This window comes from Bos mutus, chromosome 3 (assembly GCF_027580195.1).
Source record: "Bos mutus isolate GX-2022 chromosome 3, NWIPB_WYAK_1.1, whole genome shotgun sequence".
Taxonomy (NCBI): domain Eukaryota; kingdom Metazoa; phylum Chordata; class Mammalia; order Artiodactyla; family Bovidae; genus Bos; species Bos mutus.
In genome coordinates, this window is record NC_091619.1 from 3,708,365 (window position 1) to 3,780,453 (window position 72,089).

The 72,089-nt window shown below is 39.6% G+C and overlaps 1 protein-coding gene and 1 non-coding gene across 11 annotated transcripts; one reads left to right on the forward strand and one right to left on the reverse strand.

Moving 5' to 3' along the window:
• Nucleotides 1–30,322: 30,322 nt before the first annotated feature.
• SLAMF6 (SLAM family member 6) lies at nt 30,323–54,857 on the reverse strand. Of its 10 annotated transcripts, none has more exons than XM_070366063.1 (8): nt 54,737–54,857; nt 42,544–42,867; nt 39,389–39,652; nt 38,845–38,910; nt 38,063–38,101; nt 36,831–36,868; nt 34,800–34,874; nt 30,323–34,362 (listed from the first exon to the last, which is right to left on the reverse strand). In XM_070366063.1, exons 1-8 carry the CDS (start codon nt 54,843–54,845, stop codon nt 34,315–34,317), a joined length of 963 nt encoding a protein of 320 aa, XP_070222164.1. In that variant the 5' UTR covers nt 54,846–54,857; the 3' UTR covers nt 30,323–34,314. The 10 variants fall into 10 exon arrangements, with proteins under 10 accessions (XP_070222164.1, XP_070222175.1, XP_070222173.1 ...); XM_070366059.1 differs by having other exon boundaries at nt 30,324–34,362; nt 36,831–36,907; XM_005903889.3 differs by having other exon boundaries at nt 30,324–34,362; nt 36,831–36,910.
• TRNAC-GCA (transfer RNA cysteine (anticodon GCA)) lies at nt 50,961–51,032 on the forward strand. Its single transcript has one exon. It is a non-coding gene; the product is annotated as a tRNA-Cys (tRNA).
• Nucleotides 54,858–72,089: the final 17,232 nt, after the last annotated feature.

The window sequence follows — 72,089 nt, forward strand, 5'->3', positions numbered from 1 at the left end:
TTATGTCACTTATAGTTTAGATACTGGAGCTTAGAGGTTCCTTCTGAAAACTGAGTTTGCAAACCTAAACCAACCTATGTTATGGCAATAGGTCATAAAGAGTTTTGCTCTTATCTGGTGATCTGAGGTCCTGGACAAAGACTCAAGAGCCCTGACACACTACTAACTCTTTTTTGAACCTAACAAGCTACTCAACTTCTCTAAGCTTATTAAAGGGTTTGGGCTAGCTCACCTATATAGATCTTTTAACTCTAAAATGTAATTTTATAGCTGAGAAACCTTAAATAATTTACCTGTCCAATTATCCAAAATGTTGTTAAGGAATATCTGGAAAGAAAAGATATACTCATCTGAATGCAGAGTTCCAAAGAATAGCAAGGAGAGATAAGAAGGCCTTCCTCATGATCAGTGCAAAGAAATAGAGGAAAACAGTAGAATGGGAAAGACTAGAGATCTTTTCAAGAAAATTAGAGACATGAAATGGGAACATTTCATGCAAAGATGGGCACAGTAAAGGACAGAAATGGTATGGACCTAACAGAAGCAGAAGATATTAAGAAGAGTTGGCAAGAATACACAGAAGAACTATACAAAAAAGATCTTCATGCCTCAGATAACCATGATGGTGTGATCACTCACCTAGAGTCAGACATCCTGAAATGCAAAGTCAAGTGGGCCTTAGGAAGCATCCCTACGAACAAAGCTAGAGGAGGTGCTGGAATTCCAGTTGAGCTATTTTAAATCCTGAAAGATGATGCTGTCAAAGTGCTGCACTCAGTATACAGCAAATTTGGAAAACTCAGCAGTGGCCACAGGACTGGAAAAGGTCACTTTTCATTCCAATCCCAAAGAAAGGCAATGCAAAAGAATGTTCAAACTACCGCACAATTGCACTCATCTCACACACTAGCAAAGTAATGCTCAAAATTCTCCAAGCTAGACTTCAACAATACGTGAACCATGAGCTTCCAGATGTTCAAGCTGAATTTAGAAAAGGCAGAGGAACTGGAGATCAAATTGCCGACATCTGCTGGATCATTGAAAAAGCAAGAGAATACCAGGAAAACATCTCCTTCTGCTTTATTGACTATGCCAAAGACTTTGTGTGGATCACAACGAATTGTGGAAAATTCTTCAAGAGATGGGAATACCGGACCACCTTATCTGCCTCCTGAAAAATCTGTATGCAGGTCAAGAAGCAACAGTTAGAACTGGACATGGAAATAGACTGGTTCCAAATCAGGAAAGTAGTCTGTCAAGGCTGTATATTGTCACCCTGCTTATTTAACTTATATTGAGAGTACATCATGTGAAATGTCGGGCTAGAATCAAGATTGATGGGAGAAATATCAATAACCTCAGATACGCAGATGACACCACCCTTATGGCAGAAAGTAAAGAAGAACTAAAAAGTCTCTTGATGAAAGTGAAAGAGGAGAGTGAAAAAGTTGTCTTAAAACTCAGCATTCAAAAAACTAAGATCATGGCCTCTGGTCCCATCACTTCATGGCAAATAGATGGGGAAACAGTGAGAGACTTTATTTTCTTGGACTCCAAAATCACTGCAGATGGTGACTGAAGCCGTGAAATTAAAAGACGCTTGCTCCTTGGAAGAAAAGCTATGATCAACCTAGACAGCATATTAAAAAGCAGAGACATTACTTTGCCAACAAGGTCCATCTATCAAAGCTATGGTTTTTCCAGTAGTCGTGTATGGATGTGATAGTTGGACTATAAAGAATGCTGAGCACTGAAGAATTGATGCTTTGCATTGTGGTGTTGGAGAAGACACTTGAGAGTCCCTTGAACTGCAAGGAGATCAAACTAGTCAATCCTGAAGGAAGTCAGTCCTGAACATTCATTGGAAGGACTGATGCTGTAACTGAAACTCTAACACTTTGGCCACCTGATTTGAAGAAGTGACTCATTGGAAAAGACCCTGATGCTGGGAAAGATTGAGCACAGAAAGAGAAGGGGATGACAGAGGATGAGATGGTTGGATGGCATCACCAACTCAATGGACATGATTTTGAGCAAGCTCCGGGAGTTGGTGATGGACAAGGAGGCCTGGCGTTCTACAGTCCATGGGATTGCAAAGAGTCCCACATGACTGAGTGACTAAACTGAACTGATCTGGATTGAACTTTTTCCCAACAGTCAACAAATGGCACAAGACTTTTCTTGTATTGAACTGTCTTTAGAAAAATACCTTGATAAAGCACTCATGGTGAAGGATGTAACCTAAGGAAATGGATTTGGGACTAATATAATGAAACAAAGTGGCTGAACTATTCTGAATAAAAAAGGGAAGGCATTTAATTTTGATTCTAGGAGGGAACAGAAAAGAGAAGGAAGAAGCAAGAAAAAAGCGTGAAGCTAGCAAAAGAGTAAGAAGCTATAGATGTACTTGAGGTGAACTTTCCTGGGGGTAGAATGGGGAAAGGGTTTTTTTATTCTTTTCTTTCTTTTTTATATATTGTTTAAACTATGAAAGTATGATACCACATTTACAGGAGACTTGGAAAATACAGAACAAAGTTATACACAGTTCCACTATATATTACAATCATTTTTAAGTAGATAAGATTTTTAGTTGGAGTTTCTATCTCAAACTCTCAAAAATTAATAAAATTAGTATGCAGAAAAGTAGAAGCATATAGTAGACCTGAAAAGCACTGTAAACCAATTCAACATAATTAAGAATCACATAATTTTCACACAACAGTAGGATACAAATTCTATTCAAGTTCCCATGGACTATAAATGAGGAGACACTGGATCATATACAGGGACATAAAACAAGGTGCAAAAATTTCAAGGTCTAAAGGCACTGAAATCATAGAGTCTGTTCTCTTATCAATGTGGAATTATGTTAGAAATCAACATCAAAAGATATTTGAAAATAACCCACATATTTTCAAATAGAATGTGATATTTATTAAGAGAGATCTTTGACTTAGCCATTGAAAGCCTCAGTAAGTTAGAAGACTGAAAAAACAGAGGGCGATTGCAGAGAAGAAAGCATTTAAATGAGAAGTTAATATCAAAATGAGAAATTAATATCAAAGATACTTTAAAAACTCCATGTATTTAGAAATTAAATGTCCATTTTTAAATGATGGGTCTCTAAGAAGCCATAACAAGGAAAATTAGAAAATATTTATGACAGAATAAAAATGAAAAGAGGATTTACCAAAATTTGTTTCATGCAGCTGAAACTGCCGGGAAAGGGCTTTTAAGGCTAGAGAGGTGGTTTTTTTTTTTTTTTAGAGGTTTTTAAAAAATTTTGTATGAATTAGGCTTCCTGTTTGAAAGTAACACAAACCCAAATCAAAGAAGTTTCAATAAAAGAATCTTAGTGGCTCATAAAGTTTGGAAAGATTCTAGGAGAGTCTGTAGCATCTAAGGAAGAGTTATGGAAACCAGAGCTGTGGGAACTGGAGCCAGAAACTTAAATTAACATTGCCAGATCTCTCTCTCTCTCTTTGCCTTCTTCTCTCCTTCCTTCTCCTATCTTACTAATCTCTGCTTAACTCTTTCTTTCTCTATGTGGGTCTTACTCTTCTCTACTGCAGACAGGACTTTGCCATGTGGTAAGAGATATGACTACTATCAGACCCATCTCAGTGACCACAGAGAGTTTTCTTTGGGTACTAGTATGCATATCGGAGAAGGCAATGGCAACCCACTCTAGTACTCTTGCTTGGAAAATGCCATGGATGGAGGAGCCTGGTCAGGGGCAGTCCATGGGGTCGCTAAGGGTCGGACACGACTGAGTGCCTTCACTTTCACTTTTCACTTTCATGCATTGGAGAAGGAAATGGCAACCCACTCAAGTGTTCTTGCCCGGAGAATCCCAGGGACCGGAGATCCTGGTGGGCTGCCGTCTATGGGGTCGCACAGAGTCGGACATGACTGAAGCGACTTAGCAGCAGCAGCAGTATGCATATAATGGGGCTTCCCATGTGGTGCTAGTGGTAAGGAAATAGCCTGCCAATGTAGGAGACTGTAAGAGACCAGGGTTTGATGGAAGAGGGCATGGCAGCCCACTCTAGTATTCTTGCTTAGAGAATCTCATGGACAGAGGAGCCTCGCTGGCTACAGTCCATAGGGTTATAAAGAGTTGGACATAAATGAAAAGACTTAGCACACACACATATATATAACAATCCTAGGGATCTTCTCTAATTAGCTTTACTTGGATTACATGTCCATCCCTGTATCAATCATCAGTGCCAGTGACATAGGGCACGATGATTGTCCTACACAAATCATGTGACTATATTTTGGCCTAGAGAGGAAGGGTCTATTATCAGAAGAATGGAGATGGAAATGTTTACTGGGAAGATAAAAATGATAGTGAAATCTTTGTGTTGCTTAAACCACCCCCCCCCCCATTTCAAAAACCTTCAGTACAATCTTCTTTCCAGTAACAGGTTTGTGTAAATGGAATTTTTTAGCTAGAAATATTGGAAGGGATCTTAAGTCTTCCAAAGGTCTGCTTTAAGGTAGTAAAGAATAGGGAAATACACATAGATATCAAATGATCCATAAACTGAACTAATTTAGCAGAAGCAGGATTTTTAAACTGAACTAATTTAGCAGAAGCAGGAATTTGGAACCATAAGTGACTATGAGAATAATGCTATGAAAGAGGGCATTGGATTGCAAAAGATGTAGTGCAGAGATTTGAGCCCTTCTTATGTACCTCTATTACCTGGAAAGGGGCAGATTAATATTGTTGGCTTATTACAATGGGGTGTTGTAGGTTCTTCCAAGATCCCCCTGATGGGACTCTTTAACTGTAATTCCTGTCATGTGGGTGATGCTTCTTATCCGACTGGCTGGTTTTTAACTTCACCTCCCAGGAATGAGCCTCCTATAGTCAACATAGGGTACGTCTACGGCGTCATGAACTTTCAAACTGGCTCTGTGTGAACTCCATTTTAGAAAGCCTGTGTCTGGTATGAGGAAATATTCTTATTTCTGTTCTGCCATCTGTGGATGGTCAGCCTTCTTTTTTCTCTGCTCTGTGGCCCCAGGCCTGTCTATCTCCAAACTCCAGAGGACGCAGATCATGCTGAATAATCTGCTGCTTATGATTCTATTGAAGCCCTTCCAGTCAGCTTAAGGTGATGGAAAATTCCCCTTCCCTGCACTGTGAACACAGCATTTACACAACTCTTCTAAAGAGATTCTGTGCTTCCTCTTCTCTTCAACTTTAACTCTTGATTACAGGGAATATGCTGAGGGTCACAAAGCCTGCTTTTGATTATCTTCTTTGTAAACTCCTCAAAAAAGGGCAAGCTTTGTAATGCGAGGAGAGCATGGCATCTACTGTTTTATTTTTGGTTTTGTAGACTTAGCCCAAACTCACAAAGAAAGAATACTGTTTTAAGTTCCTTTTAACAAGCATTGGGCTTTCCTGGTGGCTCAGACAGTAAAGAATCTGCCTACCTTGTGGGAGACCTGGGTTTGATCCCTAGGTGGGTAAGATCCCCTGGAGAAGGGAATGGCAACCTGCTCCAGTATTCTTGCCTGGAGAATTCCATGGACAGAGGAGCCTGGTGGGCTACAGTCCAAGGGATTGCAAACAGTCAGACAGAACTGAAGGACTAACAGACACACACGTACAAGCATTACCTCACTTAAACATTTCAGCATATTGGTCCCATTTTACACATGAGAAAATTGGCTTAGAAAGGTTGAGTGAATATTTGAGATCATACAGAGAATAAGTGGCAGGGATGGACTCTGAACCCAGATCTTCCTGACTCCCAGATCTTGATGTGTCTTTAACTTTAAAAGTGTTAATTGATTACCAGGGAGGCCTAGAGTTTTGTGGTTAATGCTCTGAATCAGATGTGAGGAGCCTTGATCAAATGCTGGTGCCTCTGATTCATTATGGTGTTGGTCCATTCACCTTGGTGTCTCACTTTTCCTTTCTGTGAGCTGTGGAACATAAAAGTAAAACTTCTATTTTATTTTTTTCTATTCCTTCCTGGTTGGTGTTGGTGAGGAGATTTAGGGGTTGGTGAGTAGGAAAAAGAATTGGTAGGATTAAAGTTTATTGAACATCCACTACTATGTCCCAGGCTGGCTCTGTGAGAGGCTCTTTATTATTTAATGTAACTGGTATTGACTACAATCATTTAGCAACAAGTATAGCACAGTCAATGACCAATTAGGATGATACTGGCCATTAACAGTCAGTAGGCTGCACCCTTGAGACCTGCCTGAGTGTGGGCCTCAAAGAAACAGGCTTACAGAGCAGCTCACACAGGTCAAACAACCAATGAAGAGGGGCTTGGACAACTTTCTGGGCTGATTAATGACAAAGTCCATAATCTTTCCAGCTATTTGATGAATACTCAGGAGACAGTATCCACACAGAGTTGAGCTATTATTATCCTCAGATGTAGGTACTTTGATGTTACTTAGGAAAGGTAAACAAGGCTAAGAGCTTTTATTTTTATGGTTCTCCTTTCAAAAGAACACTGTTTTTCTTCTTTCTCTTATCTATGTTTTTCTCATGTCTCTGGTGAAATACGGAGAAAGCAATGGCACCCCACTCCAGTACTCTTGCCTGGAAAATCCCATGGACGGAGGAGCCTGGAAGGCTGCGGTCCATGGGGTCGCTGAGGGTCAGACACGACTGAGCGACTTCACTTTCACTTTTCACTTTCATGCACTGGAGAAGGAAATGGCAACCCATTCCAGTGTTCTTGCCTGGAGAATCCCAGGGATGGGGGAGCCTGGTGAGCTGCCGTCTATGGGGTCGCACAGAGTCGGATATGACTGAAGTGACTTAGCAGCAGCAGCCAGTGAAATAACTAGTTTAGTTACAAGCCTCAAAACCTTATATTCAGAATCTTACTTCCTCCTGTTGTGGCAGGTCTCCCTAATCAAGATACATGTACACGACTAAGAACAACACAAGAGAAAAAAGAAAGAGGGACAGAGGGGGAACAGATCAAAAAGAAAGAAAAGGTGACAAAGACAGAGAGGGAAGAAAGGAAAGAGGGAAGAAAAAGCAAACAAACAAAGATGCGGTTCAGACCAGGGCTAGTTCCGGAGCTTGTTTCTACAGATTAATGAATGGAAAGTTTGCAAATTTGTAAGTCATTTCTGACTCCCTAACAGCTTTCAACATCAAAGTGCTTCAGTGTCCCCAGTGTATTCACTTAACCCCAGGGCTCTGGTAATGCCCACCTGGGAGGGGAGGTAAGAAAGGTACAGACTCAACTGTTACTTGTGGAAAAACCAAGGCCAAACAGGAAGAATTAAAACAGAAAATGACTCATAAACCATAGAAAGGGGCACTTCCTTTACTTTGATCATTCATCTCACAGAAAGCAGCATTTCCATTGCTTTGTTTTTAGGAGCTTTCCCTCAACAACTCAGCCTCTCCTAACTCCCTCCTATGAGGCAAGTTCAGTTTTTCCAAAGAAGTCATGACAAACTTCCCTGGCCTCTTCTTTCACTCTGACTTCTCTTGAGCTGAATACTTGTGTTGAATATTTGCTATTGAAGATATAGGAATAGTCGACGATTTATAAATGCATTGCTTATAAAAAGCCACAGCAGCAGCTGCAAATTTTATGGGCCTGGTAAAATCCTTTAGAGAAGTGATAGGTTTAGAAAAGCTCCTTAACAGGCCTCTTCTTGGTTTAGATGCTGTTCAGATCCCATTCTGAAACGGGAACTACTGTGATAGTTGAAATTGGTCTGCATAATAGAGTAACAGATGTCTTTCAGTTTTCCCCTTGGGGTGTGCTATCATATGTTTAAAAACCACTTCTCTAATAAAAACAACAGCAAGCAAACAAAAACCCACAAAACACTGATTGGTAGCGCCTGTCTATTCTGTGGTATCATTTGCATAAAAATGTGTACTATTATGTAGTATTTCTACTTTACCTGTACAATACATGTAAATAGCCTCAAGAGCATAGAATAGTAAAGTGTAGCAAAATAATTAGGAAGTGAGTGCTAATTATCTTTTAAAAATGTATTTTATTTAAATGTAACCTTATATAACTTCGCTTTTAATAATGGCTGTGTTTAACAACAGGCTTGTGAAATTTCTGAAAATTTAACAATGGACTTAAGTGAACCTGTATGCAATAATGGGCATACCACTAGCTTTGGGGGCCCTGAAAGTTTGAGAGGAGGAGAAAGAGAGTGAGAATGGGCTCTCAGGAAGTGTACATGCCAAAATGACAGCAAAGTGATGCCCAATGAAAAACTCTCTGTGCATAGACACCAATGGACTTTGAGGACAGTGATTTAAATAAAGTAATTTAAATTTGTTCTCTATTCCAGCCTTTTCCCTCAAATCTTAGGCCTGTTAAATAATGATTAAAGAAGACAACTTAGGTGATAAAAGCAATCTTTACTTAACATTTTATGAAGTAGACAATCTCCATTGGACAACTGCAAAATGAGGTGGAGGGCAGGAGCTTTTCTATTTTTTTCTGTTTCTCTTTTTCTTGAAGTATAGTTGACTTACAATGTGTTAGTTTCAGGTGTACAGCAATGTCATTCGTATACATACACATACATATACATATGTGTTAGGGGAAGCACACTGATTGAAACCGCCCACCCTGGCCAGGCACCGTAGTAACCTTATGCACCAGTTGTTTTATGACAGGAAATCCTGATAAGGAATACGGAGCTAATAAGCCACCACCAACCAGAAGAGTTCGGGAAAGGTCGAAAGGAGACACCGCGTGTCCGTCCATTTCCCAGAATCCCTCTTGCTAGCATCCATCTTGGCTGAGCGATGCGTGCGCCACCAGGAAAGACTCTGAATTAGAATGATTGGCCAAAGACCACCCGGAAACTAATCCCATCACCATAAAACCCGAGACTGCGAGCGACGCGGCACAGCAGTTCTCCTGGGTTCCCTTATCCTACTGCTCTCCACCCGGGTGCCCTTTCCCAGAACCAGTACAATATTGTAAAGTAATTAGCCTCCAATTAAAATAAATAAATTTAAATTAAAAAAAAAAGAAAAAAAAATCTCTTCCTTTGTCAGCACATGTGTCTTCTCGGACAATTCATTTCTGAGTGTTAGATCAGAGCCCAGTTTTGGGCCCTGGAAGGGGTCTGCCTTCCTGCAACATATACATTGCTGTAGGTAAATGTGTGTGTGTGTGTGTGTGTGGATACACACACACACACACACTTTTTCAGATTCTTTTTGGCAGGAGCTCTTATATGATAAAGAATAAGGCAAAAGCAAGGAAGTATAGAGCCCAGAGTTGGCTTGCATATTTTACACAAGCAAGCAAGAGTGTAGGTGAGCAAAATGTGCCACCCCAAAATATCTGTTTGGCATGAGAATTATTTTGAACTGAAAACAAGCAGGTCCCAAAAGACTCAGGAAGAAACTTTGACCTTCTCCCTAATTGCCTAAAAGAATTCAGATAGAGGGCTTTTCCTGGAATAGAGCTATCACCAGAGATATCTGCAAAGACTATGGGCTAGGAGTGGTGGGGAAACTCAACAGGGCCCAGCGATCAGGATCCACTCTGTGTCTCGTAGTTTCTGCCTGGCCCGGCAAACATTTGTTTACCAAACATTTGCTTTCCCATCTCCGTGTGAATTGCCCTCTTCCCTCTTGAAATCCCAAACCACTACCCCAACACCCTCTTTGTTTTTAGCTAAATATGGTATATAAGGTTAGAGTTTGGACTATTTTGCAAGTTACTCAGTTTTCCTGTGTCTTTCCCAGGTATGCATGCTATTAAACTTTTATTTTCTTCTGATCATCTCTCTCATGCTGACTTAATTCTTGGGTTAGCCAGAAGAACCTAGAAGGAAAATTTCTATTGGCTGTCTTGGGTCTTCCTCCCTGCATGGGCTTTTTTCTAGTGAGTGGGGGCTACTCTCTAGTCATGGTATGTGGGCTTCTCATTGAGGTGGCTTCTCTTGTTTCACAGCATGGGCTCTAGGTTGTGTGGGCTTCAGCAGTTGTGGTTCCTGGGATTTAGAGCACGGGGTCAATAGTTGTGATGCATGGGCTTAAGTTACTCCAAGGCATGTGGGATCTTCCAAGACCAGCAATTGAACCAATGTCTCCTGCATTGGCAGGAAGATCCTTTACCACTGAGAAACCAGGGAAGCCATTCCAGAAACTTCAGACATTCAGATTACCTGACCAGGAGGAATAGTATATAAGGAAAAGCTAGGCTCCTAAAATGCTTGCCACCCTGCCTTTGTTCATGGCTTTGTAGGAGAGGCCCTCGGATCATCTTTCAGAGTCTACCAAATCTTAATTCACATGAAATCAATGGCAATTTTATTTCTCAGACCACAGCAAAAGTGAAATATCAGGCTAGAAGGTACTAGGTTATAAGAGAGAGTTTCTACGATAAAGGAAGTAACTATTGTTCTCCTGATATAGTAGGAGACTTTAGGAAAACATGACTGCTGTTGTTCAGTTGCTCAGTTGTGTCCGACTCTTTGTGACCCCATGGACTGTAGCACACCAGACTTCCCTGTCCATCACCATCTCCTGGAGCTTGCTCAAACTCATGTCCATTGAGTCGATGATGCCATCCAACCATCTCATCCTCTGTCATCCCCTTCTCCTCCTGCCTTCAATCTTTCCCAGCTTTAGAGCCTTTTCTAATGAGTCAACTCTTTGCATCAGGTGGCCAAAGTACTGGAGCTTCAGCTTCAATATCAGTCCTTCCAGTGAATATTCAGGATTGATTTCCTTTATGATTGACTGGTTTGATCTCCTTGAAATCCAAGGGACTCTCAAGAGTCTTCTCCAGCACCACAGTTCAAAAGCATCAGTTCTTCAGTGCTCACCTTTGTTACGGTCCAACTCTCACATTCTACTGGAAAACCATAGCTTTGACCATAGGGACCTTTGTTGGCAATGTGATGTCTTGCAAAATTCAAGAAAACCTGGTAGAGTACAGAAGTTAATAGTTATATTGACATACATGATTAATCAAGAAATGGAAAAATAATAGTTGTTATCTTCTGTTTAAGAAAGAGGGTGCTAATTAACTATTCTAGACAGATTTCCATAAATGTTTATAATACAAGAAAATTGCTTAAACATGTAAACTTCAGTTCCTGAACAAGTTGCATTAATACAAATCACATTGTTCCTTAAAGATCCTGGTGCATGCAGATTTATTATCTAACTTTTACATTTGAGTTTTTTTTTTTTTTTTAAGATTTTATTATTTATTTACTTATTCTTTTGCCATACTGCGTGGCATGTGGGATCTTAGCTTCCCAACCAGGGATCAAATCTGTGCGCTCTGCAGTAGAAACAAGTCTTAAGCACTGGACTGCCAGAGAAGTCCCTCTGTCTGAGGTTTTTTTTTTTTTTTTTACTTTGCAATATTGTATTGGTTTTGCCATATGTATAACCAGTTTCCTAATTTGTCAGAGTCATTTGTTTGAATATTAACAAGAAGTCTAAATTATGCCTCTGGCCACACTTTTCCATCTGATGTTCGGCTTTCAATCTCATTCTCAATTTATTTACAACCAGACTCATAAATTTTCCTATGAAATAATAGAAAAAATATATATTTCTCTTTCCCCGGTTCATGGCACACAGCTCTCAAAACCCTGGTAGTTCCTTAATTCTTAAGGGCACTAGGAATATCTTCTGTTCTAATATTTGGTTTTTGATTTTAGCTTCTGACACAGAGCAACTAAATATCTTGGAATTCAGGAAATTCGCGTGGCAGAAATGGTTTTTTTTGTGCTAATGACTCTTGGTGGGATCCTGGATAGTTCAGGTTGGGGACTGGTCACCAGAAAGACCAAAGTATGATTAGAAGTGTGGAACTTTCAGCTCCATCTCCCATCCTCCAGAAAGAAGAGAGGGCTGGAGACTGAATTAATGATCTATCATCTCTGTGTGATGACAACACCATAAAAATCCCCCAAATGTTGGGGTTTAGAGAGCTTCTGGGTTGCTGAACACATGGAAGTGCTGGAAAGAGAGCGTGCCTAGTGAGGGTGTGAACACTTTGAGCCCTTTCCCCCATTCTTTGCCTTACACAACTCCTTCTGGATGTTTTTCTGTATCCCTTAACATGTCCTTTTATAATGAATGAATAAATATAAGTAAGTGTTTCCTGAGTTCTTTGAAATATTTTAGTAAATTATGGAACCCAAGGAAGGAGTTGTGGGAACGCTGATTTACAGCCCATTTGGACAGAAGTTCAGGTAACAATTGAGGACTTGTGATTGGCATCTGAAGTGAGAGCTGGGGTACAGTTTCATCCAACTGAGCCCTTAATCTGTTGACTGCTGTTTTTCAGTTGCTCAATTGTGTCTGACTATTTGCCACCCCATGGACTGCAGCATGCCAGGCTTCCTGTCCTTCACCATCTCCTGGAGCTTGCTCAAACTTATGTCCATTGAGTTGGTGATGCCATCCAACCATCTCATCCTCTGTCGTCCCCTTCTCCTCCTGCTTTCAATCTTTCCCAGCATCAGGTCTTTTCTAATGAGTCAGCTCTTCACATCAGGTGGCCAAAGTATTGGAAGTTCAGCTTCAGCATCAGTCCTTCCAATGAGTATTCAGGACTGATTTCCTTTAATATTGACTGGTTTGATCTCCTTGCAGTCCAAGGGACTCTCAAGAGTCTTCTCCAATACTACAGATCAAAAACATCAATTCTTTGGTGCTCAGCTTTCTTTATAGTTCAACTATCACATCGATACATGAGTACTGGAAAAACCATAGCTTTGACTATATGGACCTTTGTTGACAAAGTAATGTCTCTGCTTTTTAATATGCTGTCTAGGTTTGTCATAGCTTTTCTTCCAAGGATCAAGTATCCTTTAATTTCATGGCTGCAGTCACCATCTGCAGTGATTTTAGAGACCAGGAAAATAAAGTCAGTCTCTGTTTCTATTGATTTCCCATCTATTTTCCATGAATTGATGGGACCTGTCAGATCTAACAGTAGCTCCAGGTATTAATAGATAGTGTCAGAACTGAGTTGAATTGTAGGACACCCAGTTGATAATGGAGAATTTCTTGCTGTGTAGAATACCACATATCTGATGTCAAGCACATTGTGAATATGATAGTATACTTTCTGTTTCTATGATTTTGATGACTCTAGATACTTCTTGTAACTGGGATCATAAAGTATTTGTTCTTTTGTGTCTGGCTTATTTCACTTAGCATAATGTCTTTAAGATGCATCCATGTCGAAGTATATAAGAGGGTTTCCTTCTTTTTTAAGGCTGAATATCTATTGAGCTTTCAATTTCAGTGATTATATGCTTCATTTCTAGAAATTAATTTTCTAAATCTTACTTTTTGTTTTACTTTATGTCTTTAATAATTTTAAGCATTAATCATTAGTTTTTGTCAACCTACTATTTTCTGTGCTTGAGGGCTCTAATTTTAACTTTCCTTTTTTTATATGCAGACTTTAAATTATAATGAATTGTTTCCTTGTGTGCTTTACATGTTTTAATGCGTGCTCACAGATTTTTGTTAGATAACTAATTCAGGTACCACAAATGGTTTTCCTAAGTTTACTGTCTTACTAGTTTAAGACCTTAAATCTATCACTAATAATCTTAACCTAGTATTTTAATCTTCTTGACTCAGATCTTCATTTTTAAAACTTTATTTATTTATTTAGACTGCATCAGGTCTTGGTTGCAGCATGCAGGTTTGGTTGCTCAACAGCATGTGGGATTTTAGTTCCCCAGCTAGGGATCAAACCCACGTCCCCTGCATTGGAAGGCCAATTCTTAGCCACTGGACCACTGGGAAGTCCCAGATCTTCATTTTTATCACCCTCTTCTATATCCACAAACTAGATCTTGCCAAATGCCATCTAGAATGGTTCTACCTGTCTGGAATATTAAACCTCTATATCCTACCTTTTGACAGCTTTTAATTTTGCTAACTTTTGTGTCATTTCTCTGCACAAATTACAAGCCTCATCAGTATCTCTAGTCCAATGACCCACTCTTTTTTCCCCCTCAATTTGTCTTCTCTCTAGCATCACTTTGATTTTCTGTATGTTGAATACCCATATCTTTTGGAAACTCCTTTTCTTTCCTTCTACATGGTATTGGTAGGGCTGCTGATCACATGTTTCATGTGCTCTAGCCATCCTTATCATAGATGCGTGCCCCTGACCCAGGCTGTCTGGGCAATCCTTGTTAGGGATTGATATGTACACAATGAGAGCAATGATCAGGGTCAGCCTGTGAGGTCATGAGATGTAAAGAATAAATAAAAGTCGAGCTTCTGGAGGTTGTCCTGCCATGCATACTTGGAGAGATTTGGGAGAGAATGAAGTCAAACAGGAGCAAACAGAGCTGAGTGATGAGAACAAAATCCTTCCTTCTCATTTACCAGCATTCACTCCCATTTAACATCTAAATCTTCTTTCTCTACTGAACTAAGCTTCTCAAAATAGTAATTTCCAATTTAAGTCTCTACTTCCATATCTTCCAGCCATTTTCTCAATTCATTGTTTACCAGCTTCAACAAACCATGCCAGTGAGGCTGTCTTTGCTAAGGTTCCTTATAACTTCCTACTTATCAAACTCATATATTATATAAGTTTACTGCAGAATTTACATATATCCTATTTCTTAAAATAATTCCCTTTCCTTGAATTTTTGCAACACTAGGATTTTCTGGTTTTTCTAAACTCTCTTTTGATTCCTTTTTCTTCTTCAGGTGGGAGTCTCTTCCTTAACCACATTACCTAGGGCTCTGTGTAGGTAATCATCTTTTTTTTTTCATGTCTTTCCTTTTCATACATATATACACACTCCTTGGGTGACCTTACCAATATTATAACTTCAGCTGTCACCCAGATTCAAATTGTTCCGAAATCTATATTTCCAGCTTCAACCATTCTCTTTTGTTCAGACCAAAGAAAATGACAATTGAGCAAAGACCAGAAGGAGATGAGGGAGTGAACCTTACATCTGGAAGACTATCATTCTAGAGTGTGGAAATAGCAGGTATAAAGGCCCTGAGATGGGAGTGTACTTGGCATGTTCAAAGAATGACTGAGAGTGAGGGGGAAATTAATGGGAAATGAGGTCAGAGAAGTAATGGATGGGAGAAGGTCATGTCATGTAAGGTCTTATTATAGATCATTTTAATGACCCAAACTTCTGCTCAGAGTGAGATGAAAAGTCAGTGGAGAGATTTTAGCAGAGGAGTGATGTGTTCTGTCTGATGTTTTCAAAAGGATCATTCTGTGATGAGAATAGACTGAAAGAGCAAGATATGAAGCTGGGTTATTATAGGCTACTGCAGTAACTTAGATGACACATGTTGGTGATCTGGACCAGGGTAATAGCAGTGAAGGAGCTGATTATGGATCTATTTTAAAGGGAGAACCAATAGCATATGATGACAGACTGGATGTGGAGTCTGAGATCATAGGAGTATTCAAAGATTATTGTCTCAAGTAACTGGAAGGATGGGGTCACAACTTACTGAAGTGGGGACTTTGTAGGAAAAGAAGGTTGTGGGAACCAGTTATATATGAGATACCTATGAGACATTCAAGTGTAGAAGTCTTGAGGCATCTGGATAAAGGATGGAGTTTAGTGCTTAAATGGATTAGAGATATTAATTTGGCAATTATCTTCCATAAATAACATTTAAACTTATGACAGTAGATGAGATCATCACTGGAATGAGAATAAATAGAAAAGGTAAATATTCTAAGAACTGAGCTTTGGAGTAATTTACTGTTAAAAGGCAAGGAAGACAAGAAAACTAGCAAAAGAAACAAAGGAGTAGCCAGAAAATGGAAACAAAATCAAGAGAGTTTGATACCCTGGAAGATGATTGAAGAAATGTTTCAAGAAGAAAGGAGGGACTGATCATCAAATGTGGCTAATAGGTCAATTACATTGAGAACAGAGTATTTCAATGGGTTAATAAAAAGAGAGATTTCACTGAAAAAAAGAAGCAGTAGCTAGAGAGGGAAGTAGGATCAAGAGAGTTTTCTTTTGTTTATGTTTGTAATCTGTTAGGGAAGATCTGGTAGGAAGGGAATTTGTCAGAGCAGAAAGAGAATTGGGAGAATTGCTGGAGCAATGTCCTTGAGTAGGTGAGAGGAGATGGGTTCTGGTGCATAAAGAAAAGAACAATCCTTTTCCCGACACAGTTAAATTTGTCTATAGTAACAGGAGAGAAGACAGAGTAGGGTACAGACATAGGTAAGTAGATACTTACAATGGTAGCAAATGGAAATACTCTTCTGCTTTCTATTTTTCTCAGTAAGGGAAATGAGAGTGAGAGGATGAGTGAAGAAGAATTGAAAAAGTGGTGCCCCTTATGTCTTCCCTGCCTTTATCTTCTAGTTGTTTAGGAGAATGAGAGAACACACTGGGGAAATAAAATACAATTGCCTGGCAGCATGGGCCTCCCTGGTAGCTCAGCTGGTAAAGAATCTGCTTGCAATGCAGGAAACCCTGGTTCAATTCCTGGGTCGGGAGGATCCCCTGGAGAAGGGATAGGCTACCCACTCTAGTATCCTTTGCCTGTAGAATCCCCAGGGACAGAGGAGCCTGGTGGGCTACATTCCATGGAGTCGCAAAGAGTCAGACATGACTGAGTTGAATGCACATGTTGAAGTCAGGGATCATACATGTAAGAGAGACTAGTCATAGCATAGTTGTATGCCTTTCTCCATCTACCTTTAGATGTGCAAATTCAAGCACCAAAGAGCCCAACAATTGGATTTAATCAGTATTGATTTTTTGTTTTTTTTTTTGTTAGACAAGTACAACCCCAAATGGAACAAGGCAGTTGAGGGTGTAAGGGAGGGAGTGGGATGATAACCAAACAGAATTTAAACTAGGTAAGGGGAAAAGTGATAACATAAGAGAGATGATGGATCATGAATAGTGGTTAGGTTAATGGACCATAGATCAGAGGATGGAGCTTAAAGGATTATTGGTATTGGGGAAAAATAGTGAGTGAAATGGAAAAGAGAAAGGTGGTGATTAGAGAGAGTGGAGTGCTTGGAATTAAATTATAGAAGAACTGTAACTTCTGGTACTAGTGCATAGCTATAGGAAGTAACCAGTCAGTGAAATCTAGGGGGACAAGTCTATGATGGTACAAGAATCAGAAGAGAAACCAAGTCAAGGAGTGGTAAGGAGGAGCTAGAAAGAGGAATATACTAGGATGTTCAAGAGGAGAGGAGGTCAAGAATCTGAAAAACTAGGTTAATGCATGGATAGAATTATGACAGTAGTAGTGTTGAAGGATATGAGCTAGCTAGAAGCTAAACTTTTCAGGAAATGGGGGGCAGTGACTTGAGGATAGCAGATGACTGTAACAAAGCAGTGGTGTTATAGTCTTAAAACACAAGGTTAGAAGCTAAAATTGCTCATCTTGTGGTCATGCATGACATCCTACTTACAAAAAAATTTTGCCTTAAGTTTTCTGCAGAATTTTTCATACTTCCACTTTCTTCAACTTCTCTTTTCTTTAAACTGTATGACCTTGAGATCACTTGGTTCTCCTACCTGTCAATTCTACTTTTTGTCATCTCTTAGATTCTCCTTCTCAGTGGTGTTATTCCTGGCTCCCTATATGTTCTTTTCTCTCCTCACTATATGCACACTCCAACTGATCTCACCAATCTCATGGCTTTAGCTGTAACACAAATGCATGTGGCTTTTAAATCTGTAGCTCCAGCCACAGCTATGCTCCTTTGCTTTAGACCTGTATTTCTGATTGCCCACTGAATAGCATTAGGATGGGTTTTCCAGGTGATGCAGTGGTAAAGAATCTACCTGCTAATGCCGGAAACAAAGAGACACAAGTTCGATCACTGGGTCAGGAAGATAACCGGGAGTAATAAATGGCAACCCACTCTAGTATTCTTACCTGAAAAATTCCATGGACAGAAGAGCCTGGTGGGATACAGTTCATGGGATCACAAAGAATTGGACATGACTGAGAGACTGAGCATACACACATGCTTCAGATACCTTAAATTCATTCAAGACTGAATTAATTATCTTCTTCTTTAAACTTTTCTTCATCTTTGAATCTCAGTCACTAAGATGACTCACCATAATTCAATTCCTCTTTCTCATCTCCCAAATATAGTCAAGTTATGAATTTCTGTGAATTTCATTTCTCAACTGAATTCTATTTCTGAATTGTCAACACTGATTAAATCCAACTCTTTGACTTCTTCAAGGTCATATCTGTATATCAAAAATTTGGTGAAGAAAAAGGCATTACCCTAGTCTCATGGAAATATAGAAAATATAGTTATCAAATGTTCTATTTTCTATAGCACAGGAATGCACTTGTAAGGAAGATGGAAAGGATGTTGAATGTCTACTTATCACCCTGACATATCAGGTATGGGGTATGGGGCTTCTCAAAGAGGAAGAGAATTTTTCTATTTTGTGTGTGTGTGTGTTTATATACATCAGATAAGAAGTTTTCATTGCATTTTGATACTTGTAAATTAAAAAACAAAAATGAAAAAGTCACTACTTCAAGAAGCCTTGCTTGATCACCCTATCTAGGTAGGCTTTTCCCTATTGTTCTCTAACTGTTCCTTCATTGATTTATCAAATACATAGAGTACCTATTTTGCATCAGTTACTATTCAGTGGTAGGAATACAGTGAAGAAAAGGGACAAAATCCATATTTTCATTGATCTTGAGAATGGTGGGGGGAGTCAAACAAGAAACCTGTATGGAAAAGAAAAGTAAATCTGTATGGAAATACACAGTGTATTTTTGAATAGTGATAGTGTCATGAGAAAATAAAGGATAATAGAACAGAATAAATGGTGGGGAGGCTGGGAGCAATTTTAGGTAGGAAAATCAAGGAAAGCCTGATCTTTGAGAAGATGAGGTTTTAGTGTAGATATGAATGATGAGAAGAAGGTAGCTAGACAAGGACCTCGGGAGAGAGATCTCCACAAAGAGAGAGCAGCAATTGTAAAGACCCTGAGGTGTAGGAGGTTGGCATGTTCAAAGATGCTGTCAATATCTCTGAAGGCCTCCTTCAATCACTTATCACAGTGATAAGTGATTATCACATTTATCACTTATCACAATACACTTATCACATGTAATAACATGTTTATTTTTGTTTACCTATTTGGATCTATATATATTTATTATCTTTTATTTGTTTATTGTCTTTTATTCCCATGATTCCTGAGGACCAAGGCTGTGTTTATCTTGTTAAAGATCCATACTTAGCACCTGGCACAGAGTGAGTAGTTCAATGTTTATTGAATAAATAAATAGTAACAGCTATTCAGTAAAATATTCAGTAGTATTAGTTATTGAAATGGTACTTTTTGTTTTCTAATTATAGAATTATAATTTTTACTATGCTTTTTCAAACTACATATCCTGTCCACTATAGTAAATAGGCTCTTTTCCTGTGCCTTTCCTCCCTTGAAAATATCTGTTCTAAGAAGTTTAATGTTAAAGTTTCTTTTCCCTTTTTTTCAATTGTTGTGAATTCACCCTGTGATTTGGGTTGTTATCGGACCCCAAGAAGGGCTTTAATAGAGACACTCTCCTTTCCTTGGGTCACTATAAGCATTAATTATAGTTAGCCTATAGAAATGAATAAAGGGAGAAAGAAAAGTAGAATTTAAGGTGATTATGGGACATTCAAGAGATATCCAATCAACAGAGTCTAGGGAGACAAGTCTGTTTATGGAACAGGAATTGTAAGAGAAGCCAAGTTAAGGAGAGGTAAGCAAGAGCCAGAAGGATGGAAAAGAAAACTAGGATGGTGCAACGTAATGAGAGCTGAAAGGGGAAAACTTAAGGGTGAGGAGGATTCTGTAAGGTCAAATGCTGCAGCGAGCACCAGAATACAGAGTAAAGACCTCTGTGTCTAGACATTGGCACCTTTTATGATCGCAGCTTCAGAAGAGTGGTAAGGCTAGATGTGAGGAAATGAAAGCTTTGGACATATGCCATTCATTCTGGAGCTCTGATAGTAAAAGAGCAGTGATTTTGTTCCTCTCCTTCTTTCACACAGGAAATATCTATAGCCCATCTCCGGGAAGAGGAAAGTCAGGGGTCATACTCACTTCCTCTCTAGTTGAAAAGTCACATCTCAATCCATTGTCGTCACCTTGAAATTCAGGATGAAATGTCTGTCTAGTGACTCTGGAACAGGGTTCCCTTCTCTCTGTCCCACATCCATCTGCAGCAGTCTTCTCATACACTGGACCCCGAGGGAGAGGTTGGGTGGTTCTTTACTAAAAACTTCAGGTAAATATTCTAAAGCCACACAGGGTCCAAGCATTGTTTTGAGGGTGAATTGGGGAGTGGGTAAGGAAGATCAAGCATTGTTATTTTGGGTGTGGCTAATTTGCCCCTTTTTACCAACATGATATGGGGCAAAGCTTCATGGTTTAGTCCAGGAGTTGAAAAACATTTACCAGGCAGATATAATAAATGAAAGAAATAGGCAGGTCAGGCCAGGGATGAAGTGTAGAGTGCAAGTCCCATTTAGAATAGGATTAATGTTACTCCCCAGTGCTACTCAGCACCAGATAATTGTTTCTCTGTAGAAATGTTGTTCCACTGTGGTCAGATATCTGGAAAACAAAAACAAAAACAAACCAGGATCTTTAAGTGAATTGTTCCAATTTCTCATGTTACTATTCTGTTTTTGCATTTCCTTATAAATTTTATTTTCATGTTATTAATTTTTTAAAAAGCACTGTGGGGGCCAAATACCTGTAGATAGAATCCTGGTCTCCAGCTTCCAGTTTGTGATTGTTTTTTTTATTTGTTGCTGCACAGTTTGCAGGATCTTAGCTCCCCAACCAGGGATTGAACCTGGGCCCTTGGCAATGATAGCAAAACTCCTAACCACTGAAGTGCCAGGGAATTCTTAGTTTGTGATTTCTGGTTTAGAATGTAAGAAAGTATGCCAAGGAATAGTTTAGTCCTTTCTTAATTCATACTGGTCACTCCCCACCTCTACAATACTTCATGGCGTCCTGGGCCACTTTTTCTAAAGCACTCATTGATTGATTCCGGTTATTTTCTCGTCCATCTTTATCTGTTGGCCCTGAGGGAAGTAGAAGGATAGGCAATACCCAAAAGATAGGAATGAGGAAAAGACTGTGTAGCTTTTCCAACTCTTTTAGTTTCTCAAATTCACAAGAAGGCTATTAGGTTTCTCTTACAGTACCTGAGATACCATGTGAGGTTCTGGAGAATTTTCTACCTTCTTGGAATTTCAATTCCAGTGGAGATATATGTCTAGATATATGGATATATCAATCATAAAATTACATAAAATCTTATAAAATTATAAGCTTTATAAATAATTGGGGAAATACAGGAAGCTATGAGATTATATAACAGACAGCTGACTTAACTGGGTATGAGGATGAATATGTCAAAGAAGACTTCTCCGGAGAAATTATGTAGAAGCTAGATCTGGAAGACTAAATAAGAATTAGCTAACCTGCTGTGTGTGTTTGTGTGTATGTGTGTAGAAGGTATTTCAGAGGGAACTCTTTATGTTAAGCCACAGAAGCAAGAGAGTTTGGAGAATTCTAGGAGCTGAATGAAGACCAGTGTGATTGGGATGCTGTGAAAGAAGGGGTGACAAGGTAGTAGGGGTCTTGGAGGCCATGCCAAAGGTTTGGAATTGCCAGTTGGTGTGACTGGGGTCTGCTTAAAAGGGAAAAGGACTTTTCTTCCTTTTTATTACCTTTCCAGAACAGTCAGTCACAATTGTCTTACCTCAGTCAAAGCAGTTTAATGGTGATGCATTTCCCTCCATTTTATTAAGGAAGAAGCTTACTTTCTGGACAAAGAAAAAAAATTTTGGTAGAAATTTTGTAGGCATTGCATGTTTTCTTCCCTGATTACAAAATTTATCTTTTGGGAATGGAGCATGCAGATCTTCATGGGTTTGCCTACAGAATAGTAGATTAGTTACAGTTGGTTAATTCCTTTTGTCTCCCGCAAGAAAGAAAAAGGTAATTAATTACATGGTGAGTGTTGGGTGGTCTTCAGGCCTAGAGAGAGCTCTGACTGAGAATGTCCCATAGCAGTGGTGCCATTTACTCTTATGAGAAACAGTAGCATAAGGAAAGGCTTGGAGAGGGAAATCCAGAGATTTTAAATCTAGAGATTTTTTTACCCCTCCTTTTTGACATCCTAAGTTTGATATGTGAATTAGGGGTAGAGATGAGATTCCAAAGAGACAGTCTGTGAGGTAAGGTCAGAGGTTAGGGTTAAGATATAAATTTGGGAACCATTAGCTTATAAATGGTATTAAGGCAATGAGAATGACTGACATCATATAAGAAGAACATGTAGGTGGAGAAGTAAAAGGGGCCCATGTCTGAGCCTTAGCTCCAGTCCTTACTGGTCCTGCATAGGTGAAGGGGGTTCAGAAAGAGACTGAGAAGCAGCTAATAAGAAGGAGGAAGGCTAGGGGAATCTGGTGCTATAGATTCCAAAGGAAAAAAGCGTGTCATTGGTAATACATGTGGAGGAAGTTTAAAAGGTTCAAGGAAATATAAGAATCAAGAAGTCTATCTTTTATTTCCTGGTCTATACTGAAACGTAAGCTGTTTTTCTTATAAGCTCTTTTCTTATTTGCCTCTTAGGTATTCATAGACACATTCCTAGTTCTTGTTTTAGTAGTGATTCCCCAGTGCTATCCAGACTTAAGGTGAATTCTGGTAGATTTCCTACTCTTGATGATTTAGCAGTCCCTTCCATGCCATGATTTCTAATTGTTTTTGCTGTTTTTGGGGCATCCTAGATGTTGAAGATGTTTCTCTACCTGCCCTGACTTCCACATTATTCTGATTTTTTCTCCTTTGAAAGACCTTGGAAATCTTATTTTTTTCTTGATCTCCTTGAGAAAAAGGCACTCTCTACCCAAAGAAATTTTCCCCAAACTTTAAGCCATCTTGCATGGGCATAGACATAACTCTTCTTTATTCTTTGATTCCTCCATGACTCTATTACTGAAGCCCTTCCTTCTTCCTGAACAAATTTCTCAATCCTGTTCTGCTGACTGATAATATAATTAGTAGCCAATGTGTGTTTTAGTCATTCAGTCATGTTGGACTCTTTGTGACCCCATGGACTAGAGCCTGCCAGGTTCCTCTTTCCATGGAATTCTCCAGGCACGAATACTGGAGTTGGTTGCCATTTCCTTCTCCAGGGGATTATTCTGACCCAGAAATTGAACCTGGGTCTTCCGGATTGCAGACAGATTCTTAACCATCTGAGTCACCAGGAAAGCCCTAATTAATAGTCAGTATTTGAGATTAATTTAACTTTGGTGAATTTTGTTTTGCTCATTTACTGTTCCCATTATTATTTCAGTTCTTCCTTATTCAACTCTCCCACTCCTTCCCATTAAATCTTGAGGTCTTGAGAGCTGATCTCCATTACATAGTCTTCAGCACATGGGCTCTCTCCAACAGTCCTGGGCTGTTTAAATAAATTTTTAAATTTCAGAAGAATCTGATTGGCTTCAAATCCACCAAACAGGGTTTCCCTGGTGGCTCAGTGGTAAAGAATATACCTGCCAATACAGGGGACAGGGGTTTGATCCCTGGTCCAGGAAGATCTCACATTCATTGGACAACTCAGCCTGTGAGCTGCAACTACTGAGCCCATGCACCACAACTACTGAATGTGCACCTTGAGCCCATGATCTGCAACCAGAGAAACCACTGCAATAAGAAGCCCCCACTAACAACAACTGGAGGTGTAATTAATTGCTACATGCATTTTAAAGCTCTATTTGAATTTTAACTATCTGTAGGTAAAAACTTAATCAAAAGCAAAAAGAATGTCATAGAGCTACATGTTTTGACATTTAAATTTTGTTTAAGAAATACTCTTAAGCAAAAAAAAAAAAAAAAAAAAGAAAAAAAAAGCAAGTTCTAAAAAAATTCTATTCTGGGAAAAAAGCTCTTTTAATATGGAATCACAGAACTTCCTTGGTGGTCCAGTGGCTAAGATGCCATGCTCCCAATACAAGGGGTCTGGGTTTGATTCCTGGTTGGGGAACTGTATCCCTCATGTCACAATGAAGAGTTTGCATCTCACAACTAAGAATTCACATGCTGCAACTATAAAAAAGATCTGGCATGCCACAGCTAAGAGATCCTATATGCCACAACTAAAGATTCCGTGTGCTTTAACTAAAAGAATCCACATGTTCTGATGAAGGTTGAAGATCCTCTGTGCCACCACTAAGACTCAGCACAGCCAAATAAACAAAAAAATTAAAAATATGGAATCATTAATAGTGGTTATCTTAGAGATTGTAGGCAATTTTTGCTTGTGAAATGTTTGAGTTATTTACAATGTGCATATATTTGTTATTTTATGATCAGAGAAAGATACACTTTAAAAAGATATATTAGAATGACTTCAATTAGATGGTAGAATAAGAGATTCTAGTCCATGTCCTACGACAGAAACACCAATTTAACAACCTTTCATGGACAAAGATACCTTTATGAGTACTCCAGAGTCCAGCTGAGTGGTTCTAGCACCCCAGTGGAACATAAAACCCGAGAATGAGAAAGGTGGCAGAAGCTTATTTAAAGAAATAATAGCTGAAAACTTCCCAAATCTGGGGAAAAATGGATATCCAGATTCATGAAGGTTAAAGCAATAGAAATAGGTTGAGTCCAAAAATGTCTACACTAAGACACATTGTAATTAAATGGCCAAAAGTCAAAAATAGAATTTTGAAAGCCTCAAAAGAAAAACGACTTGTCAAATACAAGTAAATTCCCACATAAAACTGTCAAAGGTTTCTCAGCAGAAGCCTTGCAGTCCAGGAGGGAGTGGAATAATATATTCAAAGTGCTGAAAGAAGACAACTGCCAACAAAAATATTTTATACCTGGCAAAACTATCTTTTAGAAATGAAATAGAAAGACTTTCTCAGACAAATAAAAACTGAGGGAGACCTGCCTTACAAGAAATGCTAAGGGAAATTCTTCATATTGAAATGAAAGGGTGCTAAACAGCAACACCAAAGCAAATGAAAGTACAGATCTTGTTGATAAAGGTAAGCACAGGCAATCCCTAATGGTTCAACTTACAATTTTTTGATTTTACAATCGTGTGAAAGTGTTATGCATTCAGTAGAATCCATACTTTGAATTTTGATCTTTTCCCAACTATGAATGTGTGATATGATACTCTCTTGTGATGCTGGGAAGGGCAGTGAGCCACAGCTCCCAGTCAGCCACATGATCATGAAGGCAAATAACTGATACATTTATAACCATTCCATACCCATATATCCATTTAGTTATTTCAGTACAGTATTTAATAACTTACATGAGAATTCATCAATACTTTATTATAAAATAGGCTTTGTGTTAGATGATTTTGCCCATCTGTAGGTTAACGTGAATATCCTGAGCAGTTTAAGGTAAGACTGAGTGACTTCACTTTCACTTTTCACTTTCATGCATTGAGAAGGAAATGGCAACCCACTCCAGTGTTCTTGCCTGGAGAATCCCAGGGATGAGGGAGCCTGGTGGGCTGCCATCTAATGGGGTTGCACAGAGTCGGACATGACTGAAGCGACTTAGCAGCAGTAGCAGCAGCAGATTTATTAAATGCCTTTTGGTTTATGACATTTTCAACTTCCACTGGGCTTTTGGGGAAATAATCCCATTGTAACTCAAGGAAGAATAATGTAGTATTGTAATAGTGCCACACAAGTCATTTTAAACTCTAGTATATTTGAGATTTTTTGTATTTCCATACAAATTGTGAAATTATTTGTTCTAGCTCCATGAAAAATACCATTGGCAGCTTGATAGGGATTGCATTGAATCTATAAATTGCTTTGGGTAGTATACTCATTTTCACTATATTGATTCTTCCAATCCATGAACATGGTATATTTCTTCATCTATTAGTGTCCTCTTTGATTTCTTTCACCAGTGTTTTATAGTTTTCTATATATAGGTCTTTTGTTTCTTTAGGTAGATATATTCCTAAGTATTTTATTCTTTTCATTGCAATGGTGAATGGAATTGTTTCCTTAATTTCTTTTTCTGTTTTCTCATTATTAGTGTATAGGAATGCAAGGGATTTCTGTGTGTTGATTTTATATCCTGCAACTTTACTATATTCATTGATTAGTTCTAGCAATTTTCTGGTGGAGTCTTTAGGGTTTTCTATATAAAGGATCATGTCATCTGCAAACAGTGAGAGTTTTACTTTTTCTTTTCCAATTTGGATTCCTTTTATCTCTTTTTCTGCTCTGATTGCTGTGGCCAAAACTTCTAAAACTATGTTGAATAGTAATGGTGAAAGTGGGCACCCTTGTCTTGTTCCTGACTTTAGAGGAAATGCTTTCAATTTTTCACCATTGAGGATAATGTTTGCTGTGGGTTTGTCATATATAGCTTTTATTATGTTGAGGTATGTTCCTTCTATTCCTGCTTTCTGGAGAGTTTTTATCATAAATGGATGTTGAATTTTGTCAAAGGCTTTCTCTGCATCTATTGAGATAATCATATGGTTTTTATTTTTCAATTTGTTGATGTGGCGTATTACGTTGATTGATTTGTGGATATTGAAGAATCCTTGCATCCCTGGGATAAAGCCCAGTTGGTCATGGTGTATGATCTTTTTAATGTGTTGTTGGATTCTGATTGCTAGAATTTTGTTAAGGATTTTTGCATCTATGTTCATCAGTGATATTGGCCTGTAGTTTTCTTTTTTTGCGGGGTCTTTGTCAGGTTTTGGTATTAGGGTGATGGTGGCCTCATAGAATGAGTTTGGAAGTTTACCTTCCTCTGCAATTTTCTGAAAGAGTTTGAGTAGGATAGGTATTAGCTTTTCTTAAACAGGTGGTGCTGGGAAAACTGGTCAACCACTTGTAAAAGAATGAAACTAGAACACTTTCTAACACCATACACAAAAACAAACTCAAAATGGATTAAAGATCTAAACATAAGACCAGAAACTATAAAACTCCTAGAGGAGAACATAGGCAAAACACTCTCTGACATACATCACAGCAGGATCCTCTATGACCCACCTCCCAGAATATTGGAAATAAAAGCAAAAATAAACAAATGGGACCTAATTAAACTTAAAAGCTTCTGCACAACAAAGGAAATTATAAGCAAGGTGAAAAGACAGCCTTCAGGATGGGAGAAAATAATAGCAAATGAAGCAACTGACAAACAACTAATCTCAAAAATATACAAGCAACTCCTACAGCTCAATTCCAGAAAAATAAATGACCCAATCAAAAAATGGGCCAAAGAACTAAATAGACATTCCTCCAAAGAAGACATACAGATGGCTAAAAAACACATGAAAAGATGCTCAACATCACTCATTATCAGAGAAATGCAAATCAAAACCACTATGAGGTACCATTTCATGCCAGTCAGAATGGCTGTGATCCAAAAGTCTACAAGCAATAAATGCTGGAGAGGGTGTGGAGAAAAGGGAACTCTCTTACACTGTTGGTGGGAATGCAAACTAGTACAGCCACTATGGAGAACAATGTGAAGATTCCTTAAAAAACTGGAAATAGAACTGCCTTATGATCCAGCAATCCCACTGCCGGGCATACACACTGAGGAAACCAGAAGGGAAAGAGACACGTGTACCCCAATATTCATCGCAGCACTGTTTATAATAGCCAGGACATGGAAGCAACCTAGATGCCCATCAGCAGATGAATGGATAAGAAAGCAGTGGTACATATACACAATGGAGTATTACTCAGCCATTAAAAAGAATACATTTGAATCAGTTCTAATGAGGTGGATGAAACTGGAGCCTATTATACAGAGTGAAGTAAGCCAGAAAGAAAAACACCAATACTGTATACTAACGCATATATATGGAATTTAGAAAGATGGTAACAATAACCCTGTATACGAGACAGCAAAAGAGACATTGTTGTATAGAACAGTCTTTTGGACTCTGTGGGAGAGGGGAGGGTGGGATGATTTGGGAGAATGACCTTGAAACATGTATAATATCATATATGAAACGAGTCGCCAGTCCAGGTTAGATGCACAGATACTGGATGCTTGGGGCTGGTGCACTGGGACCACCTAGAGGGATGGTATGGGGAGGGAGGAGGGAGGAGGGTTCAGGATGGGGAACACATGTATACCTGTGGCGGATTCATTTTGATATATGGCAAAACCAATACAATACTGTAAAGTTAAAAAAATAAAATAAAATAAAAACTCTAGTAAAAGTTAAAAGATAAAGGTATTAACTGTAAATATAAAAATCTATTAATGGATACACAATTTTTAAAATATGCATTATGACATCAATAGCAAACTATGTAATTAGAAATTTTTGAATGCAACTCTTCTATGGAGAGTTTTGCATGCAACTAAATTTAAACTATTATTAGCTTAAAATACACTATTATGAGATGCTATATATAGGCCTCAGGGTAACCACAAAAAAACACCTAAAGCAGATACACAAAAGAAAAAGAGAAAGAAGTCAAATCATATAAACACAAAGAATTATCAAATCATAAAGAGGACTTCCCTGGTGGCTCAGACGGTAAAGCATCTATCTACAATGCATGAGACCTGGGTTAGATCTCTGGGTCGGGAAGGTCCTCTGGAGAAGGAAATGGCAATCCCATCCAGTACTATTGCCTGGAAAATCCCATGGACAGAGGAGCCAGGTTACAGTCCATGGGGTCAAAAAGAGCCAGACATGACTGAGCGACTTCACTTTCACTTTCAAAGAGAGAAAAAGAAGAATAAAAAACAGCAAAATAAAAAAATATTAACAAATGACAGTAGTAAGTCCTTACGTATCAATAATTACTTATTAATTTAAATGTAAGTGGACTAAACTTTTCAATCAAAAGTCTTAAAGGTGCTTGAATGGATACAGTAAAAAGATCAAACTATATTCATTCTACAAGAGACTCACTGGATAGCCATAAGCTGAAAATAAAGGGTTAGTAAAAGATATTCCATGCAAATGGTAACAGGTATATGAAAAGATGCTCAACATCACTAATCATCAGGAAAATGCAAATCAAAACCACAATGAGACATCACTTTATACCTATTAGGGTGACAATTATTTAAAAAAATCAAACAACAAGGACTATTGTACAGCACAGGAACTGGTATAGTTCAACATTCAATATCTTGTAATAACCTAAATGAAAAAGAATCTGAAAAAGAATATCTATGTATCTATATCTGAATCAGTTTGCTGTATACCTGAAACTAACACAACATTGTAAATCAACCATACTTTGATGAAAAAAATCAAAAGATAAGTGTTGGTGAGGAGGATGTGGAGAAAAGGGAACTCTTGTACACTGCTGGTGGGAGTATAAATTGGTACAGCCACTGTGGAAAATCGTATAGAGTTTCCTCAAAATTGAAAAATAGAACTACAACATGATCCAGCCATTTCACTTCTGAGTATATATATACAAAGGACATGAAATTCATGGATGAACCTAATGGACACTATGCTAAGTGAAATAATCTAGATGTGGGAAAACAAAGAGTATACAACCCTATTGATATGAGTAATATAAAACAGTTAAACTTATAGAAGAAGACAGTAGAATGGTGGTTACCAAGGTATAGGAAGAGGGGAGTAGAGAAGGTGGAATAGGGAAGGTGTTGGTTAAAAGATACAAAGGCTCAGTTATGCAAGAGGAATGAGTCCCAGAGATCTACTGCATAGCATAGAGCCTATAGTTAAGAACATTGCATTTATACTTAAAAATGTAAGAGGGCAGATCTTATGTGCTCTTATCACACACAAAAAATTAAAAATTAAAAAGAGAGTGGAGGAAACTTTTGGATGTGATGATGTATTACTATTTACAGTATTGATTGTGATTTTGGTTTCATCAATGTATACTTATCTTCAAACTCATCAACCTATTTGCATTAAGTATGCACAGCTTTTTGTATGTCAGTTGTTCCTCAATAAAACATTTTTTTGAAAATTGGAGAATTCAACCCTGGGAAAAAGGAGGATTATTTCTCAGATGAGGTAAATGAATGGAATTAGAAAACTTGAGCAGAGACAGAACAGGAAATAATGTGGAAATGGTATACACAGACAGTGTATCATTTTTCCTTTCTTTTTGTGCTGAAGACCTGTAAGATTATATTAGTTCAGGTGAATGTAATTTAATAATAATAATAACAAACGTAAGAATACAACAATAATGATGGCTGACTCTTAATTGATTGAGCTCTTTTATTTGCTAACCACAATGCTAAGAGTTTCAGGTGAATTGTTTTACTTAATTCTCACGAAACTCCATTACTTCATAAACAACTCCATTTTATTTATTTATTAAGAATATTTATTGAACACTTGCTATATTTTAGGGATATGGTGATAAAATTATCATGGTCCCTCTTCTTGAAGACCTTATGGTATAGTAGGAAAAACAGACATTAAACAAATGAAAATAAATATTTAATGACATAATAAATGACATAGAAGGTGTGATAGAATAATAGGGGGATATATTTCAGATAGAAGGGCCTGGGAAGGTCTCTCTTGGAATGTGACATAGGTAAGCTGACACCTAAAAATAAGGAGGAGCCAGGCAGGCAGAGGAAGGGCCTTGAGGCAGAAGTAAATAGGTCTATTAACATAGATCATGAGAAATGCTGGATTGGAAGAAACACAAGCTAGAATCAAGATTGCCAGGAGAAATATCAATAACCTCAGATAGGCAGATGACACCACCCTTATGGCAGAAAGTGAAGAGGAACTCAAAAGCCTCTTGATGAAAGTGAAAGTGGAGAGTGAAAAAGTTGGCTTAAAGCTCAACACTCAGAAAACGAAGATCATGGCATCCGGTCCCATCACTTCATGGGAAATAGATGGGGAAACAGCGGAAACAGTGTCAGACTTTATTTTGGGGGGCTCCAAAATCACTGCAGATGGTGACTGCAGCCATGAAATTAAAAGACGCTTACTCCTTGGAAGGAAAGTTATGACCAACCTAGATAGCATATTCAAAAGCACAGACATTACTCTGCCAACAAAGGTCCGTCTAGTCAAGGCTATGGTTTTTCCAGTGGTCATGTATGGATGTGAGAGTTGGACTGTGAAGAAAGCTGAGCGCTGAAGAATTGATGCTTTTGAACTGTGGTGTTAGAGAAGGCTCTTGAGAGTCCCTCGGACTGCAAGGAGATCCAACCAGTCCATTCTGAAGGAGATCAACCCTGGGATTTCTTTGGAGGGAATAATGCTGAAGCTGAAATTCCAGTACTTTGGCCACCGCATGCAAAGAGTTAACTCATTGGAAAAGACTCTGATGCTGGGAGGGATTGGGGGCAGGGGGAGGAGGAGATGACAGAGGATGAGATGGCTGGATGGCATCACTGACTTGATGGATGCGAGTCTGAGTGAACTCCGGGAGTTTGTGATGTACAGGGAGGCCTGGCATGCTGCGATTCATGGGGTTGCAAAGAGTTGGACATGACTGAGCGACTGAACTGAACTGAACTGAACATAGATCATTCTTTCCTCTAATAAGAGAGATAAAAGAAGGTCTAAAAGGCTAAATAGAGATAGTGGAGGAAGAATGATGCTAGTTGAGGGTGGGATGGGCCAGACTGTCTAAAGCCATGTATATTCAACTTTTATCCTGAGTGCATTAGGAAGTCTTGAAATATTTTAAGCAGCCAAGTGAAGGATCTGATTTATGTTAAAAACAATGCTTTGGCTATGTCATGGAGAATGGATTGGAGGGAGCCAAGAGCAAATATTGGGGAGAATTGCTCTGAGTTTATTGTAGCATTCAGGTTGAGAGGATAATGGTTGTACATCGGATGGTGGTTGCAGATTTGGAGAAAAGTGGAGAGGTCCACTAATTGGAGGTAGACCAAAGGGCCTGGTTATAGAGAAGCTGAGTTCAGTTCAGTTCAGTCGCTCAGTTGTCTTTGACTCTTTGTGACACACACCGTGGACTGAAGCCAGTGATAACTTAAGTCCTTCATTTGTATAATAGGGCTGATCCACTGCTAGCTTCCTTTTTCAGTGTAGGAGACCAAAGCTGGAAGAGGTTAGGTAGCATGTTCCAGGAGATACATCTAGTAAATGATGTATTATGATAAGACCATGGGGTCCGCTCCAGAGAAAATACACATAACCAGCACACTGTATTCCCTCCCAGTGAGTTACAGTCCTGCTGCTTTCTAAAAGGAGAGAACTGGTTGTCTTCTGAATTATAGCCTCTCTGCCAACCATGAGTCCATTTGCTTAGTTACCTTAGAGAAAGTCAAGAACCAGACTCTTTTTTTTTTTTTTAACTCTTTCCCCCGGTAACCGTAAGTTCATTCTTTAAGTCTGTGAATCTGTTTCTGCTTTGTAAATAAGTTCATTTGTATCATTTGTTAAAAAGAGCTGCATATCACTTAGTATAATAATCTCCAGGTCCACCCATGTTGCTGCAAATGGCATTATTTCATTCTTTTTGATGGCTGAGTAATATTCCATTGTATAAGTGTACCACATCTTCATTATCTATTCTTCTATTGGTGTACACTTAGGTTGCTTCCATGTCTTGGCTATTGTAAATCATGCTTCAATGAATGTTGGAGTGCATATATTCTTTTGAGCCACTTTTTTCTTCAGATGTATGCCCAATATTGGAATTGCTGAATCTCATGGTAGCTCTACTTTTAGTTTTTAAAGGAAACTCCTTACTGTTCTCCATTGTGGCTGTATGAATTTACATTCCCACCAACAGTGTAGGAGGGTTCCCTTTTCTCCACATCCTCTCCAGTATTTATTGTTTGCAGATTTCTTTGGCTACTCAGGGTCTTTTGTATCTTAATACAAATTTTAAGATATTTTGTTCTAGTTCTGTGAAAAATGCTATTGGTAATTTGACAGAGATTTCATTGAATCTATAGATCGCCTTGGGTAATATAGTCATTTTGACAATGTTGACTCATCCAATCCAAGAAAACGATATATGTTTCCATCTGCTTGTGTGGTCTTTGATTTCTTTCATCAGTGTGTTATAGTTTTTGAAGTACAGGTTTTTGTTTCCTTAGGTAGGTTTATTCCTAAGTATTTTATTCTTTTTGATGCTGTGGTAGATGGCATTATTTCTTGAATTTATCTTTCTGATCTTTTGTTGTTGGTGTATAGAAATGTAACAGATCTCTCTGCATTAATTTTGTATCTTGCAACTTTACCAAATTCCTTGATGAGCTCTAGTAGTTTTCTGGTCTCATCTTTAGAATATTCTATGTGTAGTATCGTGTCATCTGCAAACAGTGATGATTTTACTTCTTTTCCAATTTGGGTTTCTTTTCTTTTCTTCTCTGATTGCCATGGCTAGTACTTCTAAAACTATTTTGAATAAAAGTGGTGAGAGTGGACATCCTTGTCTTGTTCCTGATCTTAGAAGAAAAGCTTTCAGCTTAACTGTTGATTATGATGTTAGTTGCAGGTTTGTTTCATGCTAAGTCACTTCAGTCATGTCCAGCTCTGTGCGACCCCATGAACAGCAGCCCACCAGGCTCCTCTGTCCACAGGATTCTTTAGGCAAGAATACTGGAGTGGGTTACCATTTCCTTCCCCAAGGTTTGTCATATATAGCCTTTATTATGTTAAGGTAGTTTCCCTCTATGACCACTTTGTGGAGAGGTTTTTTTTTCAGTTTTATTTATTTATTTTTAAAGAAATTTATTTATTATAATTGGAGGCTAGTTATCTTACAATATTGTAGTGGTTTTTGCCATACATTAGCATGAATCATCCATGGGTGTACATGTGTTTCCCATACCAACCCCCTCCCCCACCCTCCCTAAGAGTTTTTTAAAAAATCTTAAATGGGTGTTGAATTTTACCAAAATCTTATTCTGCATCTATTGAGATGATCATATAATTTTTATCCTTCAACTTGTTGATGTAGTGTATCACATTGACTGATGTGCAGATATTGAAAATCCTTGCATCCCTGGGATAAATCCCACTTGATCATGGTATATGATCCTTTCAATGTATTGTTCAATTCAGATTGCTAGTATCTTGTTGAAAATTTTTGCAGGTGTATTATATGATGTATATTTTGGCCTGGAGCAGATTAGAAAATGTTATTTGGGTCACATTCTGGAAATGATGTTATTCCTTAAATGTTTGATGAGGGTAAGCAGATTCAAGTCTGATAATCCTAGATATTCAAATTGTGTTGTCAGGCAGAAACCAAGCTCTGTTCTTTCTCATGGGATCAGGATCAGATATGTAATTCTGAAATTCCTTTGAAGTCTTTCAGAAACCTACACGACGTTGTGATGGGCAGCTGTCCTGGTATAAATGGGCTTTCTCTAATAGGAAAAAGAAAAATAAAGAAGGTCAATAGAAACCAGAGTGTCAGGCCATTTCTCGTTATAGGGGTGTCTGGAAATCACTATGGGCAGATAGGGATATTCACAGCCTAAGCTAAGATTAAATTAAAAGAAAAATAAGTAGCTTACATCACTTGCTGTATAGCAGATATTGGCATAACATTGTAAATCAACTATACTTCAAATATAAATAAACAAACAGATCTATATTTTTAAAAAGTAAGTTAAAAACTCAGTTAAGTGTGGTGATCCTAATATTAATACAAGATAACGTGTTTTAGGTGTGTCCTGAGACTTTCTGTAGCCTGTACTTCTGGCATCTGTAAAATGGTCCCTTTGCTATTACTATATTTGTGAAATCTTAGGTGTGAGAAGAGAGGTAAGAGTGTAAGAACAGCTGGCAATTATGGGCTTACCTCTTGGGGATGATTAACTTCAGAGTAAATTGTGGTGGAGTCATAGTTTTTCACAAGTTTTGGGATTTTTGTTTCCTGTAGAACACAATTATATTGACTTGGCTTACATAAAGAAATATGTACTCATGCACACATATATTCACATAAAGAGATATAAACTCATGCAAACAGATATATTCTTGGGAAAGGCAGTGTGACGAAAGAGGGATGATGTCAAAATTCTTCAGGAGGAGGGCTATGGAGTGTTTAGCAAGAGGAACTGGAAATCAAGCACTACTAGCTCTCAAATTTGTGAAGGATCAGTCACCTTTCCTGAGCCCCAAACTGAAGCACAACACTCCAGCAAACCAGTGGGATTATGAGCCAGAGAGACAGAAGGGTGACCTTGTTGGCAGGTGGTGTGAGGGAAAGAAACCATTCTTGTCCTGCATCCAACTCTACTCTCTTTCCTCCATTTTTAAGAACTAACCTACAGGGACTTCCTTTGTGGTCCACCAGTTAAGAATCTGCCTGCCAAGGCAGGGGACATGACTTTGATCTCTGGTCTGGGAGGATCCCACATGCCATGGGGAAACTAAGCTCGTGCGCCACAACTACTGAAATCTGTGCACCCTAGAGCTCATGCTCTGTCACAAGAGGAGCTACTGCAAAATGAGAAGCCCACGCGCTGCAACTAGAGAGAGTGACCCCTGCTCACTGCAACTGGAGAAACTGTGAGCAGCAACAAATACCTAGGGCAGTCGAAAACAAAAAAAACAAAAAACCAACAAAACACCTAACCTACACTACCAGAGAGTCATTGTATTACATCTTTGGTCTCAGATCTTTACTACCTATAACTGGAGGTATTGCCTGCTCTGTTTTGCCCCTGTGATTCTAATAGCCTGGTCATCATGTCATTGGGGTCTCCTTGAGCATGGAGAACTGTTAGAATAGGAATACCTCATCTTAAGAATGGCTCTGCTTGGAATAAAAAGCCTGATGATAACAGAAGTCCCCTGTGCTCATAGTTTTTGGCATTTTAAATGAATTAGGGTGTATCTAGGGTGTTATCAAAACCTCTGAAACTCTCCAAAGTACCATGTTTTGCTAAAGAAAAAGTTAGCAAATTTGTTGGAGATTAGATTCTTGGTTTGTTGTGAGTGATTCATCTTGTCATCAAGAGAAAACTGGAAAGGCAATTGAAATAACCAAGGTGAGAGCATCTCTTCTTGTTTGCTATCTTTAAAGAGCCTACTTTGCAAACATCTGTAAAGGGCTTTGTGAGGGGAGATTTGCTGTGGAATCCAAGATTTCTAGCTAGACCACTGCTTCCATTATTGAAGAATGCTGGCTCTCTTGACTTATTTTTCGTTAGATGTGGAACTGGTCTCCCAGGATGTGTAGTGTTATTTAGAAATGAACCATTTGCAGGTGCTTTATTTTGGGGCTGATGAGGAATTACTGATGCATGGCGGGGAGTTCCTGATGCCTGACCAAGGCCATCCTGTTATGTCGCTAGAGGGGAGGGGACGATTGAGGGCTGCTCATGCCTTTAGTGTCTTTCACAGTTGAGGGATTGCCAATTCTTGTCACTCTTTCTCTCTTAAGAGGCTCTTCTGAGCCCTGCTATTTTCCCTAAAAAAGGATGAGAAGTCCCCTGATACAGAATTGTGTCCTTTGGGAACTCTCAAATTTAACTGAACTTTATCCATCCAGCAGATATTTACTGGGCTTCATGCCAAGACATAGGGGAAGAGAGAGGAAGACATAATTTTCACTTCCAGGCAGCTTGTAAGTAAGCTGAAGGGACATGACTTACTGATGCATTACATAGTTAGATTAAGCAATGTAAAGCAGGGTATGAGTAAACATTCCACCGGCGTGAGAGCAAAAGGGTGTAGAAAGGTCCCAGACATAACTCTTGTCACTGCCTTCACTTCACCTCAGTGGTGGACATCATTTGGATTTAGTCAGATGATTGTGACAAGTTAATGAATAATGACTGTAAAAATAATGACCATAATGGAGTATAAAGCTGAAAGTACTCACCTTGTTTGAATGGGTGACCTGAGCATACACAGTGTTCCCTGAAGAGAAGGAAGCGTACTCTAAGTTACTCACAGTTTCTGCTGTTAACACAGGAAGACACAATCAATGGCTGAAGAACTCTGGTCTGCTCTCCCAGGACCTTGTCAACCCCATGTCACTCTCTGGCCCCAAAATGGTAGTTGTTTGAAACATTGCCCTTCCTTAGGGTACATTCATGTTCCCAGTCTTGGGAGTTCAGGGTTGAACCAGAACCTTTTCATCCATTTGATCTATTTCTGACCTCATCTCCTAGGAGAACGTGGTCTTGAGCTACCCTAAAGCCTCTGAGTCTCTCTGGATTCACATGAAGGGAAGCTTCTGGGACAAAACAGCACTGGCTCCACGGGAGCTAGAGAATCTCACTGGTGAGCATAACGGAGCCAGATTGTCTCACGTATATAATACTATTCAACTTTTCAGAGCTCCTTAGAGTGGGTTTGATTATATTAGAGATGAGAAATTTGAGGCTTAGAAAGTTTTATTGCCTTGGTGCAAATTTACACAGGAAATGATCAAACAAGAATTTGAATGCATGCTGCCTGCAATGCAGGAGACCCCGGCTTGATTCCTGGGTTGGAAGATTCTTGGGCTTCCCTTGTGGCTCAGCTGGTAAAGAATCCGCCTCCAATGCGGGAGACCTGGGTTTGATCCCTGGGTTGGGAAGATCCTCTGGAGAAGGGAATGGCTACCCACTCCAGTATTCTGGCCTGGAGAATTCCATGTACTGTACAGTCCATGGGGTCACAAAGAGTCAGACATGACAACAATTTTCACTTCAAACTCAATACCCAAACCCTGGCTGAATACAGTGATGGGGTCAGGCAGTCATCTTTGGGCATTTGATGCTCTAGTCCTATCTTTACACTGCGCCTGCTGTTGATAATGGACAGGCCATGAGCCCTTTCACTGGCACTTAGCTCTCCATTGACAGGATGGGGGAATGGCCCTAATCCCATCCCAAGAAATTGCCTGAGTGACCAGTTTGCATTCTTGTAAGGGACCCTGTAGGTCCCACAGGGGATAGACTTTCACAATTCCAGGTCTTCTTCCCTTGCACCATCTGGTCCATCTGAATAATGACATTCTGACCTCCTCCTCTCTCATTATCTAGCCCTCTGATCACCCCCCCTTCATTTTCCATCTGGCTCTTGCCATCTGTTTAGTGACTGGGAGCTAAGAGTCTGGAAGCTCACCATGACACTGGGTTTGCTGAGTAGACAATTGAAAGAAACCTGAAAAATAAAATCAGGGAAACTGAAATATGTGACTGTAGTGAGAGAAGCCTTCCATCCTCTACCCCTGTAGGTGTGTCTCTGGAGTAACAGCCCCCAACCCTTTGGCACCAGGGACGGTTGGTGGAGGGGGTGGTTTGGGGATGGTTCAAACACATTACATTTATCGTGCACTTTATTTATATATTGTGGCGATCTCAAGATATTCTGCCTTGACTTTAGGGTTAGAGTTCTCATTCCTATGAGAATCTAATGCCACCGCTGATCTACAGGAGGTGGGGCTTAGGTGATGTGAGTGATGGCGAGTGGCTGTAAATACAGATGAAGCTTCATTCGCTTGCTCACTGCTCACCTTCTGCTATGTGAACTGGTTCCTAAGAAGCCCCATACTGGTACCAGTCTGGGGCCTGGGTGTCAGGGACCCCTTCTCTAGAGGATGTGGTGGGAAAGGGACCCAGAAAGGAGGGCAGGCAGGCCCCGAGGCTGGGTCCTGCATTTTCTAGTAGGACAGTCTCCTTAGGAGATTAGCACATGTGTATTCACAGCCCAAGTGTTGTCCCCGTGGACTGACTGAGCCGGGTTTGCATCCTCCCCACCTTTATCTGTCTTCTGCAAGACAGAGTCTTGTATCAGCCCCAGACTCTAAGTCTCTGAAGCCTGAGAGAAGTAACAATAAGAAGAAAGGAAACCTGCTACTTTTTTCCTCTGAACAAATATTAATATGAATGCAATGAAGAATATACATGTCAAAACAACCACAATGATAATCCATCTGATATCCAGGTATTCATTTTTCCCATTAATAACACCTGCAAAGAAAAAAACAAAAACAAAAAACGTTGCACTTGAGACACATCGAGTGAGGCCCAGAGTGGTATTTTAGAGCCTCTATTGCATCTCTTCTAGACTATCTTTGGGGGTTGGGTGGGTTCATCTATACCCAGAGGTTCTGGGGGTCTGGGCAGGATTTCTGCAAGTGGGAGTCTCATTTAGGCAGACAGGGCAGTGTGGAGCCTGGTAGAGACAGAGAGAAGAAGCAATCTTGCCTTCCTAAGGACTTTGCTCCTGGGCTCTGGGAGGCTTAGAGAAATGGTTGGTGGAGGGGGAGGGAAAAGGAGAGCATTCTAGAGGAGTAAGAGACACAGAGCTCCAGGGGGTGTGTGTCCTCTCCCAGCGTCACTCAGCTGTCTCCCATTGGGCCTCTGTTTTAGGAATCATAAAGGGCATGAGCGACACCCCACACCCCACAACACTCAAGGCCCTCAGAGAGACCTGAGACAGACTTACCTTCACAGACACTCTTGTCAGAGACAGAAAAGGATAAATAACTGACAGGATTCTCAGCTATGCAGGTGTAGGTCTCTTCACTGAGGCTCTTGGGGTCCCAGGATATAGAGAGATTTGCTTCACTATGATATGGATTTCCTGCGACCTGCCACCTGAATGAGACGTTATCATTTGGATTCTCCACAGAGCACATCAGCTGGATCTCACAGGTATTATTTTCAGACCACGTGGTGTGATGTGCAACTTGTAAGTTGCTCAGTCGTCCTGTGTGCAGAGAAGAGTCCTGGATGAAGGACAAATGGCTTGGCTCAGCCCTCTGTGAAAAATCTCTATCACCTCTATGTTTCCATGTATCCCACCTGACACTGCTGTATACTCTGTAAATAACTTTGTGTGTGCTGCCTAATCAATGGGATTGAGGCCTCTGGTGACCAAATGATGAGGGACGTCAGTATGAGACAGAGTAGGCAGTGGAAGAGAGGGAAGGGAAAGACTGGAGTTTTTGCCAGCTAGTCAGGGGATTTTGAGCTGATCACTTTAATTTTTGGAGCTCCAGTTTATTCCTGGGGTCCTTCTAGCCCTTGTTCACTGCCCTTTGTGTAAACATAATTTGAAGACTATGCAGCCCAGCCTTAGACAGTTCAGAAACCAGAAGAGCAGGTGCGTGAGCTCTGTTTCCTCCATTATCAGAATTTTCCTAGCTGGGATGGAAGATAAAAGCTTAACTTACTTGGAGAACCAAATTTCCCACAACTTTGTTGGGATACTGGTTCTCATTGGATCTGGTGCTGCCTCAAATGATAACAAAGAGATCTTGATGCAGAGTGTCAGCAAGTCAGAAAGGGGTGTGTTGAGAACTAAAGAATTAGGGAAGGAAGGAGTGAAGAAACAGAGCAAACAAGCAGTTCATGGGAAGGAAGAAGTGCAATAGATTTGGGCATTTGAGAATACACATGATGCAGGTACTTCTGAGAGTGGAGACCAGAAAATATTACCTAAAACTGTGTCAGCAGCTGTGAATCAGTGTGAACATGGGAGCAGTGCAGGAAAACCTTCCGACCTAGACTTGGCCCAAGGGTTGAAATAAAGATGACCCAGTAAAAAATGGAATGACTCCAACTATCTCATTAGAAGAGATTAGGCAAAGCATTAAGTTTAGCTAACTGAGTAAGGGTTGTGGAACATACCTTGTTCGAAAGGAATTTTCATGTCATGGCAAGAGTGGATTTGGAGTTAGGAAGACCGAGGTTAGAATCACGGCTTTGTCATTTATTGGCTACATGACCATGGACAAATTTTAGTCTCTGCTTGCCCCAATTTCTTCATCTGTAAAACTGGGCAATAATACCTACTTCTTGGATAATTATGAGGATTAAATTAGATAGCACATAGCACAGCAATGGCAAATGTTTGGCTTGAATATTTACCTCCTTCAACCAATGTCCATTGCTGGATTGGTGCTGCCTCAAATGATAACAAAGAGATCTTGATGCAGAGTGTCAGCAAGTCAGAAAGGGGTGTGTTGAGAACTAAAGAATTAGGGAAGGAAGGAGTGAAGAAACAGAGCAAGCAAGCAGTTCATGGGAAGGAAGAAGTGCAATAGATTTGGGCATTTGAGAATACACATGATGTATTCTCAAAACATCTATATTAAAAACCTATATTAATATCTTACTCCACTTGATGAATATATAATTACCCACTTGACATTTCCACCTGAATATAATGTATATCCCCAAGTCAACATGTCCAAAAATATCCTCCAGTTGTTCTCCACCCACCAAAAGTAGAAGCCAAAGTCCTTGTGAAGGCTCCCAGAGCCTTAGATGATGTGACTCCCTATTTCCTTACTGACTTTATTTCCTGTTACTCTCTCTTACTCTGCTCATTGACGTTTGAGCCTGCCAGACACAGGGAGGGCCTGTGCTGGATAGCTCTTCCCTCAGATATCTGCATGGCTCACTCTTTCACCTCCAACTGGCCTTGGCTCTAATGTCATCTTCTCAATGAGGCCTATTATGACTCCTCCATTTAAAACAGACTGCTGCTTTCTGGCATTTCTGGTGGTCCTTATATTGTTCTAATCTCTTTTTCCATGAGTTTCTCTCATTGCTTACTTACTTTGTTCTTTGTTCATATATAATGTGTATTTTTATCATTGCCTCCATATCCTCTACCCAGAATGTCAGCACCATGATGAGCTCAGGGATCTTTGTTTTGTTCACTGATGTATCTCAAGGGACTAAAACAGAGTCTCAACATCATTCATGGTTAACAAATACTGTTGACTCAGTAAATAAACTTAACATGACTCACATTTTTCTTAACACTGAATCTTAGGCTGCTGCTGCTGCTGCTAAGTCACCCCAGTCGTGTCTGACTCCGTGCGACCCCATAGACAGCAGCCCACCATGCTCTGCCATCCCTGGGGTTCTCCAGGCAAGAACACTGGAGTGGGGTGTCATTTCCTTCTCCGAATCTTAGGCTGCTGCTGCTAAGTCAGTCATGTCCGACTCTGTGTGACCCCATAGATGGCAGCCTACCAGGCTCCCCCATCCCTGGGATTCTCCAGGCAAGAACACTGGAGTGGGCTGTCATTTCCTTCTCCAGTGAATCTTAGGCAGTTACTCCCAATTAATTGATATTGACCCATAAGATCAAATCTTTGCTATCCCTAGCCTAGTACACACAGATTAATTGGTCAATGTTTTAAAAAGCCAATAGTTTTTATCTTAAAATTCCTTTGCACAATTGTAAAAACAAACATGTTGGTGTACCTTACGTCTGTTTTTGTGTATGTGCTTTAGAAGGACAGGCACTCCAAAATGCCCTGGGAATGTATTGGCATTCAGTCTCAAGAGTGTGGTTGTTGCAGAAGTTGTACTTGGTCTTCTAAATAGTCACAGAAGAAACTTGTCTCAACAAGTATAATGGAGCCTGGTACAGGGTCAAGGAGTCATAAGCTTTAGGTTCTAATCTCAGCTCTGTCACTAACTGTTGTGCAATGTCATTGAATTGTTTTGTTTTTGGACCTCAGTCTAGCTCCAAATGCCATACTTTTTACCACGAGTCTATAGTGCATATTTGCAGTCACATAGAATTGAAATTGTACTATTTTTTAGTCCATACAAAATTAAGCCCAAGTTTTGACTCACTGAAGATCTGCAGGTTATAATCGGTGTTCAGAGAAGAGGTTGATGTGGTTATCTGGGCACGGTAATGTCCCACGTCTGCCATTGACAGATTGTTGAGCTGCAAGGAGTAGGACTCAGTGACATTCAGTTGATCTTTCCGTTTGGGATCAGTCACCTGTATTTTTGCTTCTTTTGGCCATATGAAGATGACAGAGCTTCCCTCGTGAAGCCAGGTGATGAACGTGATATTCTCTTTCACAGGAAACTTTGAGGGAAGAGTTACAGACTCCCTCAGGACCCCATTCACAACCAGTGGGGTTGAGCTGGCTTCTGAAAATGAGTTCCCTGTGAACACAGAAAGCAAATTGTTGTGACTCTCCCTTCCCTACCTCCCACACCCTTTCTCCTTACGCTGCCAGTCTGTTAGAGCTCACTGATACTGAAGTCCAAAGATAAGATGAAGAGGAAAAGGGTTGGGAGGAGTGCTGAAGCAGACAATCACAGAGGCTCCACCAACAAAATGCCTGGCACCCTTGGTTGATGAGTAGTTGGTCCCAGCCAGTCTGCCTGTGACCAGCTGGATGCCACACTAGCTGGTCACACCTGGGTCATAGCCATACTATCTGACCCCAGCCTCTGAGTTATCTGGGCATGAGATGGAGAGGGACAACTGCATCCAATCCCTGGCACAGATTTCAAAAACTGCAACTCTTTACTGATGAAATATAGTTAAAGCTTGACATTTAGTAAATACCTGCTGTGTTCAACGTAGTAGGCTTGTGAGATTTAAAGGACTAATAATAGGAATTTACAGTTCTTATACATTATTTCATCTGATGCTGACAACAACTTTGACAAGTAGGATGAATATTATCATATCCATTTACAGACAAGGATCTGAGGCACAGAGTAGTTAACTAATTTTCCTAGAGTTGCCCAACTAAAGAATAACAGAGTTGGATTCAGATCCAACTCCTTTGACTCTAACTATTTTGTGCTCCTTGCATGATACCAGAAGATATCTTTTCTGCTCCCAAAAGATAACTGTCTAGGAGTTGAGAAGATAAAAACTGGTAAGTATAAAATTAATACATATAACTTCAAAGTAACATGTAATGGCTACACTCTCATGAACCTATCTCAGAGCCATTAATGTTTGAGCAAAAAAGGTGAAATGGTTATAATCATTTTTAAAGAAGATTCTTCCTTAACATCCTCTGCCAAATTCCTAGCATTTATCATACCATTTTGTAGCCTTCTGTTCTCTTGTTATCTTAACTTAATCATCTTATTTAATAGTTATCTTAATTATCTTTATATCTGAGCACAGAGCGTTACACAAAGTAGGATCTGGAAATGTTTGAGTGAATCAGTGAATAAGTAACCATTACCACTAGGATTCAGCAATATGTGAACTGGGACCTTCCAGATGTTCAAGCTGGATTTAGAAAAGGCAGAGGAACTAGAGATCAAATTGCCAACATCCGCTGGATCACAGAGAAAGCAAGAGAATGCCAGAAAAAACATCTACTTCTGCTTCATTGACTACACTAAAGCCTTTGACTGTGTGGATCACAACAAACTGTGGAAAATTCTTAAAGAGATGGGAATATCAGACCACCTTATCTGTCTCCTGAGAAAGCTATATGCAAGACAAGAAGCAACAGTTAAAACTGGGCATATAACAACAGACTGGTTCAAAATTGGGGAAGAAATATGTCAAGCCTATATATTGTCACCCTGATTACTTAACTTATATGCAGAGTACATCATGTGAAATGCCAGGGTGGAGGAATTACAACCTGGGATCAAGATTGCCTAGAAAAATATCAGCAGCCTCAGATATGGAGATGATACCACTCTAATGGTAGAAAGTGAAGAGGAACTAAAGAGCCTCTTGATGAGATTGAAAGAGGAGAGTGAAAAAGCTGGCTTGAAGCTCAACATTAAAAAAAAGAGCTAAGATCATGGCATCTGCTTCCATCAATTCACAGCAAATAGATGGGGGAAAAGTGGAAGCAGTGACATATTTTATTTTCTTGGACTCCAAAATTACTGCAGAGAGTGACTGCAGCCATGACGTTGAAAGATGCTTGCTCCTTGGAAGAAAAGCTATGACAAACCTAGACAGCATATTAAAAAGCAGAAACATCACTTTGCCAACAAAGGTCCTTATAGTCAGAGCTTTGGTTTTTCCAGTAGTCATGTACGGATATGAGAATTGGACCATAAAGCAGGTTGAGTGCTGAAAAATTAATATTTTTGAATTATAGTGCTGGAGAAGACTCTTGAGAGCCCCTTGGACAGGCAAGGAGATCAAACCAGTCAATCCTAAAGGGAGTCAACCCTGAATATTCACTGGAAGAACTGATGCTGAAGCTGAAGCTCCAATATTTTGGCCACCTGATGCAAAGAGCCAATTCATTGGGAAAGTCTCTGATGCTGGAAAGATTGATAGCAGGCAGAGATGGGGGCAACAAAGGATGAGATGGTTGGATGGCATCATCAACACAATGAATATGAGTTTAAGAAAGCTCTGGGAAATGGTGAAGAACAAGGAAGCCTGGCATGCTGCAGTCCATGAGGTCGCAGAGTTGGATGTGATTTAGAGACTGAACAATAACAACTATTACCACAACCTCAACTTTCTTAAGACCCCTTAGTTCTCAGGAGAGAATCTGAGTAGGGGAGGAAATATCTCTTAGGATTTTTGTGCTCAACTCCTGGGTGAGCTCGCACTTCCTCTCTCTCAAATTGTCATATGCATGCCTGTCACATGAAAACGACTTCACCCCTTACTACATTTTTCCATCAGCATTGTAACCTGCTGTTGTTTGTCATTTGGCCCTTCTTCCCTCTTGGAATAACACGCGTGAATATCACAAGCAAAATCTTGAGTGAAAAAAGAAAATTCAGATACAAATAGAATACAGTGGCATGCTTCCATTTATTTAAAGTTTAAAAACAAGCAAAATAAATCTATTCTTTTAAAAGTTGGGATAGGGTTACCTTTGCAGTGGAGGGAGAGCAAGTAGGAGGGAGCATAGTGGGGGCTTTCTGGGCTGCTGGTTATGTGCCTTATCTTAACCTGTGTCCGGATACACAGATTTGTTCATTTTATGATGACTCATTGAGCTGACACTTAGGATTTGCAGTTTTCTCTATTTCAGTAAAAGAGGTTAAACAACAAAAAGCAAAACAAAATAATTGCAATGGCCTATGTGGGACAAGAGCTTCCCTGGTGGCTCAGATGGTAAAGAGTCTGCCTGCAGTGTGGGAGACCTGGGCTCGATCCCTGGGTCAAGAAGATCCCTTGGAGAAGGAAATGTCAACCCACTCCAGGACTCTTGCCTGGAAAGTCCCATGGACAGAGGAGCCTGGCAGGCTACAATCCATGGGGTCACAAAGAGTCAGACATGACTGAGCGACATCACTTTCTATGAGGGACAAAATGATCTGATTCTTTTTCTCTCTGGCCTAATTTCCTATAACTTTCCACCTTCTTCCCTTCCTAGCTCACATTATGCTGGCCTGGTTCTTCCTTGAAAGGCCAGGGTTGTACACTTGTAATTGCCTCTGTCTGGAATGCCCTTCGCCCAGGTATCCACATGGCTCACTCTTTTTGTCTCCATAAGGTCTTTAACTTAAACTTGCCCTCTCAAGGAGGTCTTCTATGACTACACTTTCCTCACCACCAGTCCTCACTGCTGTACACTCACTGCCTTTGAATTTGTTTTTCTCTGTAATATTGTCTACCACACTTTGTAATTAGCATATTTGTTTTACTGTTCTTTCCCCCTTCCACTAGAATATAAGCTCCATGAAAGCAAGAATTTTTGTCTGTCTTGTTCAGTGTGGTGGACACTCTTGAACAGTGCTTGGCACATAGTAGGCCCTGGTGGTTCAGTGGAAAAGGATCTGCCTGCAGTGCAAGAGATGCAGGAGATGTGGGTTCAGTCCCTGGGTTGGGAAGATTCCCTAGAGGAAGGCATGGCAATCCATTCCAGTATTCTTGCCTGAAAAATCCCACAGACAGATGAACCTGGCAGTCTGCAGTCCATGGGATTGCAGAGTCGAACAAGACTGAGTATGAGCATGAATATTGTTAAGTGAATGAGTACATCTCCACTCTTTATCTTGGAGTTTCTGTGCCAAGGATGTTTAGGTCCAGTTCCTCTTTGTAAGGAATCTTGGCATATCCTGTGGCCAAGGACTCTTCAGGAACTGTTATTCTTTGTCTAGTACAGACTTTTAAGCTTTGTTTTTACAGGTTGAAATCCTTCATTTATTTAGCAATCATTTTACTATTTGCTCAGCTCTATGCCAATTCAGTGAATAAAAGCCTTAGAAATCACGGCATTCAGAGCATATTTATTAGATTCCTTTTATATACCAGTTTCTGGGCTGATGACTGTGAATACAAATATGAATAAGACACTGCTTGTCCTTCTTAGAGAAGCCTGACAGGTAAACGTGTAGCTGTGGTGTGGCGAGTTAGGCATAGACCTAGGATAGAGTTTGCTTCCAGACAGCTCTCACATCACTAATTTCACCCTGCACACTCACTATCAAGTGTTTCTTTCTCTTAGCCATAATTACGAGGTTGCTTTCCTCTATTTTGCATACTCTTGAGTGTAGGGATTATGCTTATTATCTCTGTAACCCTAGCCTTTAGCACAATTTTGAGCCCAATAAATGTCAAGTTGATAAGAGGTATATGCTCTCAGTTCAGTTCAGTGACTCAGTAGTGTCCAACTCTTTGCAACCCCATGAATCGCAGCACACCAGGCCTTCCTGTCCATCACCAACTCCCGGAGTTCACCCAAACTCATGTGCATCGAGTCGGTGATGCCATCCAGCCATCTCATCCTCTGTCGTCCCCTTCTCCTCCTGCCCCCAACCCTTCCCAGCATCAGGGTCTTTTCCAATGAGTCAACTCTTCGCATGAGGTGGCCAAAGTATTGGAGTTTCAGCCTCAGCATCAGTCCTTTCAAAGAACACCCAGGACTGGTCTCCTTTAAGATGGACTGGTTGGATCTCCTTGCAGTCCAAGGGACTCTCAAGAGCCTTCTCCAACACCACAGTTCAAAAGTGTCAATTCTTTGGTGCTCAGCTTTCTTCACAGTCCAACTTTCACATCCATACATGACCACTGGAAAAACCATAGCCTTGACTAGACGGACCTTTGTTGGTAAAGTAATGTCTCTGCTTTTTAATATGCTGTCTAGGTTGGTCATAACTTTCCTTCCAAGGAGTAAATATCTTTTAATTTCATGGCTGAAATCACCATCTGCAGTGATTTTGGAGCCCAAAAAAATAAAGTCTGACACTGTTTCCACTGTTTCCCCATCTATTTCCCAAGAAGTGATGGGACCAGATGCCATGATCTTTGTTTTCTCAATGTTGAGCTTTAAGCCAACTTTTTCACTCTCCTCTTTCACTTTCATCAAGAGGCTCTTTAGTTCCTCTTCACTTTCTGCCATAAGGGTGGCATCATCTGCATATCTGAGGTTATTGATATTTCTCCTGGCAATCTTGATTCCAGCTTGTGTTTCATCCAGCCCAGCATTTCTCATGATGTACTTACTCTGCATGGCAGTGCAAATAGTGAAAATGATGGGGCAGGAAGGGTTGGAGGTTGTCAGGAAACACATCACAGAGAAGATACCATTGTAGTATGGCTTTGAATAAAAACAAGAGATCCTTCATTGCTTGATTATTTCAAGAATGTCCTGCTCTTTCTTTGCTCTGTTGTTCCCTTTGACTGAAACACCTTGCCCACATTTTCCCCTTGGGTGAGCTCCTATTTATCCTTTAAGGGTAAGTTCAAATTGCTTATATTTGTGGGGTTTTGCATTGATCCAGGAAAGTTGAAAGGAGTTTGTAGTGGGAGAAGAGGAAAAGGTATAGAAAGAGGAGAAGGGGTTGGTAGGAGTCGTTCCCTGCAGGTCTAAGAATAAGATTTAAACCTCTGTGCTTAAGGAAGGTGAAGGTCAGAAACTGCTTTTGGAAAAGCTCAAAATTACTTTTGAAAAAGTTCAAAAGCTACTCTGAAAGACTTTGGACTGAAGGAGAGCTGTTTTGGGGTCCAGATGATACAATATGGCCCAGAGAGCACAAGGTCTTTTTCTCTACTCTACCTGGAATCAGCACTGATGCTTTGGGAATGTCCTAGATCTGTATCCTTGGCATGAATATTGATGTTCTCTGCAGAACATTGAGGTCTCCCCTAAGTGGTTCAGCTGGTAGCAGATTTGGTTAGGACTGGAACCAGAAGAGATTAAGAATTGGGAAGATGTTTCATGACTGCAACAGAAGGCTGCTTTAGCGATCCATGGAAAGTTCTCTTTTTAGTCACTGGGGGCCACTTGGAGCATGGGGTTGGTGCTGAGGTCTTGCTCATCCTCTGGTGTGGATGTTGAGTCAGCAGAAATTTGCAGTATGTTTGTTTACAAGTTTCACTCACTCTGGGAACATGAGTACTGTCTTCATCAGCTTATTATGCCCTTAGAATCTGGCCCAGGGAACCTGGAATACTGCATAGGTTGAGATTAGAATGTGAAGTGACTTGAACGATTATCTGAATGATTTTTTTTTAATGTGGTAAGAAAAATGGAATATTTTTTAGAAATGAGAAGGAATAAAGAAAGCAGGTAAGACTGAGTTGATTCTGGAAAAATGGCAGAGAAACTTTGGGTTATCTAACCTAGGGGACTGGCTTAGGCCTATCTAAGGGAAAAAGAAATATAGTGGGCTGTTTCAGCTCAGCATGAAACAAGTTCAGAAGGAGGTTAGAAAATATATGAATAGCCAATAAGCACACGAAAAGATGCTCAGTATCATTAATTGTGAGGGAAATGCAAATCAAGAACCTCTATGAAATGTCTTTATATCTACTAAGATGGTGACTAATAATAATAACAACAATAAAAATAATTGAAAAATAAGTGTTGGTAAGGATGTGGAGAAATTAGAACACATTGCTGGTGGGAATGGAAACTGGTACATCCACTGTGAAAAAACTGTTTAGTGATCCCTCAAAAAATTAAGGACAGCATTATCATATGATCCAGCAGTTTCATTCCCAGAAGAACCGAAAACAAAAACTTGTACAAAAGTCTTCATAATAGCACTATTTGAAAAAGCCAAAAGCTGGAAACAACACCAATGTCCATCAGGAGGTGTGTGGATGAATAAGTTATGGTACACACATACAGTGGAATATTATTCAGCAATTAAAAGGAATGAACTCTCGATACATGATACAATAGGAATAAACCTTGAATACATTTTACTAAGAGAAAGAAGTTAGACATAAAAATTCACAGATCATATGATTTCATTTATATGTAATATCCAGAATAGGTGAACTCATTGAGACAGAAAGCAGATTAATGTTTGAAGGGGGGTAGTTGGGGAGAGAAATGAGAAGGGATTGCTTAATGAGTACAAGGTCTTCTTTCAGGGTGATGAAATGCTCTGGAGCAGTAGAAGTGGTGGTTTCCCAATGCTGTGAGTTTACTAAATGTCACTGAATTTGTACACTTTAATATTATTATTTTATGTTTTGTAAATTACACCTTAATGGAAAAACAAAACAAAAAAAAAAAACGGAAGAAAGACAACAGTCTGCTTGTGCATGGAGACACAACTGAGACTAGATCTGGAGTGAGACTGAAAACTGGGAGGCTTGGAAGCCTGGCAGTCCAGTGGGCAGTGACTGCAGATTCTGAGAGGTGGAAAGACCCAGTTGTTCTTGATGATAAGACAAAATGTAAAACAACTCTCTGCCTGTGGTGAGCAACAATAAACATTGATAGGTATGGATGGTTGGTAAGAAGTAGATAATGCTGCTCAAGGGAAGGGGAGTCATTGGATTATAGTCTCTGAGCAGAAAAACCTGCAGAGTTTTTGGCTCAAAACCTCAGAATCATTTGGTTGGCCCATGTGTATTGGTTGTAACATATATTTCCTACTGCTGTTCTCTCTTGCACATCAGAATACCTGTATCTGCTTCTTGCAAACACACTCAAAGAACTAGTTCTTATTTCTCCATCCTTCCAACCCCATTGTGACTAAAGTCTCATACGTGGTCCATGGAACAGCACTGGTGTTCCTTGGGAATTTGTCATAAATGCAGAGACTTAGTCTCCTTTCCAGAATCAGCATTATAATAAGATCCCCTAGTACTTTGTATGCATGTTAACATTTGATAATGTTTCATGTTCACTTTTCACTTTCATGCACTGGAGAAGGAGATGGCAACCGACTCCAGTGTTCTTGCCTGGAGAATCCCAGGGACAGAGTTGGACATGACTGAAGTGACTTAGCAGCTAACATTTGATAAGTTCCCACCTAGAAAGAATTAAATGTAGAAGCAAGTGAGATTCATTTTCTCCAGGGCATGATGACGTTTGATCTCAATTATACCTTGAGCTTCCCTGGTGGCTCAGATGGTAAAGCATCTGCCTGCAATGCAGAAGACCCGGGTTCGATCCCTGGGTTGGGAAGGTCTCCTGGAGAAGGAAATGGCAACCCACTCCAGTATTCTTGACTGGAGAATCCCACGGATGGAGGAGCATGGTAGGCTACAGTCCATGGGGTTGTAAAGAGTTGGACACGACTGAGCGACTTCACTTCACTTCATACCTATTGGAATTATTTCTTAACATGGTTTATCTTTACAGTTAAATTTCCTAAAAGGAGCAAGTTATGGTGTCTGGCTCCTTGAAAGAATGTAGGCTGGCATGAGTCATCTTCCTTCATGCTTGCTTCAAGATTAATTTGTACCATACTCTTGTCACAGTGGTTTTCTTTTCCTTCCTTAATCATTCTAAACTCTTCCCTGCACCAGGGCCTTTGCACATGTAATGTCCACTGCTTTGAATGCTTCTTCATTAGACTCCTCCCTTGTTTGACTTCTCTTTAAATATCAGTTGAGATGCTACCTTTCCAGAAAATCCTTTCCACACCACTCCATCTAAAGAAGGTCCTCTTGTTTTTCTATCCCATGGTCCTGAAACCAAGCAGGACCCTGTGGGGCTCATGGACACAGAAACCTTTCTGTCCTGCATATCTTGTTTGTAGGGAACAGACTCCAGCATTCATGACTTTCAAATCTTCCCTGGTGTCTCAGACAGTAAAGTGTCTGCCTACAATGTGGGAGACCTGGGTTCAATCCCTGGGTTGGAAAGACCTCCTGGAGAAGGAAATGGCAACCCACTCCAGTATTCTTGCCTGGAAAATCCCATGGATGGAGGAATGTGGTTATGCTACAGTCCATGGGATTGAAAAGACAGACTGAGCACTTCACTTTCACTTTCATGACCTTCCCTTAGTTCCTAAGGGCAGATTATAACAATTGCTAATCTGGAAAGGGAAGGGATGCAGACAAAAGGAGGAGCAGTAAAAACAATGGTGCAGCCTTGGGGCAGGGTCCTGGTTCTGCCTTAGGGATGCACAACAATATCTTTGAGCTCTTTATACTAATAGAACTAACACTCCCATAAAATGGAAGATGCCAGCATTCTTCATTCCAGATTAAAGGAACTAGAGAAGCTCTTCTAGAAGACCACCTCAGGCCAGATTAAAGGAACTACAGAAACTCATCAGATTATCTGAGACCAGATTAAAATAGTACAGGCCCTGCACACATCCTAATCTTATTAGCAATCCTACCCTTGAATGGTTGCTATAAAACTCTTCGCCAAACCCTCCAGGTTGGAACACATGGTTTTCAAGAGCAGAAGCCTTCTGTGTCTCCCTTTTCCTGGCAAACCAATAAAACTATCCTTTTCTACTTCACCCATAACTCTGTCTCTGAGACTTGATTCGGCACCAATGCACAGAGGCCGAGTTTTCAGCATCAGTACCCTGCTTATTATCTTCTTAGTATCACAGTTTATAATTCCAAATACATTTATGTGAATATATAGCTGTTTGTAAACTATGCAGCATAGTAAAATGGTTATGAATAGACTCTGGAGCCAGTTTCCCTAAATTATAACCTTGTAAATTACTGCTTTCTTCCTGGACCTCAGAACACCTGCACACACATTCAAGTATGTTTCATTTCCTAAACCATTCACTTCCCCCACAGCAGTGTGACAGTAAGCAAGTTACTCAAGTGTTGTATGCCTTCATTCCACTTCCTTAAAGTGGGGATAGGAATAGTGTATATTTCATAGGGCCCTTATGAGAAATATTAATGGGAATGGGGAGAAAAATGGGAATTTTAACCTGAGGACATTCAGAATATTGAATTCTAGAGATGAGTTCAATTTTGCAAGGAGGTAAAGACAGGGATCTCTTGTCTTTGCCTCCGTGGCTCCTGGGCCAGGGAGTAGCTCTTGAATGTATAATTTTTTTCTCTTTCTGCTCTTGTACATATTCCCCAAGTTTCTGTCCTTACAATTTTATCCTTAGCTTTATTTATTATTTCTATGCTGTGAGTTCCAAGCCTCCAGCCTCAGCTCTACCTCTAGTCCTAAATTTCCAGCTGCTTTCAGGAAATTTCATGAATATCACACTAACATCTTAAAATTAGTAGGTCCAAAATTGAAATCATCTTCACATCATGGCTGCTCCCTCTTCCCCTCTCCCAACTTTGTAAACTTTTTGGCTATTCTGTCTGAAATTTCTCTGCCCCCAACATTTAATCTCTTCTCTCCTTGCTTGATTTATTTCCTCCTTATCATCTATCACTATCCAATATACTTATTTATTTTGCTTCACTTATTTGTTTTGTTTATAGCTTGTTTCCTCGGCTAAAATGTTAACTCCGTGAGGGCAGAATTTTTTTCTGCTTCATTCATGGTGTACACTCAGAAACTAGAATAGTGCCAGGCATCCAGTAGGTGCTCAATGATTGTTTATTGGATGACAATGAATTCTCTCCCCACTTCATTCCCATTGCCAGGTAATCTAGCTAATTCTACATCTGTGGTGATTCTTGCTTCTGCCCTCTCTTGTGCTGCTACCATTTTGATTCAACTGTCACTGTTCCTCAAAACTATCACAAGAGCTTGCCACCTACTGGCTAATGAAATCTGTGTGAGTTATTTCAAAAGGGGATAATAATAGTACAGACTCCTAGAACTGTCAAGAAGCTTATGTGTATGATGTAAGTATAGCATTTGACTCAGTGCCTGGAACAGTACAAGCCCACAATGAATGTTAACTATTTTTACCTGCTACCCTGGGCTAGTTCTGGGATAGCTTTCTTGTCTTGTCTTCTGCCCCTTCCTGTACTTTGGCCCCAGTGGACCACTTGTGCTTCCCCAAAACCTGACATGAACCTTCAAGTTTTCCACATAATGGACAGCAGGGAATGAGAAGCATGTAGGATCTGAGAATTCCTGTCTGGCAGATTAAGTATTGCTGGACTAGCTAGTCCCTGATTTGCATCAAAGGAAAGGAAAGCTGGAGAGTAGTTTTTTTCACAGTACACAAAAACTGTAAACACTATTTTGAGTGTTTTAGTTGGGTTCAGAAATTTCAGCTAAACAGAACCATAGATTTTCGATATTTTCAATGGGGCAAGAAAGAACATGTAGCCTACTTGTGATCACACAGTAAGATAGCAGCTACTCTGGTGAGAAGGCTTCTTTTCTTAACCTTGCTGCTGCTGCTGCTGCTAAATCGCTTCAGTAGTGTTCGACTCTGTGCGACCCCATAGACAGCAGCCCACCAAGCTTCCCCATCCCTGGGATTCTCCAGGCAAGAACACTGGAGTGGGTTGCCATTTCCTTCTCCAATGCATGAAAGTGAAAAAATAAAGTGAAGTCGCTCAGTCGTGTCTGACTCCTAGCGACCCCATGGACTGCAGCCCATCAGGCCCCTCTGTCCATGGGATTTTCCAGGCAAGAGTACTGGAGTGGGGTGCCATTACCTTCTCCGTTCTTAACCTTAGCTGTCTTTATATCACAACACGCTGGCTATAAACCCCAGTCGTATCTTAGAAAAGCTCATTTCCCATGCCCCAGCATATAATTAATTTAAATGCAGACGCAGTTGAAGCTGTTAACTCCAGATAATCTCAGGCTGTAAGCTGTTAAGTTGAGAGGCAATGGCAGTTTATCAGGCACCTCTGTGAGCCCCACCAGATCCCTTAGTAGAGATACAGACAGACACCTAAATGTAGGTGATTTAGATCAAGCAAACGGCACAAAACCAGGAGTCAAACATGACTACATGGGTATACTTCAGCATTTACCTGGGCCACGGCAGAAGAAGACAAGTAGGAGAGCCTGGAACAGCCAGATCATGCTCTTAGCAGTGGAGAATGGTGTTGGAGACTTCAAGATAGTCAGCGTTCTTGCCATTCTCTCATAAACTGAAAGTGCTTCTTATCGACACTGCCCGTTTCCTCTTAGAGGCGTGGCAAGACCTTCCCCTGCACTAAAAGTCCCAATTTTATTTTGCAAATTTGTTTACTTTTTTTTCTGAGCTAAGTGCAAAAATCATGTGTGATGTGAACTGGAATCTTCACTACTGTTAACTTAAAAATAGTTACAACCTAAAAGTTGAGAGTTATGTTTTATTTGCCAGAAATTTTTAGGACTTCAGACCTGGGAGACAGCATCTCAAGTAACCCTGAGAGAACTGTTCCAAGGAGGTGGGGGGGGGAAGGGTTAGGCTATACAGAAGTTTGCAACAAGGGGCAGGTAGTCCAAACATCAAAAGATTATTGTTAATTAAATATCTCAAGTTAAGGAATTTAGCGCTTTTCTATGTATGGAAGATGCAAGAGTCTGGGCTTACTGAAATCATTCCGTTCATGTGCATCTCAGCTCCCTGGGGCCAGCATCCTGCATTTTTTTTACATCCTTGGTTCCTCGAAGTGAGTGGAGGCAGCATGATAGCTGCTGGACCGCAGGTATTCTTCTCTTTCATGGTTACCCTGGAGGACTGGAATCACTGATGACTGTGACATTCTTGTTGATTGATATGATAGGAAATACTGTTTCCTACTATCTATATCCTTTCTTCTTTTATTTTGATTCTTTTTTTTTTTTTTTATCGTGGTAAAACAACTGTCAACTACAACTTGGCACTTGCTATGGGCACTTGCTGTCTTCCTTTACAATGGTTAAATCATGTGTTGCTGCAGCTGCTGATCTTCAACAGCTCCTGAAAGGAGTTCAGGGTAGAGAATAAAATGAGGCACTCTGTGCTCTGGGAAAAACTGGCAGGACAGGTCTTCAAATAGTTAGGTTGCAAGAAGGGGGACCCCTTCCAGGACTTGAAAGTGGGTTCTTATCTAACACTCAGAAATGAATTGTCTGAGGAGACACATGTGCTGACAAAGAAGGAGTCTTTATTGGGAAGGGGCACCCAGGCAGAGAGCAGGAGGGTAAGGGAACCTGAGAGGGCTGCTCTGCCATGTGGCTTGCAGTCTTGGGTTTTACGGTGATGGGGTGAGTTTCTGGGTTGTTTCTAGCCAATCACTCTGATCCAGGGTCCATCCTGGTGGCACACACATTACTCAGCCAAGAAGGAAGTCAGTGAGAAGGATTCTGGGAGGTGGTAGGACACATGGCATCTCCTTTTGACCTTTGCCAAACTCTTCTGGTTGGTGGTGGCTTACTAGTTCTGTATTCCTTACCAAGACCTCCTGTTGTAAAATAACTCATGCAAGTGGTTCTTTTGGTGCCTGGCCAGGGTGGGTGGTTTCAGTCAGTGTGTTTAGTCTAACAATTAGGTATTTTCAGGAATCAATTTTATGAGCCCAATTCTTGTATCTCCTTATATCTAGAAAAACACTAAAATCCTTCCTGGTGACAACTGTTCCTTGATGTCAATCCAGGATTTTGGACTGACTCATTGGACTGACAAATCCAATGAGCAGAAAGTTTCACCAGACTAGCAGAAACCTTCTGGGAATATATGTGCTTGAGTGCATGTATTTCTCCTTCACCAAAATCACATGCATACCTACCTTCTCCCCTGCCTCTTTGGAACAGTTTATCAGAGCTATCTGAGGTGCTGTCTCCTGGGCTGCAGTCCTCATTTTTGCACCAAATAAAACTTAACTTGCAGCTCTCATGTTGTGCATTTTTTAAAGTTGATACAACCTAAATTGTATATTGTGGTTATGTAATCCAAAACTTACTGTTTTAACTGTCAGTTCAGTAACATTAAATAAAAACCATGTTGTGCAACTGCCAACATTATACATTTCCAAAATGTTTAATTACCTTCAATATTGTGATTCAACTGTATCATTCAGATGACTGAATATATGTGAGATAGATATATCTGTCTTACATATATTTGGTCTTTGTCCACAGCTCTCAAAATCTTCAGAATTTCCTGAGCTATTAGAATAATGCAAACATCTTTTGTTATACTATTTGGTCCCTCATCTTCAATTTCTGAAATCACTTTTGTTGTTCAGTCGCTAAGTCACATCCGAGTTTTTGTGACCCCACAGACTAGAGCATGCCAGGCTTCCCTGTTCTTCAGTATTTTCTGGAGTTTTCCCAAACTCATGTCCATTGAGTCAGTGATGCCATTCAACCCCTTCTCCTCCTGCCCTCAAGTTTTTCCAGCATCAAGGTCTTTTCCGATGAACTGACTCTTCGCATCAGGTGGCCAAAGCCTGAGGAAGTATTCATTCAAACCTCTGATATGTAGCTGGGAGGTCAAAAGCCCAAGTGACAGCCTGCACTTGTGACTGGCATCTGAGGTGGTGGTGTGGGTGGGGGCAGTCTTATGGGACTGAACCTGTAGCCAAGCAGGACCTTATGGTGCCTTCCCCAGACTCAACCTCCCATCCCATGTCTTCTGCCTGCCTCTCTTTTTTTGTAGAAAAGTTTTATTCTCCAAGGCCTCCCCTGAGTCACAAAAGATGAGCTCAAGAATTGACTGAATTGATGTGAACTTGAAGTAACAACAACAACAAAAATTGGGGCCAGGAAAACTGGTAATGAATCAAACTGTAAATCAGCCACAAAGCAGCCACAGAATGTTGAGCTCCTCCCTGAAGGACATAGATACAGTGTCTGACGCACATTTCTGAGTTGTCTTACAGATACTAAAACCCTCACCAAACTGAAGAAGCTAACTAGATAAAGACAATGAGCCCCCAGACTGCCTGGAGTCTGAGGACTTATGATGTTACCACCTGTGACACCACCCTATTATTCACCATTAACCAGGCAGAATTGTGCATGAGGTGATCATACAACCTGTGACTCCCCTCCATCACTCTGCCCTTTAAAAAGGGTCCCTGAGAGCCATGAAGACATCAGGTTTTCTGAGCATCAGATGCCTGCACGCCTTGTTTGGCATCTACAGAAAACACTCTACTTTCTTTCAGCATAGCCTAGTATCAGTAGATTGGTTTACTTTGCACAGGTGAGTGGACTGAAGTTTGGTTCAGTAACAAACCCCTAACTTATGGAACCTGATGTTATTTCTAGGCAGAGAGTGTCCAAATTGGGCTGTATTATCAGTTCAGTTCAGTTCAGTTGCTCAGTCATGTCCGACTCTTTGAGACTCCATGGACTGCAGCACGCCAGGCCTCACTGTCCATCACCAACCAACTCCTGGCGTTTACTCAAACTCATCTCCACTGAGTCGGTGATGCCATCCAACCGTCTCATCCTCTGCCGTCCCCTTCTCTTCCTGCCTTCAATTTTTCCCAGCATCAGGGTCTTTTCCAGTGTCAGCTCTTCGCATCAGGGGGCCAAATTATTGGTGTTTCAGCTTCATCATCAGTCTTTCCAATGAACACTCAGGACTGATTTACTTTAGGATGGACTGGTTGGATCTCCTTGCAGTCCAAGGGACTCACAAGAGTCTTCTCCAAGACCACAGTTCAAAAGCATCAATTCTTCGGTGCTCAGCTTTCTTTATAGTCCAACTCTCACATCCATACATGACTACTGGAAAAATGATAGCCTTGACTAGACAGACCTTTGTTGGCAAAGTAATGTCTCTGCTTTTTAATATGCTATCTAGGTTGGTCATAACTTTTCTTCCAAGGAGTAAGCATCTTTTAATTTCATGGCTGCAGTCACCATCTGCAGTGATTTTGGAGCCCCCAAAAATAAAGTCTGACACTGTTTCCCCATCTATTTCCCAAGAAGTGATGGGACTCGATGCCATGATCTTAGTTTTCTGAATGTTGAGCTTTAAGCCAACTTTTTCACTTTCCTCTTTCACTTTCATCAAGAGGCTTTTTAGTTCCACTTCACTTTCTGCCATAAGGATGGTGTTATCTGCATATCTGAGGTTATGATATTTCTCCCAGCAATCTTGATTCCAGCTTATGCTTCATCCAGCCCACCCTTTCTCATGATGTACTCTGCATATAAGTTAAATAAGCACGGTAACAATATACAGCCTTGATGTACTCCTTTTCCTATTTGGAACCAGTCTGTTATTCCATGTTCATTTCTAACTATTGCTTCCTGATCTGTATACAGATTTCTCAAGAAGCAGGTCAGGTGGTCTGGTACTCCCGTCTCTTTCAGAATTTTCCACAGTATGTTGTGATCCACACAGTCAAAGGCTTTGGCATAATCAATAAAGCAGAAGGAGATGTTTTTCTGGAACTCTCTTGCTTTTTCGATGATCCGGCAGATGTTGGTAATTTGATCTCTGGTTCCTCTTCCTTTTCTAAAACCACCTTGAACTTCTGGAAGTTCACGGTTCACATATTGTTGAAGCCTGGCTTGGAGAATTTTGAGCATTACTTTGCTAGCATGTGAGATGAGTGCGATTGTGTGGTAGTTTGAACATCCTTTGGCATCGCTTTTCTTTGGGATTGGGGTGAAAAGTGACCTTTTCCAGTCCTGTGGTCACTGCTGAGTTTTCCAAATATGCTGGCATATTGAGTGCAGCACTTTTACTGCATCATCTTTTAGGGTTTGAAATAGCCCAACTGGAATTCTATCACCTCCACTAGCTTTGTTTGTAGTGATGCTTCCTAAGGCCCACTTGACTTCACATTTCAGGATATCTGGCTCTAGGTGAGTGTGAGTGATCACACCATTGTGATTATCTGGGTCTTGAAGATCTGTTTTGTACAGTTCTGTGTATTCTTGCCACCTCTTCTTAGTACCTTCTGCTTCTGTTAGGTCCATACCATTTCTGTCCTTTATCGAGCCCATCTTTGCATGAAATGTTCTCTTGGTATCTAATTTTCTTGAAGAGATCTCTAGTCTTTCCCATTCTATTGTTTTCCTCTATTTCTTTACACTGATCACTGAGGAAGGCTTTCTTATCTCTTCTTGCTATTCTTTGGAACTCTGCATTCAAATGGGTATATCTTTCCTGTTCTCCTTTGCTTTTTGCTTCTCTTCTTTTCACAGCTATTTGTAAGGCCTCCTCAGACAGCCATTTTGCTTTTTTGCTTTTCTTTTTCTTGGGATAGTCTTGATCCCTGTTGCCTGTACAATGTCATGAACTTCTTTCTGTCCATAGTTCATCAAAGACTCTATCAGATCTAGTCCCTTAAATCTATTTTTCACTTCTACTGTATAATCATAAGGGATTTGATTTAGGTCATACCTGAATGGTCTAGTGGTTTTTCCCTACTTTCTTCAATTTAAGTCTGAATTTGGCAATAAGCAGTTCATGATCTGAGCCACAGTCAGTCCCAGTCTTGTCTTTGCTGATTGTATAGAGTTTCTCCACCTTTGGCTGCAAAGAATATAATCAGTCTGATTTAGACATTGACCATCTGGTGATGTCCATGTGTAAAGTCTTCTCTCGTGTTGTTGGAAGAGGGTGTTTGCTATGACCAGTGCAGTCTCCTGGCAAAACTCTATTAGCCTTAGCCCTACTTCATTCCGTACTCCAAGGCCAAATTTGCCTGTTACTCCAGGTGTTTCTTGACTTCCTACTTTGCATTCCAGTCCCCTATAATGAAAAGGACACCTTTTTTGGGTGTTAGTTCTAAAAGGTCTTGTAGGTCTTCGTAGAACTGTTCAACTTCAGCTTCTTCAGCATTACTGGTTGGGGCATAGACTTGGATTACTGTGATATTGAATGGTTTGCCTTGGAAATGAACAGAGATCATTATGTCATTTTTGAGATTGCATCCAAGAACTGAATTTCAGACCCTTTTGTTGACTATGATGGCTACTCCATTTCTTCTAAGGGATTCTTGCCCACAGTAGTAGATATAACAGTCATCTGAGTTAAATTCAGATGGGTGAGTTAAATTCACCCATCCCAGTCCATTTTAGTTCACTAATTCCTAAATGTCGATTTTTTGCCATCTCCTGTTTGACCGCTTCCAATTTGCCTAGATTCATGGACCTAACATTCCAGGTTTCTATGCAATATTCCTTTTTACAGCATTGGACTTTGCTTCCATCACTAGTCATATCCACAACTGGGTATTGTTTTTGCTTTGGCTCTGTCTCTGTATTCTTTCTGGAGTTATTTTTCCACTCTTCTCCAGTAACATATTGGGCACTACCGACCTGGAGAGTTCATCTTTCAGTGTCAAAACTTTTTGCCTTTTCATACTGTTCATGGGGTTCTCAAGGCAAGAATACTGAAGTGGTTTGCCATTCCTTTCTCCAGTGGACCTCATTTTGTCAGAACTCTCCACCATGACCTGTCCATCTTGAGTACCCTACATGGCATGGCTCATAGTTTCATTGAGTTGGACAAGGCTCTTGTCAATGTGATTAGATTGTTTACTTTTCTGTGACTGTAGTTTCAGTCTCTGCCCTCTGATGCCCTCTCCAAGGGCCTACCATCTTATTGGGGTTTCTCTGACCTTGGACCTGGGGTATCTCCTCATGGCTGCTGCTCCTGACCTTGGACGTGGGGTATCTCCTCTTGGTCGCTCGCCATTCACTATTAGTATGGGGTAATTCGTTATTGGTGTGAACCCTCCCCCCAACCCCTGCCCCATCAACATAGGAACTGGGTACAGAACATTTTGGAACCATTAAGCAATGACTCCCTGATTACCTTGTCCTTCAACCTCTACCAACCTCTAATCTATGTTCCATTTCTATGAATTTTCTTTCCCTAGATACCTCATATAAGAGGAATCATGCAATCCTTACCCTTTTGTGCTTGGCTAATTTTACATAGCATGTCTTTAAGATTAATCCATTTGGAGCATGTATCAGAATTTTGTTCTATTTTTTATGGCTGAATAATATTCCATCATTTGTATATATATGACTGAGTCCAAGCTCACTCTACTTGTCAAACAACAGGTCAGTTAATCAAAAGACAAGATGTTGAAACAAGGAATACAACTTTATTTGGAAAGCCAGCTGACTGAGAGAGGGGCAGACTAAAGTCTCAAAATAGCCATTTTATCGGGGTCTGGATGCCAGTTTTTTATAGATCAGAGAGTGGGAGAGGTGAGGAGGTAAAGTTAAAAAGGTCATTAATCTTACAGATATTTCCTGGAATGGCTAGCCTTGGGGGGATGTGTTAATTTCTTCCTTCCTGTAGCCATCCACAGGTGGACAGGGTCCTGAACAAAGATTCAGGCAGAGGGGCAGGGTTCTCTGAGACAGGTCATTCTGTATGGACAGTATCCTTTTAGTGAACAAAAGCAATGGGAAACAAAGCAAAGCAAAGGGAAAAAACAAACAGATCCAACATGGAGACCATTCTTCCCTGTAACATATATACTACATTTTCTTCATTTATTCATCTGCTTATGGACATTTTTCATATCCCCTGCTTTTGAAAGATCCACTTTGCTTCTATGAAAGACCTACATTAGTACCTGTTTTCGCTAACTGAAGGAAATTCAAAGATGATTTTTGCGTTTGTGAATAAAGGCAAAAAAGCAAAAATAGTATTGAACATTTGTTTTGCAAGAACTTTTACAGAGGCAATATACACCCTGAGCATTGAGAGTGACACCACCAAGCTTCTTCCCCTGGAACTACTTGGCATATCGGCATCAAGCTGCTGTAACTTTGAACTGTGTCAGTGATTTATCTTGATTTATTTTGTGCATCTGTTAATAAGATGTTTCCTAAAGCAATTGCTTCTTTGGTTTATGCTCTCTCTGCTTACAAAAGGTTTCAGAGGGACACTCTAGTTTTGGATAGCAGGGGGAAATCTGTATTGTGAATAATGCTACAGTGAACATTGGAGCATGTGTATCTGTTTAAGTGTTTCCTTTCATACAATAATTCTATGTTTAGCTTTTGTCCTAAACTGTTTTCCATGGTGTTTTCTACACCATTCTACATTCACACCAGCAATACGCAAGAATTTCAATTTCTCCACATCCTTGCCAAAGTTTGTTTTTTTTTTTTTTAATAATAACCATCCTAATGGATGTTAAGTAATAGCTCATTGTGGTTTTGATCTGCATTTCTTTAATGATTAGTGATGTTGAACATCTTTCCATGTGCTTATTAGCCATTAGTAATTTTTCTTTGGAGAAATGTCTATTCAAGTATTTTGTCTACTCAAGCCTTAAATTTTTTGTCGTTATTGAGTTATAAGAGTTCTTTATGTATTTTAGATCTTAATCACTTACCAGATATATGATCTGTAAATATTTTCTTCCATTTTGGAGTTGTGTTACTTAATAGTATCTTTTTTTTTTTTTACTTTTTTATTTTTAATTGAAGGAAATTTGCTTCACAGTATTGTGTTGGCCTCAGCACACATCAACATGAGTCAGTCATAAGTATACATGTGTCCCCTCTCTCTTTAACTTCCCTCCCACCCCTTCCCACCCCTCTAGGTTGTTACAGAGCCCCGATTTTAGTTTCTTGAGTCATATAGCAAATTCCCATTAGTTATATATTTTACAAATGGTGTATATGCTTCCATGCTGTAGTATCATTTGATGTACAAAAGTTTTTAGTTCAAGTGAAAATTGATTTACCTGTTTTTCTTTTTTTCTTTTGGTGTCTATGCTTTTGGTGTCGTATTCAAGAAATCATTGCCAAATCCAACATTATGAAGGCTTTCCCCTTTGTTTTCTTCTAAGTGTTTTATATTCTTAGCTTTGATATTTATCTCTTTGATACATTTGAGTTGGCTATTGTACATTGTTTAAGGCAAGATTCACCTTCATTCTTTTGCATACAGATGTCTAGTTTTCCCAGCACCATTTGTTGAAAAGACTGTTCTTCCCCTATTGCATGTTCTTAGTATCCTTGTTAAAAATCATTTGTCCATATATTTGAAGGCTTATATCTGGTCTCTCTGTTTTATTCCACAGGTCTCTATGTCTATCTTATGCCCCTGCCACACTATTTTGATTATTGTAGCTTTGTAGTAAGTTTTGAAATCAGAAAGTGTGAGTCCTTCAGCTTTGTTCTTTTTCAAGATTGGTCATTCAGGATTAAATTTACTCAAAAACATTTTTTTTGAATCTGTCAAAATGATTATTTCTTTTCTCCCCGTTAATATGTATTAACAAAACACTGCAATAAAATAGTTCTTTAACAAAATATAATCCAAGTCTTGAAAGAGAGAAATCTTCAACCTAGAATACTCTACTTAATAAGATTATCATTTAGAATAGGAGAAGAAATAAAGAATTTCTAAGACAAACAAAAACTAAAACAGTACTTCGAAAAGAAGTACTGAAAGGTCATCTCTGAACAGAAAAGAATCAAGAGGCAATAGGAAGGGAGAAATTGAAAAACAAATCACTTAAATTGACCAGTATACAGATCAAAAAGAGGAAAAACTATTTGTGAAAGCAACGATAAACACAAGGAATGGCAAAAGAATAAACATGAAGATGTAAAAGGGAACATCAAAATTATAAAATGTGGGGAAGAAGAGTAACAAAATGCATATTCTTTTTCTTTTTTTTTTTAGAATGTGCTTGAGCCTATATGATTATTAGTCTAAAGCAAGCAGATATAGGAAGGGGTTAACATACTTGAGAAACAGGGAAATCACAAATAGTAAAATATACAATAAATTCACAAAAAACCTAAATGAAGAGACCACAAGCATAAAATAAAAGGAAAATTTTTCAAGCCACAAAAAGAAAAGCAGAAAAAAAGAGAAAGGAACAAAGATGAAACAAAGAATCAACTGAGAAACAAGGTTTGAAATGACAATAAATATATATGTATCAGTGAAAGTGAAAGTGTTAGTCACTTAGTTGTGTCCAACTCTTGTGACACAATGGACTATATAGTCCACCAGGCTCCTCTGTCCATGGAATTCTGCAGGCAAGAATACTGGGTTGGGTTGCTACCTCAAATGTCAATGAACTAAATGCTCCAATCAAAAGACGTAGAGTGACAGATTGGGTAAAAATAAGAGCCCATAAAATCCTGCGTGCAAGAGACCCACTTTAGGGCAAAGGACACATATGGATTTCAAGTGAGGAGCTGGAAAAAGACATTTCATGAGAACAGAAATGACAAGAAAGGAGGAATTGCAATACTAATATTAGGCAAAACAGATGTTAAAGAAAAGGCTATGAAGAAAAATAAAGAAGGATACTACATAATTATAAAATGATCTATACAAAAAGAAGATTTTACACTCATCAATATATATGCATCTAATATAGAAGTGGGCTTCCCTAGTGGCTCAGCTGGTAAAGAATCTGTTAGCAATGCGGGAGATGTAGGTTTGATCCCTGGGTCAGGAAGATACCCTGAAGAAGGGAATGGCTACCCACTCCAATATTCTTGTCCAGAAAATCCCATGGACAGAGGAGCCTGGCAAGCTACAGTCCATAGGGTCACAAAGAGTTGGACATGACTTAGCAACTAAGCAAATACAAATGCTAACAGACATAAAGGGAGAAACTGATGGAATACAATAATATTAGGAGACTTTAACACCCTACTCACATCAAAAGATAGATCTTCAAGAATCAATAAGGCAACAGAGGTCCTAAATGATACAATAAAACATTTAGACTTAATTGATATTTTCAGGATACTACATCCAAAAAAAGCCAGAATATACATTTTTTCCAAGTTCACATGAAACATTCTCCAGTACTGACCTCATCTTAGAGCACAAAACTAACCTCAATCAAATTAAGAGTAGAGAAATTATTTCAAGCATTTCTGAGCACAAGGGCATGAAACTAGAAGTCAATCACAGGAAAAGAAATGAGAAAAAATGAATATATGAAAACTAAATGATGTTTACTAAAAAACAAATGGGTTAATGATGAAATCAAAAAGGTAAATAAAAATACTTTGAGACAAATGACAATGAAAACACAACCTACAAAATTCTATGAGATGCAGCAAAAGCAATTCTTAGAGCGAAGTTCATAGTGATATAGGTCTTCATAAAACAAAAACAAACAAAAGACAAGAAAAATATCATGTAAAAAACCTAACCTACTACCAAGAAGAATTGGAAAAAAGAAGAACAAGCAAAACTTAAACTTAGCAGAAGGAAGGAAATAATAAATACCGGGGGGGGGGGGTGTGTGTGTGTAGGAAATAAATACAATAGAGATTAAAAATGAGAGAGAAAAAAATCAACAAAACCAAGAACTGATTCTTTGAAAGAGTAAACAAAACTGACAACCCCCTGGCCAGGTTCACCAAGAAGAAAAGAGAAAGAACCCAAATCTGACTGATAACCACAGAAATAAGAGAATACTATAAACAATTATATACAAAAATATTTGACAGCCTGGAAGAAATGGACAATTTTCTAGAAACATCAGCTCAGTAGAGTCACTCAGTCATGTCCCACTTTTTTCGACCCCATGAACTGCAGCATGCCAGGCCTCGCTGTCCATCACCAACTCCCAGAGTTTACTCAAACTCATGTCCATCGAGTCGGTGATGCTATCCAGTCATCTCATCCTCTGTCATCCCCTTCTCCTCCCACCTTCAATTTTCCCCAGCATCAAGGTCTTTTCCAGTGAGTTAGCTCTTCACATCAGGTGGCCAAAGTATTGGAGCTTCAGTTTCAGCATTAGGCCTTCCAATCAATATTCAGGACTGATTTCCTTTAGGATGGACTAGTTGGATCTCCTTGCTGTCCAAGGGACTCTCAAGAGTCTTCTCCAACACCACAGTTCAAAAGCATCAATTCTTCGGCACTCAGCTTTCTTTATGGTCCAACTCTCACATCCATACATGACTACTGGAAAAACCATAGCCTTGACTAGACAGAAATTTGTTGGCAAAGTAATGTCTCTGCTTTTTAATATGCTGTCTAAGTTGGTCATAGCTTTTCTTCCAAGGAGCAAGCATATTTTAATTTCATGGCTGCAGTCACTATCTGCAGTGATTTCCGAGCCCAAGAAAACAAAGTCTGTCACTGTTTCCATTATTTCCCCATCTATTTGCTGTAAAGTGATGGGACCGGATGCCATGTTCTTAGTTCTTTGAATGTTGACTTTTAAGTCAGCTTTTTCACTCTCCTCTTTCACTTTCATCAAGAGGCTTTTTAGTTCTTCTTCACTTTCTACCATAAAGGTGGTGTCATCTGCATATCTGAGGTTATTGATATTTCTCCTGGCAGTCTCGATTCAAACTTGTGCTTCATCTAGCCCAGCATTTTGTGTGGTGTACTCTGCATATACATTAAATAAACAGGGTGACAATATACAGCCTGGACCTACTTATTTCCCAATTTGAAACCAGTCTGTTGTTCCATGTCCAGTTCTAACTGTTGCTTCCTGATTTGCATACAGATTTCACAGGTGGTCTGGTATTCCCATCTCTTGAAGAATTTTCCAGTTTGTTGTGATCCACACAGTCAATGGCTTTGGCATAGTTCATAAAGCAGAAGTAGATTTTTTCTGGAACTTTCTTGCCTTTTCTATGACCCAATGGATGTTGGCAATTTAATCTCTGGTTCCTATGTCTTCTCTAAATCCAGCTACAACATCTGGAAGTTCTCAGTTCACGTACTGTTGAAGTCTACCTTGGAGAATTTTGAGCATCACTTTGCTAGCATGTGAGATGAGTGCAATTATGCAATAGTTTGAACATTCTTTGGCATTGCCTTTCTTTGGGATTGGGGTGAAAAGTGACCTTTTCCAGTCCTGTGGCCTCTGCTGAGTTTTCCAAATGTGCTGGCATATTGAGTGCAGCACTTTCACAGCATCGTCTTTTAGGATTTGAAATAATTCAGCTGGAATTCCACCACCTCCACTAGCTTTGTTCATAGTGATGCTTCCTAAGGCCCACTTGACTTCATATTCCAGAACATCTGGCTCTAGTTGAGTGATCACACTATCGTAGTTATCTGGGTCATTAAGATCTTCATGTGTGTTGTTCTGTGTATTCTTGACACCGCTTCTTAATTTCTCCTGCTTCTGTTAGGTCCATATCATTTCTGTCCTTTATTGTGCCTATATTTGCATGAAATGTTCCCTTGGTATCTCTAATTTTCTTGAAGAGATCTCTAGCCTTTCCCATTCTATTGTTTTCCTCTATTTCTTTGCACTGATCACGTAGGAAGGCTTTCATAATCTCTCCTTGCTATTCTTTGGAACTCTGCATTCAAATGGGTATGTGTTTCCTTTTCTCCTTTGCCTTTAGTTTATCTTCTTTACTCAGCTATTTGTAAGGCTTCCTCAGACAACCATTTTTGCCTGTTTGCATTTCTTTTTCTTGGAGATGGTTTTGATCCCTGCCTCCTGTACCATGTCATGAACCTCCATCCATAGATCTTCAGGCACTCTGTCTATCAGATCTAATCCCTTGAATCTATTTGTCACTTCCACTGTATAATTGTCAGGGATTTGATTTAGGTCATGCCTGAATGGTCTTGTGGTTTTTCCCTAATTTCTTCAATTTAAGTCTGAATTTAGAAATAAGGAGTTCATGATTTGAGCCACAGTCAGCTCCCAGTCTAGAAACATACACCTCCTCAAAACTGAATAAAAAATATATAATTTGAACACACCGATCACTAGATGTGAAGCAGAATCTTTAATGAAAAAAACAAAACAAAACAAAACAAAACAACAAAAACTTCAAACAAAGATTCAAGACCAGAGGGCGTCAGAGTCAAATTCTATCTAACATACACAGAAGAACTTATATAGATTCTTCTCAATCTCTTCCAAAAAAATGAAGAGAAGGGAACAGTTCCAAAAACATTCTATGAAGCCACCAGCATCCTGATACCAAAGCGAGACTTAATATTGAGATTAAGTCAAATAATCTTCTATAAAAAATTGAAATTGTTTATTTGTGTATTTCAAGTGGTTTCTTTTGTTAATGAATTCTTCAAACTTAAAAGAGAAGTAAAACTTTTGCAAAATAATGGAACCATTAAAACAACAACAACAACAACAACAACAACTAAGTTGGAGACATAACTTTCCCAGACTTCAGACAATACTAAAAAAGCTACAGTAATCAAAGCAGGTGGTATTGGTACAAAAACAGACATACAGATCAATGGATCTGAATCAAAAGCCCAGAAATAAACCCATACACTTATGGTCAAGTAATCTTAGACAAAGGAGGCAATAATATAAAATGGAAAAAAGCAGATTCTTCAGCAAGTGGAGCTGGAAATTTAGGCCGCTGCATGTAAGTCAATGAAGTTAGAACACACCCTCACACCATGCACAAAAACAAACTCAAAATGGATTAAAGACTAGAAGAGAGCACAGACAAAACATTGTCTGACATGAATCACACCAGTGTTTTCTTATGTCCATCTCCCAAGGCAACAGAAATAAAAACAAAAATAAACAGGTGGGACCTACTCAAGCTTACAAGGTTTTGCACAGCAAGCCATAAAAAATCTGAAAAGACAATCTATGGAATGGCAGAGAATATTTGCAAATGGTGCCACAGACAAGGGCTTAATCTATAAAATATACAAAAATTCATACAATTCAACCAAACAATCCAGTCGGAAAAATGGGCAGAAGACTTTAATGGACATTTCTCCAAAGAAGACACACAGATGGCCAATAGGCATGTGAAACTATACTTAACATTATAAATTATTAGCGAAATGCAATCAAAACTACAGTAAGCTACCACCTCACACTAGTCAGAATGGCTATCATTAAAAGTCTACAAATAAATACTGAAGCGGGTGTGGAGAAAAGGGAACCCTCTTACACTGTTGGTGGGAATGTAAGCTGGTACAGCCACTATGGAAAACAGTATGGAGGTTCCTCAGAAAGGTAAAAACAGTTACCATATGATTCATACCACTCCTGGAAATATACCAAGACAAAACTGTAATTCAAAAAGATACATGTGAATACAAGCACTATTCACAATAGCCAAAACATGGAAATAACTTACATGTCCATTGACAGATGAAAGCATAAAGACATGGTACATATATACAATGGAACAGTACTCAGCCATAAAAAGAATGAAATAATGCCATTTGCAGCAACATGGATGCAAGTAGAGATTGTCATACTAAATAAGTCATAAAAAGAAATGTATATACCATGTGATATCACTTACTTGTGGAATCTAAAATGTAGCACAAATGAACCCATCTACAAAAACAGAAACAGACTCAGACATAGAGAACAGACTTGTGGTTGCAAAGCGGAAAGTGGGGAGGGGGAGGGATGGACTGGGAGTTTGGGGTTGATAGCTGCAAATTATTACATTTAGAATGGATGAATAACAAGGTCCTGGTGTATAGCACAAGGAACTATAATCACTATCCTGAGATAAACCATGATGGGAAAGAATATAAAAACACAATGTACATATGTGTATAACGGCATCACTGCTGTACAGCAGAGATTGGCACAACATTGTAAATCAACTATATTTCAAAAAGATTTCTTAAAGATAAACCATTTTTGCATTTTGGAGAGAACATCTACTTGATTGTACTTTTTCCCCTTTAATTCCTTGCTTGGTTCAATTTAATAAAATTTGAATTAAGATTTTGAATATTTATATTTGCAGGTAAGACTGGTTTATATAAGGAGTTGACAAATGACAGGGTTTTTTTTTTTTTTCTGTAAAGGTCAAGATAGTGACTATTTTAGACTTGGGTCTATTTGGTCTCTTTGCAACTACTCCACTTTGCTCTTGTAGCATGAGAGCAGTCACAGTCAATAAATGAATGAGTATTGGGAGTGTTCTAGTAAAATTTCATTAACACTGAATTTTGAATTTCATAAATTTTTGTATATTATCAAATATTGTTCTTCTTTTGAATTCTTCCAATTTTTAAAAGCTGTAAAAACTATTCTTAACCTACGAGCTATATAAGAATACCTAATAGGCTGGATTTGTCCATAGGATGCAGTTTGCTGATTTCTGTTCCATATTTTTCTTTTCAGGGAATCATCCTTTAGTAGTTTGGAATCAAAGTTATACTAATAGTGCTCAGTGAATTTTGAAGTTTTCCAGTATTTTCTTTGCTTTAAAACAGTTAAAATTACATAGAAATTATCATCTCATTAATGGCGGTAGAACTAGTTCACAAGACCTTCTAGGCTCCGTGCCTTTTGGGGTGTTAGATGACAATATCTTTTCCATTTTTTTCTCTGACTAAAGAAGTTCTAGTTATAAACTTTGAGCTTATGAACTCCTGTGGATGGAAAGGTATATACCAGAGCAATTTATTGGTTCTGCCTGCCACCAGATGGCATTGTCACATCTGTGTTTTGGAAAGATCACTCTGGCTATGGTGTAGAGCAGTGGTGACCAATCCTTTTGACACCCAGGATGAGTTTTGTGGAAGACAGTTTTTCCATAGACTGGTAGGGTTGGTGGGGGTCAGGGTGGGAGTGGGATGGCTTCAGGATAATTCAAGCTCCTTATGTTTATTGCACACTTTGTTTCTATTATTATTATGTCATCTCCACCTCAAATCAGCAGGCATTAGATCCTGGAGGTTGGGGACCCCTGGTGTAGAGAATGGGTTGGATCAGGGCAAGTGTGACTACAGGAGGTAAAGTGCTGTTGTCCAGGTAAGAGATGATAGTGGCTTGACTACTGTAGCTACTAGTGGATGAAAGAAGAAAAGTTGGATGGATTATAAAAACATTCACGGAGGTAAGTGCTGGATTTTCATGACCACTTCCACGTTCAATGGTTCACTATGAGGATGTGTAGGATCCAGCATATGTTTATACTCATGGCTATGAGTAATTACAGTGAATAGATACAAAGTAAAATCAGTGAAAGGGAATGGTACATAGAATGATATCCAGGAGAAGCCAAAATACAAGCTTGCAAAAGTCTTCTCCCAGTGGAGTCACATAGACTGTCCTTAATTCCTCAAGTGACATGTGATGACAGAACATGTGTCATCACAATGTTTGCTGCTAGGGAAGTTTACCTGAGCCTAGGTTTCTAGGGTTTTTATCAGTAGTCACTGTCTTCCTAGCATGTACAAAATTTCAGAATCCAAAAAGGAAAGCAGGTGTTCAGCACAAAGCAAATTGTTTGTATAGTTTTAAGTTCAGTGAATTGCTCTTAGGAAATGGAAGAATCTCCCTAAAACCAAGTTCCTATACACTAGCTAAGAGTCAACCTTGTAAGTACACCTTTCAAAGGATAATAGCCTTAAGTCTGTATTGTTAAGGTTAACTCTTTTCTGTGTTTTCTAATCCTTAACCATGTTTTCTGCAGAGGAAGTAAAGTCAGTATTTTTCTACTGTGTATCCGCCCAAAGTTTGGAAACTTATTAAGGAAATACGATTTAGG

Bases quoted from the DNA above. Each gene is read 5' to 3' on its own strand.
- SLAMF6 (XM_070366038.1), bottom strand. From the start codon at position 54,845: ATGGCAAGAACGCTGACTATCTTGAAGTCTCCAACACCATTCTCCACT. The intron at 39,653-42,543 runs GTGAGTCAAAAC...CTCTGCACACAG, and splicing joins TTATAACCTGCAGATCTTCA to GACGACTGAGCAACTTACAA. The intron at 38,102-38,790 runs GTTTCCTTTCTT...TTTATTTTTCAG, and splicing joins TCAGAGGAAAAAAGTAGCAG to GTTTCTTTCAATTGTCTACT.